The following is a 68,643-nucleotide window of genomic DNA, read 5'->3' on the forward strand; positions in this document are numbered from 1 at the left end:
CATCACTAAATATTTGATGCACTTGTCCTCCGTCCTGGTTCCTTTTTCTCAGGAAGGGTGAGAGCATGTTAAGGGCTAGTGACGGTCACTTTTCCTCTCAGCGGACACTGGACAGTGTCAGGAGACAGTTTGCCCTCACCTCAGGCCAGAGACGCTGCTCAGACCCCACGGCCCCGGGAAGTTCGGGGGACAAAGTCGGCCCGTGGAGTTCCTGCTCCCCTCGGCCCGGATGTCCCTGCAGCTCTGGGTGCTGCCCCGACCGCGGGGCCCGACTAGCCGGCAGGTCTGCGAGCCCGTCATCTCCTGAGTCCCGTGGGAGAAGGAGCACGGGGAGTGGGTGAGGCCCGAGGCTGGGCCGACAGGGGCGGGCGCTGGCGCAGGCGGGGGACGAGCGTTCCTGGGCGTGCCCCTCCCTCGGGGGAGCCGGGACCCGGGTTCTGCTGGGGCTGGAGTGAGGGGCTCGGCGCTGGCTGGCACGGAGGCGCCTGGGTGTGGGCTCGCGCCACCCGCCACCGTCCCCTGCGCCCGGGACAATGCGCCCGGCCAAGACTTCCCACATCAGGGCTTGGAAGCGGAGCTGGGTCTCGGGTCAGCTGGAAATTACCCGGAAAATTGGATTATCCGGACTCTCCCCTTCCCCGAAGGTTCCAGCTGACCAGGGCTTCATTGTGTTTGTTTTGCAAAGAGGAAACGTCTCCCCTCAGACGTCGGGCCGGGCAGCTGTGGCCGTCTCTGCGGCGTCTCTGCGGCGTCTCCGCGGCCTCGGCTCTGCCCCAGCTCCTGCTCCCGGGCGGCGGGCAGGGCCAACACACACAGAGGACGCGAGCGGCGAGGAGCACATCGCCAGGGAGCGTGTGGGAGACAGACGCGTCGTGCCTCCGATTGCAAGACGACCTGGCGCGGAGAGAGAATCAGTTAATCCCAGAACCTCCCGCACGAAGATGGTAACGGAACACGCCCCACAAGCACTTGTCCCTTCTGTGCGGAAAACATGCGATTTGGAGGACGTCACTGCATGGCGCTGAGTGTTAGTCTGATGATCTCTGGCTGCTTTTAAAGGCCTTGGGGGAAGCGGAGAACAGGGAAGGAGCCGCTTCCCCGTTTCCGCCACATTCCCCAGTGGTCAGTGTGTCCCGGGCGCCGGGCGGCACTTTGGGTGACTCTTTCTCCTGCTCACATGAGCAAATCACGTGAAGAAGTGGCGTGACTGCGGGTGCTGGTTCTGGAACTCTCCTCAGTGTCGCCGGGACTGTCGGGGTGGGGGGTGGTGCACTGGGGAGCCCCCGGTGCCAGCCCCGGCAAGTGCCCTGCCCTCGTCTCTCTTGGCCCCGTGCTGTTGGTTCCTGACGGCACACCCCGGTGTCGTGCAGGAGTGCCACAGGAGAAACCCTCTTGAATAGGAGCACTGAGGTCCAGCCGCAGTGACGAGCATCCCCAGGCCCTTCCCTCCCGCACCCCTAGTTTTCAGCGTGGGGCTGGCTGGCAGGGGCAGGCTCCCGTGCCTGGCATCACTCGGGCGTGGGGACGCCCCCTTTCCCCCAGTCTCGGGGGCCTCGCTGGGGAGAGCTGCTGATGCCAGGCACCATTGAAGAGATGCTGAGGCCTGGGGAAGGTCGAGGGGGCCCGGTACATCCCAAGGGGGCCACAGGTGAGAACTGTGTCACTGGGGCTCGGCAGCATCGGGCCAGGAGGGGACCAGGAGGCCGGGGGGGGGGGGACACAGGGGGGAAAGAAGGTCGGGGAACAGTGAGGTCGACCTTCCAGGCCTCACCTCTGGGGTTGGCATTGGTTTTTTTGGGGGTTTTTGTTTTGTTTTGTGTTTTTGTTTTTTTCCTTTCTTTTCTCTTTTTGGGTCACCCCTGGTGATGCACAGGGGTCACTCCTGGCTCTGCACTCAGGAATTACTCCTGGCGGTGCTCAGGGGACCCTATGGGTTGCTGGGATTCGAATCCGTGTCTGCCATGTGCAAGGCAAACGCCCTCCCCGCTGTGCTGTCGCTCCAGCCCCCATGTGAGACTTGTTTTTGCTGTTTTTGGCATATCGAATACGCCACGGGTAGCTTACCAGGCTCTGCCGTGTGGGCGGGATACTCTCGGTAGCTTGCTGGGCTCTGTGCGTCTCACAATGGAGACATTACTGGTGCCCGCTTGAGCAAACCGATGAACAGTGGATGACAATGACTCGTTTTTCCTTTTTGGGTCACACCCGGCAATGCACAGGCGTCACTCCTGGCTCTGCACTCGGGAATTACTCTTGGCAGTGCTCAGGGATCGAAGCCAGGTTGGCCCCAGTGAGGCAAAGCCCTCCCCGCTGTGCTGTGGCTCCAGCCCCGAGGGGTCGGCACTGCGGCCTTGCTCCATTTCGTAGATGTGGAGACTGAGACCTGAGGAGATGCTCGCCTTGGGCCAGGGAGCTGGCAGAGCTGCCTCCCGGGACCTGAGGCGCCTCCCGCCTCCTCCTGGTCCCGACCCTCTCGGCATCCGAGCACGACGGACGACACAGGCTGAGGAGAGTCCTGAGTCAGACCCCGCTGACTCAAATCCTAGAACATCTCCAGGACCGGACGCTGCTCCCGAGGGCCTGGAAGGTTCTGGAGCCCCACGTCCTTGGCACAGAGCTCTCCCTGGGTGGGCGGGGGCGGGGGCGCCCCAGCAAAGCCCTCCTGGCTCGGCCCGTGGGGCAGGCCGCCGTGTTTGTTTAATCCAGGCAGCGTTTGCTCTTCTTGTTCAAAAGCCGCCGCAGCCCTGCACCCGCCTGCTCCCTTCTCAATTAAACAGGAACACGGGTGGGGGCACAGCGGGGGGGTCCAACCCGAGTCCATTAGAACCCACGGGAAGAAATGAGACTGTTTCTGGACTCCGGCGACCAGAGTCCTTTGTTTCGTGAGCATCAGTGAGTTGTTAATTCAGCCCAGACACGGCAGAGATCTTTGTCACTCGAAAACTCACCAACGCCACAAGGGACGGTCACAGAGCCACTGACAGCGCCCGGCACCTCCTGTGCTCGGTGCTCCCCGCTGTGCGGGCCTGCCCCACGCCCTGGGGCCCTGCCCGCCGGGGCCTTTTAGCCCTGGGGGGAGCGACGGTGAGGCTGGGATCTCCTGCACTGCCGTCGGCCCCACCGGGACGGACGCGCCAGACGCCATCCGAAGGGCCCCGGAAGGAAACAAGCTTTTTATTTTTTTTTTTTTTTTTTTTTTTTGGGTCACACCCAGCGATGCTCAGGGGTTACTCCTGGCTTTGCACTCAGGAATTACTCCTGGCAGTGCTTGGGGGACCATATGGGATGCCGGGGATCGAACCCGGGTCGGCCGCGTGCAAGGCAAACGCCCTACCCGCTGTGCTATCGCTCCGGCCCCGGAAACAAGCTTTTTAATATTTCATTAATATTTAACAATCGTCTATCGCGTCCCCAGGTTTTTCAAAATGTGCTTCCGGGAATGAAGCGCTCGGGGCGCTGTTCTCCCAGCCCCCTGCTGCGGGCCCTGGGCGGGCACGGCCCTGTCCTGGTTAATCAGGACATTCCCAGGAAAGCCCTGCTCCAAGGTGGTCCGAGGTGGTCCGGACGGTGGAACACGCCTGGAAGCTTCTCGCCGGAGCCCAGCTCCTCCCGGCCCCAGCAGCCACCTCCAGAGCGCTGGTTGCTGTGCTCCCTCAGCCGGTGCTCCCTCAGCCAGTGCTCCCTCAGCCGGTGCTCCTCAGCCAGTGCTCCTCAGGGGCCCGGGCAGGCTGGGCTCTGGCACTGCCCCCGGTGCCTGTGGGTGGGGCTGGTCTGATTTCTCACTGGCCAGTGGCCCAGCTGACCGATCAATGTCTTTTGGTCAGTTTATTTTAAATTTTTTAATTTTTTTGTTTTTTGGGTCACACCCAGCGATGCTCAGGGGTGGCTCCTGGCTCTGCATATGGGATGCTGTGAATCGAACCCGGGTCGGCCTCGTGCAAGGCAGACGCCCGACCCACTTTGCTACTGCTCCAGCCCCTCCTTTGGTCAGTTTGGCTGGCCAAGAACGGCCACATTATTCCTTCCTACCAACTGGCTTTATCAGCTCTTCCACCCGCCCACCAGTCACCCATCCGGCCAGCAGCCCAGGCATCTACCCGTCACCCACCCTCCACCGTTACCCATCCACTTGTCCACCATCCATCAATCTGCCCATTGTCCTCCCACCGTTCACGTATCCGCCCACCCCTGAGCTGTGCCCCCCATACTGGCTCTCCTCCGGCGGCCACTGGCCCGACGGCCGTCGCCCAGCACAGCCCAGAGATGGGTCCCAGAGGGGCCACGGGAGGGTGTCATGGGAGGCGAGGGAGAGAGAGAGAGAGAGGGGGAGAGATGGGGGAAAGAAGCTGAGGGGAGTGCAGGAGGGGAGGGGAGAGGAGGGAAAGGGAGGGAGGAAGAGGGAAGGGGAGGGGAGAGGGGAGGACAGGAGGCTAGGGGAGGAGAGGAGAGGGGAGGAGGCGAGAGAAGGGAAGAGGAGAAGAGGGAAGGGGGAGAGGAGGGGAGGGGAAGGAAGGGGGAGAGGAGGGGAGGGGAAGGAAGGGGGAGAGGAGGGGAGGGGAAGGAAGGGGGAGAGGAGGGGAGGGGAAGGAAGGGGGAGAGGAGGGGAGGGGAAGGAAGGGGGAGAGGAGGGGAGGGGAAGGAAGGGGGAGAGGAGGGGAGGGAAGGGGGAGAGGAGGGGAGGGAAGGGGGAGAGGAGGGGAGGGGAAGGAAGGGGGAGAGGAGGGGAGGGAAGGGGGAGAGGAGGGGAGGGGAAGGAAGGGGGAGAGGAGGGGAGGGGAAGAAGGGGAGAGGAGGGGAGGGAAGGGGGAGAGGAGGGGAGGGAAGGGGGAGAGGAGGGGAGGGGAAGGAACGGGGAGAGGAGGGGAGGGGAAGGAAGGGGGAGAGGAGGGGAGGGGAAGGAAGGGGGAGAGGAGGGGAGGAGAGGGAAGGCCGGAGAGGAGGGGAGGGGAGAGCAGAGCTGGTGGTCCCTCTGTCTCCCGGGCCTGGGTTGGGCAGGAGCTGGTGGCTGAGGCGCGGCCCCCAGGTGCCTTCCTGGGGGTGGCGGAGGGGCGGGGCAGTGAGCGGGCAGGACTGCGGGGACGCCCTTCGCCTGCAGGAGGCCGAGAGGTTCGTGGGGCAAACGCCCCTGAGGCCGTGAGACGGGAAAGCCGCCGCATCCTGTGTCGTCTCGAGAAGCTTCGAGAGTCGTCCAGAGCGGATTTAGCAGGCGAGGCTGAGAGCGAACGAAAATAAATGAAGAAAAGAAAATAATCGCAGCCGCTGGCCACAGCACGGACAGTCCGGCCGTGACCCTCACTCGGAATAACTCGAACCAGATGACGGCGGCTTAGCCGTCACCCCACACTGGCCGCTGTCCCCACACCTGCAGGAGTGTCCACCGGCCCAGCAGTGCTGGGGAGGGGGCGGCCCACCGCCCGGGGGCTCTGCGCTGGTGACCGCCGGGTCTGGGCAGCGGGGCTGAGCCCAGTGCGCCGTGAGCACTGGACACAGGAGCTCTGGCTCTCCGGAGGGCACGCAGTTGGCCGAGCGGCTTCCCCCAGCCCAGCTGCTCCCCGCGGCCCCATTTCCTGGTCCGGAGCACCGGGGAACAGGGACTGGGAGGGGAGGGGCTGGGAGACCCCTGGACAGCCCCCTCCCCACCACACGGCGGCCGGAGGCTCCGGCATGTCTGGAAACGTGAACAGACGCTTTGTTCAAACAGGGTTTGGCGCTTCCGGGAGTGCGGCCGTGCCCCGGCCCCCGGCCCAGCGTCTCTGGGGTCCCAGCAGGCCGAGGGGCTCCTCGGGCTGCCCCTGGACGGACGCTTCAGACCCTCGCTTCCTGCGGCCGACGTGGGGAGGGTGGCTGGGGGCTTGCAGACTCACCGTGCATCGGGGGTCCCCGGGGCTGGTGCTGGGCACGGGCACGGCGGGCGGGGGCCCCTCCGGCCTTCTCAGGGTCTGCTGTGTTGGTGGGCTGGGGGGAGACCCCCTTGTCAGCCCCCAGTCCCTGCCCTGCACGAGTCCCTGCATGAGTCCCAGGGGGCTGTGGCTGCCCCTCCGACCTCTGACCTGGAAGGAGTTGGCCCTCGGTCTGGTCAGCTGTGTGTAGGGGTCAAGGCAGCCGGTGCAGGCTCTGTGCCCCCTGGCCGGGCCAGGATGCCCGTCGGCAGAGTGACCGAGGACCGTGCCAGCTGCCGCGGGGACAGAGGCGGGAGGGAAGAGGGGTCCACCCTCCTGGGGCCTTGTTTCGGGGGCGCGAGGCCCGTCTTGCTGCTGTCTGAGGGGCTTGAAACCAGGCCCTGAGGCTGCTGAGGGCTCAGCTGCCCCCCACGGTCTGAGGAGAGGAGACGGCCAGGGCACCTCTGACCCTTACGCCGTGGGGGGTGGTGACCACCTCGTGGCCGACCCAGCGTCCGCCCAGGAGAACCCACCTTCGTCTTTTATTTTTTATTTTATTTTTTATTGAATCACTGTGATCTACAGTCACAAGCTGTCGTGTTTGAGTTTCAGTCGTACAATGACGGAACCCCCATCCCTCCACCCGTGCACATTCCCCACCCCCAGTGTCCCCACCGTCCCCCACCCCAACCCTCCCCCTGCCTCCAGGGCAGACAATCTCCCCCAGACTCTCTCTACTTTGGGGCATCATGGTTTGCAATACAGGCACCGAGAGGCCGTCACGTCTGGTCCTTTATCTGCTTTCAGCACACGTCTCCCAGCCCGAGCGACCCTCCAACCGTCACTGACTCAGTGGTCCCTTCTCTGTCCAGCGGCCTCCTCCCCCGCTCGTGAGGCCGCTGCCAACTCTGGGGAGTCTTCCTGACCCTGTCTCTACTGTCCGTGGCTGTTACTCTCATTATCCTATTTTATATTCCACAAACGGGCGCAGTCTTCATCTTTTCGAAGAAACGGGGGGTCCTGAGTGGCGGGCTCTCAGCCACGGGCCAGGTCGTGGTCTCTGCCGGGCCCAGGAGCACCTGTGCTGAGTGTCCCGGGGCTGTGGCAGGCCCCGGGGCAGGCCAAGCCGGGTGAGGGAGTTACTGTCGCCCCTGCTGCACGACAGAGGAGAGAGGCGGGCACGGACACAGTTTACCCTGCGCTTGCGGACGCTGGATCGTAGATACTTTTCCTTTTGGGGCGAAGCGTACCTGGCCATGAGGGCAGCTCGGGGACATACCTGGTGCTGGGGACCTGGGCTGGCCACACGTGAGGCCAGCGCCCCCTGCGCCACACTCTCTCTCTCTCTGGCCCAGGCGGCGGCACTCTGAGCAGCTCCTGACCTCTCCGGGGCTCCGGGCACTCCTGGGACCGCCGGTGCAATGGCCGCTGGGAGAAACGCGATTTGGATGTTCCGGAGCAAAGGCGGATGCTGCCCAGCGCTCGGGTGGCCCTGCCCACGGCCGACCCCGCAGGACTCGGCCCCCGCAGCCTGCGCACGGGGGACTGGGGCGTTTCCACCGTGTTTGGCAGGGGAAAGTTCACAATCCCACAAAGAGCCATTCCAGAACCATCCGCCGGCCGCTGCTTCTCTCTGCCAGCTGCAGAGGACGTGACTCACGTGAGGCCAGGCCGGACGAAGCCCGAGGGCAAATGTCTTCCAGAAGCTTCCGAGACGCTTTCGCTATTCCAAGGGAACTAGGGACGGTGGCGGGGACAGGCCAGCGGGCAGGGCTCTGGGCCTGGACCCCAGCACCGTCTCGGGTCCCATGAGTGCGGCCGGGAGGGGCCCCTGAGCACAGCCGGACGCGGCCTAAGGTCCAAACCCCCCCACTGCAGCCGCTGGGACTGTGGGTTGCGGTTCTAAAGCTGCAGATGGTGTTAGTGAGGGTCTAAAGAATGTCCGAATGGCCCCTGCCCGAGCAGGACAGTCTTCACACTGACCGTCTCCTCTATGGACACTTGTTTGGAGCATTTTCAGTGGTTTTCCATAACAGACGATACAAAATGTATCATTTCGGTCAAGCTTTGGGACGGGGGTTGGGGCTTGGGATGGAAATATCCCAAATTTGGTGGTGGGATTGGTGTTTGAATATTGTAATCAAACATTGTGAACCACCTTATAGAATAATTTTTTTAAAAAAAAAAAAGCTGTAGATAGTTGCTCCCAGGGCTGTATTTTGCAGTAATTAAGGCTATAGACGGTGGTGACGCAAGGGATCAATCGTGGTGGCTAAGGCTATCGATCATTGTTATTGAAGCCGTGTTTGCCGCCTGCAGGTATCGGTTATGGTGGCTGGAAACAGGCGTTTTGAAACAGTGGACGGGCTTCTTCGCCGAGTGCGTCTGAGTTAGTTTTATTTCTTGCCGCCAGAGTTTTATCTGATCCGTCCTGCCCGAGAGGGTCTCCGGCCCACTGAGGCAGAAACAGGCCAGCGCTACGCTGACCTCCCTGCCCCCAGGGTCTGGTTTCTTTCAAGGGTGTCCTGCGTATAGCAGGAGATGGAGCCACGACTCTGGGCCTGGTTCATGGGATGCGGTGACCCACAGCCCTGCCCCACATGTGACAGTCAAAAGCCACCCAGGGGGCTGGAGTGATAGCACAGCGGGGAGGGCGTTTGCCTTGCACATGGCCAACCTGGGTTCGACTCCCAGCATCCCATATGGTCCCCGAGCACCTCCAGGAGTAATTCCTGAGTGCAGAGCCAGGAGTGACCCCTGTGCACCGCTGGATGTGACCCCCCCCCCAAAAAAAAGCCACCCAGCCACTGCCAGCCGTGCCCAGGGGACAGCACCGACGTCATCAGAGGCGCTGCGGCTGGGTTCGGGGCCCCCACTGGTCACTTCCATGGAACGTGCCCCTCGGGCGGTGAGATGACCGGGAAGGACAGGTGAGGGGCTGAGAGGGCGGGGCGTGGCCTCCTGCGCACTCGGGGCTCCGAAGAGGTCGGCCCCTCGCCGTGTGCAGGGGCCCCTGGAGCGGACTGGGCTGCGGCCCCCTGAGTCCGGCCCTCCCTGTCCTGGCCGCCCGCCCGCCTCTGCTCCCCTCTCTCCCCGCTCGGGCGGAGGTTTGCTTCTCGTCCGCATCACGCCCATTTATCTGGAACGTTGAATTTCTCTCTCGAGACGACGAATCTGTTTCTGCCGCAGCCGAGCACCGAGTGCTGAGGCGGATCCCGTGGTTACCGGGCGCCCCCTCGGGGATGCCGCCCTCACGTGGGGCAGGTGGGGTCCTTCCAGAAACACGGGCGGGGCGTCCGTGGAGCCAGCCCTCAGCAGCGGGGCCTGCGGGCCTTCTGGACCTTTCCTCCCGGGGACAGGCGCGGTGCGGGCACCAGCTGGCCTCGGGGCAGCCCGGCCCAGCCCCCCGCCTCCGCCTTCCGGGGCTCCCCGTCGGGGTCCCACCGCCTCCCCAGCGCCAGCACTTCTGACTGTGCATTCGCCCCCACCCACACTACTGGGGTCTCCTCGGAGGTCAAAGGAGGGTCACCCAGCGGCACGGAGCCTTCCCTGGACCTCAGGGTCAGGGTCACCGTGCTGGGCTGGGCGCGGCGGCCGGCCGGGGGACCTGTGGTAGCTGGGCCCTACTCGCCACCTTTCCTCTGGGCGCCCGGCGCGGGGTCCTGCTTCCCTTTGCCCTGACGGAGTGTGGGGCCCACCCGCACCCCCTTCCCCAGAGGCCTCCGCGCGGGGCCAGGGTCGGAGAGTGGCTGGCCGGGCTGCGGGGGCGCCGGCTGGAGCTGGTTTCCTGAGTCAGGCAGGCCAGCGGCCCACGCGTGGCGGGGGGGGGGGGGGGGAATCTGGCCTGACCGACGGATGGTCCAGAGGCCCCGCCCGGCCATGCCCCGGGACTGTGTCGGAGCGGAGGTGGGAGGCAGAGCACTGAGCCCAGGCCCGGCCAGCACCGCAGTTCCCAGACACCTGACCGGGAGAGCACCTGACGCCCGCCCTGGCCCCCCAAAGGCTGTGATGCCCCCAAGGGAAGCGTCTGTTCCCACTGTGACGGCCACACCCCGCTGCGCTCAGGGCTCACTCCAGTGGAGCTCGGGGTTGTATGTGGCGTGTGTGTGTGTGCATGTGCGTGTGTTAGTGCTTGTGTGCGTGTGCACGTGTGTGTATGTGTAGATGTATGTGTTTGTGTGTGCATGTTCATGTGTGTGTGTGCGTGTGCATGTGTGTGCTTATGTGTGTGCATGTGCACATGTGTGGGCGTGTGTGTGCATGTGCGTGTGTGCGTATGTGCGTGTGTGCATGTGTGTACGTGTGCATGTGTGTGCACATGTGTGGGCGTGTGTGCATGTGTGTGTGCACATGTGTGGGCGTGTGTGTGCATGTGCGTGTGTGCGTATGTGCATGTGTGCATGTGTGTGCTTATGTGTGTGATGTGCACATGGGTGGGCGTGTGTGTACATGTGCGTGTGTGTATGTGCGTGTGTGCATGTGTGGGTGTGTGCACACGTATGTGCGTATGTGTGCGTGTATGCATGTGTGCGTGTGTGTGTACTTTCCCGCTGTGCTTCTCTCCGGCCTCAGAGTTGAGCTCTGAGAGAGACCGAGTACAGAGCGGTGGGCAGCTCCGGCCAGGGAAGGAAGGCCCCGCAGGAGGGGACTGGCCCCAGCCTGCACCAACCACCCCCTTGTCCTTCAGACCAGCCTGCGTCCCTCCTCGGGAATATTTCCCAATTTCTCGAGAGCCCACCCCGGGACCTGCCCGTCCTTTGCCCTGACGGAGTGTGGGGCCCACCCGCACCCCCTTCCCCAGAGGCCTCCGCGTGGGGCCAGACCCTAAGCTTCCCGAGAGGCCAGCGAGGGCGCAGATGCCAAGGGGGGGCGCCCTGCAGGGGCGTGGTGTGGGGACTCCCCCAACCTGCCGGGCAGGGCGGCCAGCTCCCCCGGGACGGAGCCCGATGTCCTGCTCAGACAGCAGCCCCATCCCCACGCCGCCCAGGGAGGAGGCCTCCTTGGGGAGTCTGTCCACGCACCTCTGTGACCCACTTTCACTGATGGGGCACCTCGGGGGGGCCCCCCCGCCCTGGGGTAGGGAGCTGGAGGAGACGGAGCTTCCATGGGCTCTGAGCCCGTTTCACACCCCCCTTCACCTCCCCCTGCAGGCTCCTCTGTGGGTGAGGGCGGACGGCAGCCCCAGGGCCCCTCCCCCACCGCCCCCTTCCAGGTGAGTCTCTAGCTGCTGTGAGAAGACCCAGGAGATGGACCAGGCCCCGGAAGGGTGGGGCCTCTCTTAGGGGGAGGGGTGAGACCCAGGGAGGGTGGGGCCGTGGCCTGGGGAGGGGTGAGACCCAGGGAGAGCCCACCTGGCTTCACCTCTGCACCTCCCAGAATCCTGCTCCCTGCTGGCCTGAGCAAGACGCAGGGGAGGGTTCCTGGTCTCCCCAGAGCAGGCCTGAGACCCCTCAGTGCCCTCGTCGATGCCCGAAAGCCCAGGCGCACCCCAGGGCCGTCCTCGGCCGCCCAGGGAGATGAGTCAGGACCCAAGCCGAGCCCTTGGCCCAGCCTGTCTCTGGAACCTTCTCCAGCCCAGCCTGCTGCTTTGCAGAGCCGGCACGGGGACACCTCTCCCGGGCTGGGGCTGGGGGCAAGGGTCGCGGGAGCGGCCCCAGGGGCCACACTGTTCCTCGAGGGCGTGGGGGCACCGCCCTGCTGCCCTTTGGACCCGGCGGCACAGCAGGGCTGTCTGGACACGCCTGGCCACGAGGGGCAGCGGGCAGGTGTGGGAGGGACGCGGGGGGACGCTCTCTGCCGCCTCCTCTCCCCCTCCCCCTCGCAGGCTCCTCTGCGGGGTCCCCAGGCCACACCCCAGCTTCAGCCCTGGGCCTCAGCGTCCCCACCCGCGCCTCCCCGTTCCCACCCACCCACGTAGGCTCAGCTCCATGACGGCGGCACCTGAGCCCCAGTCCGAGCCCACACCAGGGCTGTGTCCCCCCCCCCCCCGTGTCCCCGGTGTGCGCCCCAAAGCCACAGGGCTGCCTGGCTCAGGGTCTCCCCACAGGCCCACTGGAGCCCCCACCCTGCTCTTCCCGGAGGAGCCTCGCACCCGAGCCCTCAAGCCCCCCCAGTCCAGGGCGGCTCCGGGACAGCCTCCCACGGGCCTCGCAGTGCTGCCTGGACACTCTGTGCCCGCGCGGCCCGTCTCTGCCGGCGAGTGCCCGGAGCGGGGCGGGTAAGTCTCACGGGGCCTGCGAGGGCATCTCTGGGCTCTCAGGACCTGAGCTTTCCAGAATCTTCCTCTGCGCGGCCCCCGGGACTGGGTCCTTCTCACGATGGTGGGCGTCACGTCTTCCCAAGGCCGAGCCGCGGGAGGGGGGCTGCCGGGGGGAGGCGGAGAGTGATGGGGACAGGGAACGGCACAGCCGCTGGCCCTGCTGCCTGCGGGGACGGCTCCCGCCTCCTCCCTTCCTGGCCGGCAGGTCTCGGGCCTTTCAGGAGCAGACAAAGGCCCCGCTGGCCAGCGGAGAAGCCAGAGAAGGCCCAGAACTTGCTCATCTTCAGCCTCTCCGGGATTCCTGTTTCTCTGGGCGAGGCTGGGTCCCTCGGCTAGGAATCCCCTGGGGGGCCCAGGGCCACACTGGAACGGAGGGACTATGAGGTGGAGGTGAAAGGCCAGGACCCCAAGGCCACGCCCCCAGGTCTCCCTGCCCTGCACCTTCCCTCCTTCCTTCCTTCCTTCCTTCCTCCCTTCCTTCCTTCCTCCCTTCCTTCCTTCCTTCCTCCCTTCCTTCCTCCCTTCCTTCCTTCCTCCCTTCCTTCCTTCCTCCCTTCCTTCCTCCCTTCCTTCCTTCCTCCCTTCCTTCCTCCCTTCCTCCTTCCTTCCTTCCTTCCTTCCTTCCTTCCTTCCTTCCTTCCTTCCTCCCTCCCTCCCTTCCTTCCTTCCTTTCTTTCCCTCCCTCTTTCTTTCTTTCTTTCTTTCTTTCTTTCTTTCTTTCTTTCTTTCTTTCTTTCTTTCTTTCTTTCTTTCTTTCTTTCTTTCTTTCTTTCTTTCTTTCTTTCTTTTTCTTTTACTTTTTTGACTTTTTGGGTCATACCCGGTGAAGCTTAGGGGTTGCTCCTGGCTCTGCACTCAGGAGTCACTCCTGGCGGTGCTCGGGGGACCCTATGGGATGCCAGGGGTGGGCCCCAGGGCGGCCATGTGCAAGGCAGACGCCCTCCCCCACGCTGACCTTCCTGCCTTGGCTCTGCTGGCACGGGGAGCCCGGCCATTGGACGTGACCAGCTGATGGCTTAGCCCTGAACCCGGCCCCTCCCCGACGGCTGGGCTTTGGGTCCAGACACACCTGGCTCCAGACCCTCAGACCTGCTGGGTGACCTTGGGCTGTCCTTGCTCCGCCCCCAGGGAGCTCAGGTGTACTGAGCTACTCCCACAACAGTGCCCCTGGGGCACACCAATCCCACCAGGCATTGATAACCCTATGTTGCTTTCTCTTTCCTTCATGTCACTTGCATGGTGTAGCATGTCTTTTTTGTATAGACACAGGAAGACAGTTTATGCTATGCTTTGTAACATGCGCCACTTTCTTGTCTGTAGAATGGGGTTGCTGGCAGTTCCCACTTGGGAGGGTTGCCGGGATGGTCAAAGTGGGGACTGTGAGGTGGCACTGAGGGGGTCTGAGCCGAGGGCCACGGGGGGGGGGGGGGGTCCGAGCCTTGCAGCAGCGCCCTGAGGCAGGAGACTCCCAGCTCCTCAGAGAAATGTCTGGTCTGATCTGGCGGATCAATGGGGCGTCCTGTGAGCCTATGGGGTCCAGCCCCCACCCTCAGTCTAGCATCTGCCACCCCTCCTGAGGGCCCTGGGAGTGGTGAGTAGGGGCGGACCTGACTGTCACTCTGGGCTGGATTGACACCGTGGCCCTCGCCTGCCCAGGGGGTCACGTGAAAGCACCATGAGCAGAGAACACGGGAGGGGCGGGGTTCGGAAACGTCCGTGCACGTGACACCGCGGATGGCCCTGGAGCCAAGTGTCGCATCTGGAGGTTGAGACCCCCCCGAGCCCCCAGCCCCGGGCCAGCAGGTCTGCCAGGAGGCAGCCGGTGGGGCCGGGCCTGCCCTCTCCGAGGGGAGCTGGGGCTCCTTTCCTTCCGGCCACGGTGGCCTCCCTCTCTGTAGAGGGGGCACCCCGCTGTGCCCGCCCCTCTGTTCCTGGGAGGAAGTCACTTTCACACGAGAAAATGTGGCGCTCGTTAGAGCCCGATTGTGAGTCGCCTTTCAGGAGCTGAGCGGCTGGGCGTGCCTCGGCCCGGCTCCCTGGACACCCCCTCCCCCAGCTTGGAAAGCCCCAGGTCAGGATCAGGGTCAGGCGGCCCCAAGGCGCACCCCGTCCCCCTGCCCCTTCCTCCTACCAGTCCTTTGCGTGGGTCACATCCTGGGCGCTTTCCCGGAGGGGGGGGGCGTCTAGGCAGGGAGCGCGGAGAGACCCTCGTGCTTGCGCCAGGAGAGCAGGTGTGCGTCCTGCAGCCCGGGCCCGGGCTCACTCTCGGGGCCCTTGCATCCCCGTGACGCGAGCACTGTGCCTTATAACCTCTCCCACTCCTTTCCTTCTGGTTCTGGGGCCACCCCCAGCATTGCGCAGGGGTTATTCCTGGCTCTGTGCTCAGGGGTGACCCCTGGCAGTGCTCAGGGGACCAGGTGTGGTGTCGGGGATCTGAGCCAGGGCCGGCGGGATGCAAGGCCTTCTCCCGTACCGTCTGTCCATCACAGGTGCCGGGCCAGGCTGTCCTTTGAGTGTGGGGTGGGTGCGGGATGCCCCCGAGGCCTGCTGGGGACTCCTGCAACTCAGGGGTGAATGCCAACCCCCTCCAGAGTCCCCCTCCCCGGCCATACTCCCCGTGACCGCACACCCTCGCTGACCCCTCAGGCCTGGATGCAACTGCAGGCACCGCTCTCACCAGCGGGGTCCTCGCCGAGGTGGGCTTCTTCTGGGGCCTTCGCACCGCGTGGGCCGGCCGGGGTGTGGGGACGGTGCCGTGGCACCCTGCCATGCCATCTCGGTGGCTCAGGATCCGGGATCAACCTGGACCCCCGTGGCCAGTGACTCGGCATCTGTCTTGCCTGCAGAGCCTTTGTCTGGGGTCCCCGTCTGGGGGTGACAGAGCCACCGGCAGCGGCCACGGCCCTCTCCGGGCTCCCAGGAAACGCCCCCGCAGGGCTCTGCTGCCCCCGCAGAGAGGACCCGCTCACGGGAGCCCAGTGCCCTCTGGGCCCCGCAGGCCGTGATGTCCATTTCAAAGACGGAGGCAGGAAGCGGCCTGGGCCAGTCAGTGGCTGGGGCCCCATGTCCCTTTGACCTCACGGCCGCGAGTGTCCCTGCTATGCCCATCAGAGAGCCGGGTCCAGGGGTGGTTCTACGATCACGAGGGATTTCTTTTCCTCGAGCAGCCCCGAGGGCCCGAGAGGGAGGCCCTCGGACCCGGACCCGGGAGTGGCTCTCGGGCAGAAGCCGAGTCGCCAGGTGAAAGGATTAAAGGAGAGCTTTGGCCAATGCTGCGTTTCTGCAAACAAATCCAGACGCCGACAGCTGCTGGGATCAAGTTTCCGGCGGCGGGCACCACGGGCTGGTGTCTCGCACCCACAGGCCGCAGGAACATTCCTCTGATAAAAGTCAGGGCTCCCCGCGCAGGGCGGGCAGGTGTGCCCGCGGCCTGTTGACTTAGCCGGGCCGAGCATCTCCCCCCCTCCCCGCAGCGGGATGCCTGACATTCCCGCCCGCAGGTAAAGCGTTGAAGGGGCCGCGGGGAGGCATACACGTGTGGCCAGAGATAAGCGGATGGGGTGAGTGGTCTGGGCGGGGGGGCCCGGGACAGGGCAGGGGGGCAGGTGGAGGAAAGCCAGCTCAGACCCCGGCACAGCCCGTCTCCCCGTCTCCCCAAGGGCAGTGGACGGTCGGTCACGAAGCTAGACTCCCCCTCCCGGTGCTCCCATGCCACCACCGGAAACGGACCTCGCACACTTTCCCCGGCTAGAAGGAGGGCGCCCCGGACCCCCGGAAACATCTTCAGTATCTGCCATCATCGCGTTTCCTCGAGCTCAAGCTCTGCCTCCAGCAGCCGTTCCCACGGCCCCCGATCCTCCGGTGACCCGTCCCCGTGGTGACCCGCCCCGTACCGCGGCGAGCGGGACAAAACGTCTCTGATTACAAACTGCCCGGACCGAATCCGAACTGGCCGGGAGACGGAGGCGGGAACTCCGGGCTCCCTTGCAGCTCCGAGCCCAGGACTCAGCCCCGGGTCCAGCTTCTGGCCTGGATGTTCCCCCAGGCTGGGCCTTCTCGGAACCCGGCCCTCCCGGGCTGCAGGGCAGTGTCGGGAGCTCAGTCCAGCTTCGGGGCCTCTGGGCAGCCCCGTGGGAACAGGCCCTCACACCCCAGGCCCCGCTTGGACCCTCTCGGGCGCCACAAGGCTCCTGTCTCCGCACCCATCGCTCCACTCGAGGTTGTGCTGGTTCTGCCGTGCTGCCACAAGGCGCACGTGTGTGTGTGTGTGTGTGTGTGTGTGTGTGTGTGTGTGTGTGTGTCTGTGCACTCGGGACTGTCTCTCTCCTCAGCGGCACGGTGCCCTGATGCGTGAGGCCAGGGGGACAAGCCCGGGGACCCGGCCCAGCTCTCAAGGCCAGAGTGCGGGGTGGGAAGGACAGGGACCCCCTGGACGCAGAGCACCCAGGGAGCCGGTGATCTCCCCCTCGGCTTTCTGGACTCAGTGGGACCCGCCGCTGACCCTTTTATTTCGCCGGGCACAACTCGTGCTGCTCTCAAAATGGGCGAACTGAAGGCTGCTCCCCACTCCACGGCCTCCCAAAATTCCGAGAGGTTGACACTCAGACAACGAGGAGCGGCGCGGAATAATCTGTTCTTTTGAGCGAGAGTCTAGGGTTTCTGCCGCGGGTGGAGGAAGGCGCTCCAGGGGAACAGAGAACGACACAATGTATCATGTTCCTCTCACTAAATCCCCTGCTCCACCGCCAAACCACCTTCAAAGGGAAGTGAAGCGCTCGGAGGGGCGGCCCGGGGTGGGTCCCGGGCGCTCTAGGGTGGGTGCGGAATGCGGGTGCGAGAGGTCGTTTGGAAGTAACGGCCACATGTTCGCCAGCTTGAGAAAGTTGATGCAAAACAAATGGGAAGAGAGGGGGCTGGAGCGATAGCACAGCGGGGAGGGCACTTGCGTTGCATGTGGCCGACCCGGGTTCGATTCCCAGCATCCCATAGGGTCCCCTGAGCACCGCCAGGAATAGTTCCTGAGTGCAGAGCCAGGAGTGACCCCTGTGCATCGCCAGGTGTGACCCAAAAAGAAAACAAAGCAAAAAATAAATGGGAAGAGAGGGCCGGGCAGCGGCTGGGCCCAGCCGTCCTGGCCTCACGCTCCACGGGCACACGTGGGGAACGGCGGGGACCAAGGCTGCGGCGGGCGTGGGGGGGTGCAGGGTGGCAGGCTGTCTCCAGGCGGAGGGAGCCTGGAGCCACATTCGTGCACTGGGCCTTCCGGTAGGGGTTGTGGGACGGTGGGGTGTGGCCGGACGAGTGGCCAAGACTCAGGGGCACCGCCCGGTCAGAGCAAATGTCACTGCAGATGCAGGATGCATCCAAGAGGCCACGCTGCCCGGGGGCTCTGAGCTCTGTCCCTGGACCTGGGGTCAGTGGGGCTGGTTCTGACTGGGCTCCGTGTCCTGGACGTGGACAGGCCTGTCGGACCAGCGCTTCCCACTTCTGAGCTTCACAGCAGGGATGATGAGAGGACAAATTTCTTGAGTTGTCACCAGGGCCAAGCCACAATTAAGCCTCCCCACCAGCTTGATGTCGGACCCGGGAGTGGCGTGTAGCTTGGCCCGGAACCCAGACGACCGGTGTTGTTTCTGCAGGACTTTTTTTTTTTTTTTCAGTTGAAAATGACAGATTCTGGGGCTGGAGAGATGACCAGGGACTGAGTCTTTTGCCTTGCTTGCCGCGGAGCCTTCAATCCCCAAGACCCGATATAGGTTCCCCAGTGCTTCAGAAGTGACCCCTGAGCACAGAGCCAGGAGTCGCCCCTGCACGCCTCCCCCACCCCAAATGACAAATTCCCAGAGAAGTGTAGGCAAAAACGGAATGAAAACTACAGCAGCAACTATTCCTAGGGGTGGTGCAGATTCCAGCCCTGCTCCATCCACGGTGGCCCCACCGCCCTGCCGCTGCCCACGGCCCTCTGCTCTGACCCAGCTGTGGTCAGAGCTGCTTCCAGCGGCCTAGTGGTTCCCAGTGACCCCAGGCACATTTCCTCCCTTGCCCACCATCCCAGTCCCTAGGAAACCTCCTTCTCGGATATCCCAGCAACAGTCAAGGTGACCGTGCTCCGTCCCCACCCTGAGTCCATCCTTCTGGGCGGGACGGAACCTGTGAGCTGGTCACTCTGCCACAAGCTCACGTTGGGTCCCCTCCTGGCACACAAAGGGCTGGTGGTTCGAAAGAGCCCAACCTGGGCGACAGGCTGCAGGGGTGCTGGGCGGCTGCCGTGGCCGCTGGGTGACGCCTGCAGCCGACGGGGTGCCCGCCTTCGTGGGTGGCCATGCCAGGCCCCCCCTGGGGACTGGACTGCAGCAGACTGGCCTGTAGGTGCCGGCTCACACCCCGTGACTGACCGGACGCAGCGAGGGCGGGACAGCAGCGGCTCCTCGGGGCAGGGACAGCGGCAACCTCGCCTGCACAGGACCGTCCGGGCCCCACGCCACCTAGAAGGCCTTTCAGGAACATTTTCTGGGCCCGGTTGTCCGTGGACGGGGTCACCTACCGTCCATGGGGACAAGTGCCCAGCGGAGCAGCACCACGCTATCCCGCCACTCCTGATCCCCTGCCTCTCCTTCCTCCCTTTCCACACAGCGCAGACCCCAGAGGACCGATGCCAAGTCTTGGGGGTCCTGGGGAGAACTGAGGACACAGGGGCACCCGCTGTGTGTCTGGGGACCCCCACAGCAGCCAAGCCCCCGGACGTGGATTCTCAATGATGCGCCGATCCCAGCAGTGGTGGGAACAGACAGAAGATATTTGGGGACTTTCCTGAAGTTTTGGCAGCTTCCCAGGACAGTGAGGTCATGAGCGTTCTCTTCCGGGTCAAGGCACATTCTCCGGTGGGAACCGCTATCTCTTGCATCAGGACCTTTGTGGTCCAACCCCTCTGCACCCTTCCTCTTGCTTCTGTCCCCTGCTTCCACCTCCGCACCTCCTTACCTGTTCAATGTTCTCAGCATTTTCCAGATTTCTGGCCCAGGCTCCCTCAGCCTGTGATTTGCTAAGTTAAGTCTCCAAAGTACATTTAAAGAAATTTATTCACATTTTAATTTTGATTACTTTTTTTTTTTTTGCTTTTTGGGTCACACCTGGTGATGCACAGGGGTTACTCCTGGCTCTGCACTCAGGAATCACCCCTTGCAGTGCTCAGAGGACCCTATGGGATGCTGGGAATCGAACCCGGGTCGGCCGCATGCAAGGCAAACACCCTACCCGCTGTGCTATCACTTCAGCCCCGCTTACTTTTCTTTCTTTCTTTCTTTCTTTCTTTCTTTCTTTCTTTCTTTCTTTCTTTCTTTCTTTCTTTCTTTCTTTCTTTCTTTCCTTCTTTCTTTCCTTCTTTCTTTCTTTCTTTCTTTCTTTCTTCCTTTCTTTCTTCCTTCCTTCCTTTCCTTTTTCTTTCTTCCTTTCTTCTTTTTTTTGGTTTGTTTTTTGGGCTATACCTGCCTATACTCAGAGCTCTCTCGGCTCTGTACTCAGGATCACTTCTGGCAGGGGTCAGGGACTTTATTGCAATATTTTTTTAATAGCACAGTATAAGCATTCTCAAAATCAAACATTATTTTTTACCCATGATTATTTATAAAACAGTCATATATGTGCATGTATATATATGTATATGTATATGTATATATTTTGATCCTTAGCACAGCACCTGGGCCCGGGGATTGAACCTGGGTTGACTGCGTGCAAGACGGCCCTGGCTTGAGCAATTTTAGATCGGGATTCTCTGTCACGACAGCCAGCGCCGTTCCCACCCGCCTAATCTGTAAGAGACGAACACTAAGTGCAACGTCTCGGTCTCTGTGTCGGTTGCTTTTGTGGGGGCCACACCAGCGCGGGCAGGTAAGTGCCCCCTGCTTGTCCACCCTCTCTCTGGGGAGGACGGGGAACCATACCCTGCCAGGGGTTGAACCCAGGACTCCTGCACTCGAGACCCAGTCCTTTGAGCCGGTTCCCCGGCCCAGTTACACAATCTTAAGTAGAACAACAAGCAAACAAATAATTCATTTCGGCAGCGGGCAGCGTTCTCCAGTGCCCACTGCTCCAAGGAGGGCCAAGGAGCAGCCCCAAGCCTGGAGACATGACTGGTCCTGAGGAAACGGGCCTGACTGTGACGCCACCTCCCACGACCCCCAGGGTGACCAGAGGAACCGAGGACGTGTGCAGAGCGGGAGCTCGGGCATCAGGGCCGAGCACTGCGGTGGAGAGCAGAGGGGTGCCGTCCCTGAGAGCCGGCACTCAGGGGGCCTGGGGGGGCCTGGAGAGGGGTTTGTGCCCCACAAGCACAGCAGGGCGTGGGGAGGGAGGGCGAGGCAGAGGGGAGCTCGGACCCGCCAGCCCGCCTCAGCCCCGAGGTCAGCGTGCTGGGAAAAAGGCTCCCCCAGGAGGGCCTGGGTTTCTCTGGGTCAGATGACGGAGGAGAGGGTGCGTGCGCAGACACCGTGGGGACCGTGGCCACGGGACAGGCCCGGGCTCAGTTTCCAAGATGAAAAGAGCTCGGGACAGAGGGGGCGAGACTTGCACAACACCAGCGCCCTCAATCCCACTTAAAAGTGGCAGAGACAGTTGGTTTTATGTCACGCTTCCTTGGCCACAATTAAATATGAAAGCGTGGGACAATCCCACGGTTAGCTCGCCCCAGAGCACAAAGGGCCGAGGACGCAGCCGCGGCAGGAGGGATGCAGAGGGGCACAGGGCCGAGCGGGGAAAGCTGAGTGGCCGTGGGGCGGGCGGTCCTGGGCACTGCTTCTAGAAGGATCCATGGAAGCCGCCTCCCTGACCAGGCAGTGGCTACACGGTCGTCCTGCCCGTCTGTCAGGGCAGTGTCCTGTCGTGGGGAGCCTCGGGGCCCCGGGGACACTGAGGGGACGGTGAGGCAGGGTCGTGCCGCGGTGCCCCCCAGCCCATGAGTTGAGTTAGCGGCAGCTGCGGGACACACGTGTGTCCGGGGCCTGGACACACGCAGCCCCTCAAGGCCACTCTCTCTGGGTGTGGCTGGTCGACCCTTTCTCTGCCCACGGCTGTTTCCCTGGCATGGACGCGCCCATTCAAGCCAAGTGGGGTCCATGGGAGGTTCCGTGTGCAACTCGGGCAAACACGAGGACCCTCGTCTGGGGCCTGCAGAAGTGTCAGGAGACCTTCCCCCGAAGGGGATCTGTCCTCAGGGAGGGCTCTGTCCCCCTCGCCTCTAACGGCCCGGGTCGCCCGAGAGTAGAGCCCGGCGTCCCCTTGACTCTGCAGCGGGCGAGCCTTCCTGGGGCCACAGCTCCCTGACGGGTCTGAGGAGGGCATCCCGCCTTGAGCACCCATCCTCGGCCATCAGGGGGCCGGGGTCCCTGCACGGGAGGGGGCCAGGGTGGGGTGGCCGTGCCCTGCAGTGGCAGCGTGGAAGGGCTGTCAGCAGCGTGGCCACCCACCCGAGCCAGGGCTCCCACCTTGCCCGCTCCCTGCAGAGAAGCTGCAGAGAAGGGGACTCCCGGGTGCTGCCCCTCCCGGCCTGCCCAATGTCCATCCCTCACTCCCGCCTTTCCAGGCGCTTCCTCTGGGCCCGGGCTGGGCTCTAAGAACAAAGTCGCCCCTCCATAGCCCTGGGGTCTCACCATAAAGGGGGGGGGGGGGCGCCTGGGAGGCCCTGAGGTCTCCCCCAGAAAGGGACCCTCGGGCGCCCAGCGGACTTTGCTCCTGGAAGGAGCCTCCGGAGGGGGGAGGGGAGGCTGCGGGCGCCTGAGTCACCCCAGAGTAAAGTACAGGCCGGTGTCCTTAGGTGAACACAGCCCTGGGCAGCCCTTCCCTGGGAGGGGGCGCGCCCCCCGCCCCGCGCCGCCCCCGCCCCGCGCCAGCGACCCCCGCGCGGCCGGGTTCAAAGGCCCGCGCGCTCCAGCCCCTCGGGGGCGGGGAGGCGAGGGGGTGGCGCGGGAGGCCAGGCCGGCCGGGGCCGCCCCGCGGGATGGGCAGCGCGCTCTGAGCGGCGGCGGCGGGCGGCGGGCGGCGGGCGCGGGGCGTGCGGGGCGCGGGCGCGGCGCCCCCCGGGCCCATGGAGCGGGGGCTGGCGCTGCTGTTGGTGCTCGCAGGTACGCGGGCCGGCGGGGGGCGGCGGGGCGGGCGGCCGGGGGGCCGGCGGGGCGCGGGCGCGGGGCTGGGGCTGGGGGCCCGCGCGCCCCACTGCCCGCCCGCCGGGCGCCAACTTCGCGCGAAGTTTGCGCGCCGCTCCCCTCCGGGGGCGCGCGGGGCGGGCGCGCCGAGCAGGGGTGCGGAGCCGGGAGATGCAGAAAGTGAAAATAGGCGCCGGGCTGCAGGCATCCGCCCCGCTCCCCGACGGGCACTGCCGGGCGGGGGCCCCGCGGCCAGACCTGGCCGGCGCTCGGGTCGCCCCCTCCTCCAGGTGTGTGTGGGCAGCTCCCCCTGCAGCCCCCCGCTCAGCACCCCCCTCCCCTCTGCCTCCCGCAGGATCGGTGTCTCTGCCCCCACCTGGGGGTGCTGGCAGGACCGGAGACCCCCAGGCCTCCCCTGCGGCCCGCCCCGAGGGCGACATGAAGGACCCGCTGACCGCTCCGGCCGCGCAGGGCTGGGGTCCCCCGAGCCCCGGGCAGGAGCAGGGCCCGGCCGGGTTGGGGGTGCAGGGGGCTCTCGCCCGGCCCCGTGCCCGGCGCTGCACGTGTTTCACGTACAAGGACAAAGAGTGTGTCTACTATTGCCACCTGGACATTATCTGGATCAACACGCCTGAGTGAGTTGGGGGAGGGGCGCCCGGCTATCCTCCCGACTCGGGACCCTGGTCACTGAGCCGGGGCAGCAGGGCCGTTTCTGCTCCCGCGGGCCACGTCGGGGGTGGGGGGAGGCCTTCCTGGGCGAGGAGGCGACACCTGAGACCCTCAGTGCCCGCCTGGCTGGCTCAGTGGTCCCTGCTGCCCGCCGCCTCCCAGGGTTTCGGATTCCTAGAAAGCAGCGGCCCGGCCCCCAGGGGAGCTGCCAGCCCCTTCTCCTGCCAGAGCCTCCTGCCAGTGCCAGCGCCACGCTTGCTTCCCGCTGCCCCTGGCCTGACGCGGGCTGAGCCCACCCCTCACCTGTGCCCCGGGACCCCGTCAGTCCTGGCTGTCGAGATGCCACCGGGCCAGGCTGGTGGCACCCCTCACCCCTTCCCCAGCATGGGTCCCCAAGGGACAGCACCTCCCTCTGGCCTGGCCGTGGGCGAGGGGTCTCCAGGGCCCCCACTGGCACCTCCCGGAGGGCCGGAGCCTGTTGCAAGTGCGGGGACGGACGGGCACCCTGGCTGCAGGTGGGGTGCAAGGGCAGTGCCTTCCCTGGCTGATGCCAGGCGCCCACTTCAGTGTCCAGGGCTGACGGCTGGCCGGCCCCTCAGCAGCTCTGGAAGGTCACCCCCAGGCCGCTCAGAGACGTGGGGGCCACAGGGGGCCGCCCCTGCCCAGCGCCCACCCCCTCCCAACGGCCTGGCTATAGTCTGAGTGTGGCGGTACCCAGAGCCCGAATGCCGGCACGTCCAGCCCAGCCGTGGAGCCCTTGGCAGCAGACCCCGCCCGGGCCCGAGAGTGGGGACGGGGCCAGAATCGGGGGGGCCCGGGGGTGACGGCTTGAAGCCGGCCGGGGCAGAGCAGCAGGCCCGTCCCGACCCATCTCTGCGGGGGGGCTGGGCTGCTTCTCGGGGATTAAACATGGTGTCTGGGGAGGCCGAGTGACAAGAGCCAGATGCGCGTGCTCTGCAGTCGGACCCGGGACGGTTTTCACGAGGGCTTTTCCGGAGGGTCTGGGTGGCCTTCGTTCTCCCCCTGCCCCCTCCCCCTCCTCCCCACCTCCCGGACATGAGCCGGGTCCTCCTCCAGGTCCTTTGGACAGGGGCCGGGGAGGCCGCGGGGACAGGCCGGGCTCCTCTGGGGAGGACCTTGGAGAGGAAGGGGGGCTTCCTGGAGGTGTGCCCCCCCACCCTGCCTCTGTGCCCTCCCGGGCATCTCCCACTCGTCCTGGGTGTGGGCCCACCCTGCAGCTCTCTGCCGCATCCTGGTCCTAAGTGAATGAACTTGAGGTGCCCCCCTTTGCCCCCCCGCCCCCGCTGCCGACCCTCTTGTCCCTTGTCACGGGGGTGGGTGACAATCCTGCTTTCCCCCGACTCACCCCATTTCCACATCAGGCTGCCGCGGGGAGGGGGCGTCCCCGAGATCTCAGGGGCTTCCTGCCCAGGTGCTGCCCGGCCTCTGGGCTCCTCCCCTGCGCCTCAGCGGTGCCCGGGGCGTCTGGGCATGTCGGGGCGGGGGCCTTCCGAGGGAGCCCAGGGCCGCCCGGCTCGTGGCCACACACTGCGGGTGTACGGGCCACTCCTCGCCGCCTGGGCACGGCCCCCGGGCCTCCGTTTCCCCCCTGGCCTCCTGGGCCCGGCGTGTCCCGAGCCCACGCGTGTCCCTGCGTGGCTGTGCCCGCAGACCCTGCCGCCGCGGGGCCCTGGGAGGCGCCCTGCTCCGCCACCCCCAGACGCTCCAGAAACCGAGGCCCCAGCCCGAGGGTGGCTGGCCCGGGAGGGTGCTGGGGGGTTCCTGGGGCGCACAGGGGTCCGTCAGGGCACGAGGTGCTGGGTCTGGGTCTCTCCCGGCCAGTGTGGCTCGGGTTCAGCCCTGCTGCCTACTGCCTGCTGCCCACTGCCCGCTGCCCACTGCCCGCTGTCCGGGCCAGGATGGGTCCTGGGGATGCTCAGCGCCTCTTGCACCTGTCTGCCTGTGCGGGGGGCTGGGGCCTGCAGGGTGGGCACGAGAGGGGGTGTGCGGGTGTGCTGTGTCTGTGTCTGTCTCAGTGTGTGTCTGTGTGTGTCTGTGTATCTGTGTGTGTCTGTGCTTCTGTCTGTGTGTCTCAGCGTGTGTCTGTGTGTGTCTCAGTGTGTGTCTGTGTATCTGTGTGTGTCTGTGTTTCTGTCTGTGTCTGTGTCTCAGCGTGTGTCTGTGTGTGTGTCTATGTGTGTCTGTGTGTGTCTGTGTTTCTGTCTGTGTCTGTGTCTCAGCGTGTGTCTGTGTGTGTGTGTCTGTGTGTGTCTGTGTCCCTGTGTGTCCCTGTGTCTGTGTCTGTGTGTCTGTGCCTATGTCCCTGTGTGTGCCTCGTGTGTCTGTGAGCGGAGTGCGTCTGTGTCAGGGCCCGCACTGGGTGGGTCACAGCAGGATCCCGTGCCCGGTGGCCCTGGTCTTCCTGCTGGCCGTTGTCACTTTGCTTCACAGCGCCCAGCGCCTGCAGGGCCGATCGTGTCTGAGGCGGCCGCCCAGGGCCCCGGGCTGTGACGGCCACTCTGTGGGGCCTGGCCCTGGCAGTGAATGGACTGTCCCGTGACCCTGCGAACACCACCCCAGCCAGCCTGTCCCGCCACACGGGGATGCCCAGGCTGGAGGTGGCCGGGGGCTCCGAGTCCCCGACTCTCCCCGAGGGTGACGGGCGAGCGGATCCCTGCGGCCCGGAGCCGCCACGTGACGGAGACCACAGACAAATGGGAGCCACATGCTGGCAGGGCGGGAGTCTCAGCGGGAGGAGCAGCTGGGCGCGGGAGGGGCCGGGTGCCCTGGGGCCTCTCCCCTCCGCGGGGGGCATCAGCCTCTGGCTCCCTGGTGAGCCGACCCCTGGCATGCGACACTGGTCACCCCCCGTGACAGGGACAGCTGGGGGGAGGGGCGGCTCCAGACAGGCCCGACTCACAGTCTGTGACGCGCGTCCACGCCTCCGGCCCACAGGCCCAGCGGCCTCCTGGGCGTCGTGCTGGTCACGAGGGGCCCGTCAGCCCATATCCTCACGGGGAGACGGGGGTCCAGGTGTCCCGTGGCGTGGGGCATCGGGACCCCAGTCTCCTGCCAGGTGGGCCCCTGGGCCTCACGGCGGGGCTCAGGGCCTGTGGGTGTGGGGTGAGGGCTCAGGACTCGTGAGCACCCGAGACAGTTCCCGCGAGCCCCCTGTGTGTGGGGTGGGGGTGGAGGGTGCTTTGGGGCCTGCGGGCAGGTGGGCAGCCGTGTCCTCTGACCCAGCCCCTGGAAGCTGGCCCCGGGCTGTGGGCGCTGCCTCCCGCTCTCGCCTGTGAAGGCTGTTCGGGGCTGAGCGTGGGGACCCGCCGGCCGCCCGGACCCCGTCTGTCGTCTGGTTTCTGAGGGGGCCCAAAGCTGGGTTTGGAGGATGCTCCTGGGCCAGGCAGTGCCCGGGGCTCCCCGCCCTGCTCCGGAGGGAGCCCTGGCCGTGCCGGGCCGGGCCCGAGGCTGTGTGCGAGGGCCGCTGCCCCCTGCTCCCTGCGGAATGTGTGGGGCGGCGGCTGGCCAGGGAGGACGGAGCGTCGGGTCCGTCTGTTCCCGTGTCCAGCAGTTAACCCCGGGCGGGGGCGGCCCCGGGCACCCTGAGACTCTTACTTTCGGGCCCCTCCGGCACTGCAGAGCGACTCCCCGGAAATGCTCCGGATGCCAGGCGAGGAGGGAACCAAACAAACCGGGATTGACTGCGGGTGACGAGCGGCGGCTGGGAGGGCTGAGCCCAGGGCCGGCGCTGCCCCGCACCTCTCGGGGCCTCCCGGCACCCCACGCACACTCAGGCCTGGGGCCGAGGCCGGGAGCCCAGTGCTGAGACGCCCCCTGTGAGTGAGTGCAGAGCCCGGGGCTGCTCCCTCCGCCCTCCCGGGGCCTGGAGTCGGGGAGAAGCTGGGGGCAGATAGGCTGAGTTGAGAGGGGGAGAGAGAGGAGAGAGACAGAGACAGAGATACAGAGAGACAGAGACAAACAGAGAGACACTGAGACACAGAGAGAGAGAGACACTGAGACACAGAGAGAGACAGAGAGAGACAAACAGGGAGACAGAGAGCAGAGAGACAGAGATACAGAGACAGAGACGGAGGCACAGAGACAAACAGAGAGACATTGAGACATAGAAAGAGACAGAGACTAACAGAGAAACAGAGACAGAGAGTGACAGAGAGAGACACAGAGATACAGAGACACTGAGACACAGAGAGAGACAGAGAGAGACAAACAGGGAGACAGAGACAGAGACACAGAGAGAGACAGAGAGACAGAGACAGAGAAGGAGGCACAGAGAGCGTGAGAGCACAGGCTTGTATGCACCAAGGCTGGGAGGGCGTGACCCCGAGTGACCCCGCGGGAATCTGGCTTTCTGCGCCTGAGAAGGACTTGAAGCGAGGAACTTGGCCTCAGATCTGAAGCGGATGAAAGACCAACATTCTCAGTGGCTGTTCCTGCAGGAATGTCAAGCAGAGGAGGCGGCGCAGGCGGCTCCCCTGGACGAGCCCGGCTCCAGCTGCCCTTCCTGCGGGCCCGGATCCGGGCCTGGGGTTTCTGCAGCGGGAAGGGCCAGCTGGCCGGCAGGAGGAGGTGACCAGCTCTCACCCGGGCCACGTCTCCATGGGAAGGAGAGTCCCGTGACAGGCCTCACATTTTGAGGGACTCTGTAATGCGCATGCGTGCATACAAACATACACATACACACACATACACATACATACACACATGCACACATATACACATACATATACATATACACATACATACAGACACATACATGCATACACACATACACATATACACATACATACACAGACACATACATATATACACATACACACATATACACACATACACACATATATACACGTATACACATACATACGCGTGCATACACACAGACACACACATACATGCACACATATACACACAACACATACACACATGTACACATACACACATATTCACACATGCACACATACACATACACACATCCATACACACAACCATACACATATACACAATACACACATTCACACATTCACGCACACACACACACACACACACACAGGCACGCACGCCTGCCCTCTCCTGCAGATTGGAAGGGGTCAGTCCGGGCTCAGCCCCTCTGGCTGGCTGCGGGTCTGGGCCCTGCTCAGAAACCTGGACCGTGGGGGGTCTCCTGGGCCCTGCAGTCTCTCCCGCTCCCTGGCTGCTCCTCCCCAGCCCTTGCACTCAGGGACGCTGGGTGTGGGGTCGCGGCGACGCCCCTGGCTGTTCAGAGGCCCCGTCGTGGCCACTCGCTCTGGCGTGTGGGGAGGCCCCGGCCCAGGCCCACGCTGCCCGAGGGGCGGGGCCCACTGGGTCTCCCTCCCACGTGACTGCAGGCTCGGGTGCTGACTGTGCTTTTGAGCCACGGCTCCTGGAGGCCCCACGCACACAGCGGGCACAGACGCCGACACGCCTTCCCGCCGTGCTCCTCGCGGGACGCTGGTGCTCCCGCGGGTGCCGTGCCGGAGGGCGTGGAGCTGGGCCCGTGGCCACACCTGTGTGTGAGCTCAGCTCCGTGGCACGTGGGCGGGACAGCGTGTGCCCAGCGTGGGCCGATGGCGCCTCTGAGGACCCTTGGGGCTCCTGGAGGCGGCTGTGCTGGTGCTTTGCTTGCTGGAGTCACGTTCTGGAACCTTCCGCATGTGTGGCTTTACCGGTGGTCTCTGGACAGAGGGCCTGGTGGACCAGGGCGGTCACCTGATGGTCCAGGGGAGAGCAGGCGCAGGAGTGGCCAGTTCCCCAGGGAGGAAGGGTCGGGCCCGAGGGGAAGCTGGGAGACCACCAGCCCACACCAGCCTTGGCTCTAGAAGCTTCCGCCGCCTGTGAGCCTGCGCCGGCCTTCCACAGCCTCCTCCTGGCGCTCAGTGCCCCTCGCCCGGTGCCCTGCCCGGAGCATGTGGAGTAAGGCTGGCCGCCCCAAGCACCCTCCCTGGACCCCTCAGCCGAGGACTCGGGAGCACCGTCGTGTCCACCGGCTCCTGCCCGGGGGCTCCTCTCGGTCGGGGGAGGGGCTGCGGCACCGTCGGGTGGGGGGAGCAATGGGGCCGCAGCTGGGGCAGGAGAGCCCAGTGTGGGGTAGCCACCTCCTAGTTCCCGGCAGACGGGCTGTGTGTGACGTTCTGGAACCTTCCGAGTGTGTGGGTGCAGCGCGCCCAGCCCCTCCTCTCCCCCAGCTGCCCAGCCAGCCCCTGGGCCCACTGTGGTCCTCCCTTTGGGGGGGGGAGTTACCCGGAGGGTGAGCGCGGCCTTCTGACATGGGCAGGGCCGGACCGGGTGGAGGCGGCTCCTCCTCCCCCTTAGTTTTCAGTCGTTTCTCCCTTTACTGAGTGACATATCCGGGCGCCACGGCCGGTACGGCCCCTAGAGCTGCGGGCGTCCCAGGCCAGTGTCCCCAGTGCCCCCGGGCCCCGCCCACCCCAGCCAGCGCGTGTCTAAGCTCCGGGCTCTCGGGGCCACTTTCTCCGCCGAGAGGAGAGGGACACGCTGACGGTGAGGCGCTCCAGGCCCCCCACTCCCTCCCGAGCCCCCGTCACTGCCCAGGGTCCCCCTGACCTCCCCGGGGTCCCCGTCACTGCCCAGGGTCCCTCTGACCTCCGGGGTCCCCGTCACTGCCCAGGGTCCCCCTGACCGCCCAGGGCCCCCTCACCACCCTGGGCCCCTGTTACTGCCCCAAGGCCCACGTTACCCGCCAGGCCCTGCCCCACACTCCCCCATGTCTCTTACTGCCCCCCTCGGTTCCTTCCCTGCCCGCCTCCTTTCTATGGCCCAGGGTCAAGGGCCATCTGAGTCCCCCGCCGTGGGCCCGGGTGCTCCCTGGTGTTCCTCGTGTCGTGTCTGTCTCCTGCTGACTCATCTCCCCTAACACGCCGGCCCCAGCTCCACCCGCCGTGTGGCACGTCGCGCTACTCCGTCACTCCTCGAGACCGCGTAGTATTCCTCTGCGGCCCGACTGGCCCTGCACCGTCCACCCCGTGAGGGCGCTGAGTGACGCGGGAAGGAGGATGCGCATGGCCTGGGGTGGGTGTTTGCGTCCTGGGCCCCGCGGCAGCCCCGTCCACCTTCTCTGGAAAGCTCCAGGCTGTCCCGGGGGGCGGGGCCGGACAGCAGCCCCCCAGCACAGAAGTTCCTCTCACCACCTCCCCACTGACGTCCCCACTGACGCAGGCCGCGCCCGGCTTTTGTCTGCCTGTTTCGGTTGAGCGGTTCCGGGCGCGAGCGGGTGTCACCGTCGTCTCCGCCTGGGCTTCCTGAGACCAGGTGATGACGAGCACGCGTGTGCCCTGGCCGTCATCTGTCTCCAGGGGAGGGTCCGTGTTCCCTCTCCCGGGTCCTGATAGGGCTTGTGGGCTCTTTAATTGATCTCTGTGAGTGTTTCAGACAGTTTGGGGTGTTGCCTCTCCCCATCAGTTGGTGTTTTTCTGATTCAGCCTTGCAGAGACGGTTCCGTCTGGGGGAGTCCCAGCGCTCTGTTGCTTTTGCCAATGGAGCCGTTTCATTTAAAACCCTTTGGGGTCCAAATTTTGGAGGATTCTGTCTATACCTTCATGAACGTAGCCTGTGGATTCTTGCCTGATCTCCAGGTCTTGATCCACTTTGAATTGCCTTTCGTGTAAGGTCTGAGTTATTTTACCCCGAGCTAGCCCGTTTTCCCATCACGTTTGTTGGAGATAATATCATTACTCCCCTTTGTAGAAAATTAGTTGAGCATAGACCTAGGGACTTGTCTTTCGCCATCCACCTGGTCCGAGTCTGTCTTGTTCCAGTACCTTGCTGTTTGGATAACGATATTGTTATGGGACAGTTTCCAGTTGGGTAATGAACTGTCTGGCAATTTCTTTTTTTTTTTTTTTTTGAGCATGGCTCTGGCTGCTCAGGGCGTTTGATGGTTCCACATAAATTTTATTGTTGCGGTTATAAGTCCCTGAAGAATGTCATCAGGATCTGGATTGAAATCGCATCAAACCAAAGAGTCGTTTAGGCAGATGGTCATTTTGACAATATAGATTCTCCCAGTCCAAGAGCAGGAGACGTTTTCCGTTTCCTGAGGTCTTCCCTCTTTTCTGTCCTTCACGAGTGTTTTACTGTTTCCCTGCTATAGAGATTCTGCCAGAACAAGGCTCTTCCCCGTGGGAAACAACTCCCGAAACGGGCACAAACACCCCCAGGCCCTCCGACTAGGGATGGGGCTCCAGAGGCCCCATGAGGGGCGGGGGGTGACTCTGGCTTTGTTCGCTGCACTCGGGCGGGCCCGGGCTCTCTGCGGTGCCAGGGATCAAACCCGAGTCTGCAGTGCCCCCACGGGCCCCCACGGCTTCACCCGCGTTGGGCCTTCCTGTGCCTGGGCTGAGGGCAAGGCTCGGACTGCAGCTTCCCACCGGGGCGGCCAGCCCCTCCGCAGGGGGCAGTGGGGAAGGTCTGCGTGGGCGGGGGGTCAGGGAGTTGCTGCCGGCCTCCCTGCAGTGGGTGTGGGGGGGCCTCGTGCCAGCCGCCCACCTCGAGGCTGCTGAAAGGGCAGAGGGAGTGTCAGGAGGGGCCCCGGGCAGCCTCTGGCCCAGGTGCCCGCACGGAACCCGGGGGGTCGTCACATTCCCTTCACTGCCCCAGCCTCCTCCCCTTCCTCAGAGACGGACAGACACTGGCAGGCAGGCGGCCGGCGGTGGAGCGAGTCGGGGCCTTGTCCAGAGGCAGGTGGAGGCAGGGAGGCCCCGGGTGCTGGGCCAGGACGCGCTGCCCGAGGCCCAGTGCTCTCGGCCCACGCGTCACCCCAGGGAAACCCACGCGATCTCTCTGGGTCCTGAGCGGGGGGAAGGGGGGGCTCAGAGCCCCGCCCAGCCCTGGGGTCTGCGTCCTGCGGGCGAGGCGGGTGCGAATTCGCCCCGGGTGCGAATTCCAGCTGGACTTCAGGCCCGGCCCGGTGGTGGGACTCGCTTCCTCACCGGCGGGCCAGGGCGGGCCAGCCTCATCCCGGGGCCGCAGGGGCGTCCGCCAGGAGGGGACCCCACTGACGTGGCTTCAGACCTGCCGGGCTCTTGGTGGGAAGGGGCCAAACCCGCGGGGGGGGAACAAACCCTCGGGGGTGGGGGGGCCAAACCCTCGGGGGTGGGGGGGCGGAAATTTCCACTGAGAAACGGGTGACCCGGCCTAACGCCAGTGCTCAGTCTAAAGTGCTCTCGCTGCTGGGAAAACGCGCCTCAGCCTGGCCGCGGGGCCGCCTCACCCGCTGTCTCCTCCTGGCACCCGAGTCCTGCTCCCGAGGGAGACGGGGCCTTTGAGCCAAGGTTCGGTTCCAAACAGGACAGAACTGACTCGTGTCTCCCTGTGGTGACCCGAGCCTGCACCCTGCCCCCCAGCCCCCCCAGGCGACCTGTCCCGCCCAGCCCGGCTGGGGGCAGCGGGTGAGTCCCAGGTCACCCCAGGACACCCCCATTTCCTCCTTGCCACCCCAAAGGCTTCGTGGCGAGGGCTGCAAATGAGACTCAATTGAACTGGGTTCAGTTTTGAAATCAGGAGCTGTCAGACCCCCCATGAGCCGCGGCTCCGACGTCCCCCGGGGCTCGCCCAGACCACGGCGGTTAATCTTCGGGGCCGGCCGGGGGACCCTGATTTATTGGAAAAGTCATTTTCGGCCACACAAGTTTCCCCCCTTGCCAGTGACTCAGCAGTGACTTTGGGCTTGTCCTGGGCCCGGTCTGGGCGCCCTCACCTCACCCCGGCTCCCAGCCCCGGGCGTCCGGACGGGCTTCAGAGCTGGTGGCTCGAGCGACACCGTGGTCCCCCCCGCCCCTCTTGGTCACCGTTTCGGGGTTGTTTCCACCCCTGCGAGCTTTTCCCAGGGCGGGGGTGGGGGTCCAGCCCTGCCACCTTCCCGCACCTGCGCTGGTCTGGGCAGGGCCTTGTGTGGGAAACTCGTCTGCTCCAGGGCGTTGGCTGGGACCCTCAGACGCCCTCGCCCGTGTGTCCACGTTGGGGTCCAGTGGGCGGGGAGGAAGACGGGCGGGAGGCAGCGTCCAGGCCGGGGGGCGGAGAGCCCTGGGCGCCCCCGAGGGGCAGTGCACGCAGCCTGGGCTCTGGCCACCCCCACCCCAGTGGCCTCCTGGGACCCCACGCACCAGGCCCGGCCCGGGGACACCCCACCCCCTCGCGCCCCTCTCTGCGGGCTGCTCTCGGGACCCCGGAGGCCATGGCCTGACCGGGCTCTGTCCTTGCAGACGCACCGTGCCCTACGGGCTGTCCAGCTCCAGGGGCAGCTTCCGGGGCAGGAGGGCCTCGGGGCTATCGCCGCAGAACCCGCAGGCCGTGCCCAGGGCCCGGCGCTGCACCTGTGCGGACAGCAGGGACCCGGCCTGCACGCGCTTCTGCGCCCGGACCCCCGCCGGAGGCAGGTAGGACCCTCCTCCTGCACGCACGTTGGCTCGGGGTGGCACAGGTACCCCGGGGCTGCCCCCTGGGAGGGCTGTCCATCTTCTGGAAGAGTCCAGCACGCGGCTGCTCTGGATGGGAGTGTGCTGGACGCTGCCGGTCCCTGGCCGTGGTCTGAGTAGGTGGTGGACACTTCGAGCTTGAAGACATGTCCCCATGCATGCCCACGGGGTCTGCCCTCCTGCCGTCCCCCTGCCCGCTGCCCCCCTGCCTGACCCGCCCACCCCAGGCCTCCCAGGTCTCGTGAGTCGCTTGAGAGTCGGGGTGACGTAGGGTGAAGGGTCTGAGTGGGATTTGGGTGTCCAACCCCTCCCAGGGGCCCCGGGGTTGGGGGGGCAGCCAGGGCACAAGGTCCCCATTGCAGGGGGTGTGAAGGCGGGGCTTTGGCCAGCAGCCCCCAGGGTGGGGGTCCTGGGTGTGAGAGCCGGTGCCTCCAGGCTCGGGACCTACTCTCCCCGCCCCCCAGGGATGCGAGAGGCTCCGAGGAACCCCCAGCGCGGAGGAAGGTCAGGCCCGCGAGGTGAGTGTCCACGCTCGGGGGTGCACCCCAGAGAGCTGCTGGCCCCCGAGGCTGCGGTGCCGGGTGGGGGGTGACCCTTGGGGGCTGGAGCCTAGGGGGGCTTCATGGTGAGCCCGAGTGGTGCCTGCCTCCTCGGCACCCCTGCCCCCCTGCCCCCTGCCCCCTCTCACCCGGGACCCTCCCTTTCTCGGTGCAGACTCTGGCTGGGGCTCTGCCGCGGTGTGTCGGACCCCGGAGACCCCAGGGACCTCCCGGTCTCTTGTGGCTCCTGCGGCCGCCCAGGGCTCCTGCCCCCTTTGCTGCCCTTTCAATCAAACTCCTTCCTGGCGGCCGCCCACACACTTGTGCGGGTCATTTACGTCCACCGTGATCGCCAGAGGTGGTGGGGTCCCGCGGGGAGCGACCGGGGGGCTGAGGCCACGCCTGGTGTCCCGGAACCTGCCCAGCGCGGGGCTCCCAGCTGTCGGGAGGGGGATCTGTCAGCTCCTAGGATGAGAGCGGGCAGGGAGGGGGCGAGCTGAGGCGGTGGCGGGGCGGGGGGGTGGTCCCCCAGGAGAGTGAGTCAGCCTGGCCTGTCCCCCGAAGCCCTCCCGGTGAGGGGAGATGTGATTAAAACTGTCCATCCGTGGCATTCATTCCTTCACGCGGGCCGCCCTGAGCGGACGGAGGCAGCGGGAGCAGGGCCAGGCGGAAGAGGGTACAGCCCCCAGTGTTAGGGGGCGAGAGCTGGAGACAGGAAGTGGCGGGGGGTGGGGCTGCAGGTTGGAGCGAGGGCCAAGGGGCTGAGGCAGGGAAAGGGCGTCAGGCAGAGGAGCGGGAGGTGCCAAGGGTCTGGGGTAGGAACGTGCCAGGACCCCCGACCACGCTGCCTTGTGGCTGTGTGCTCACGGTTCTGTGGGGCATTCAGGCGATGGGGGCGGTGGTGCTTGGTTTTCCTTGAGAACCGGGAGGTGGGCCCGGGAGACAGACTCAGAGGGGGAGGAGGGGCCTGCTCCGAGCTGGTTGTGACCCCACGGCCCCACGGGTCAAAACACGGGTGTGCCTCTCCAGGGCAGCGGGCGTGGCGGTCAGTCTCTGGAGGTCAGGGCGGGCTGAGGGCGGGCCCGGGGCCTCGGGACAGTGGCTAAGACACTGGCCTGGCACGTGGCCCCCCGGCACCCACACAGTCCCACCAAGGCCCGCCAGAGGGGTCCTGAGCACAGAGCCAGGAGCACCCCCTGGCCTGGCGTAGTCGGGGGGGGACGCCCCCAGGGGCAGCCGACGAAGGCGGGTGTCTGCGGGCCGTCCCGGCTCCCCCGTGACCGGCTCCTTCCTCCGCCCACTTTCTCCCCAAACAGGTTCAAGTCCAGGACAGAGCTGGCCGGGGGCGTTTAGAGGCCCCAGCAGCACCTGCGGCCCGGCTGGGCCCCCCGCGCGCCCCTCTGCCGCCCTCCGGGACCCGGAGTAGCGCCTCCTTCTCTCCGATCATCTCGATCATCTCGGCTTCTGCACCCGCCGGCTTCCTCCCTGCTCCTCCCGGGGGAGGGGCCTCGCTCAGCCACAGCCTCGCCCCTGCCTGTCCCCTGCTCCCCTGGGGAATGAGGGGGAGGGAGGCGAGGGGCTTCTCTTAGGGCAAAGTGCCCCCAGTGCTGCTTCTCTGCTCTGAGACCCCGTTTCGAATCTCGGCCGACGGCAGACGGGTGTGGGGGCTTCAGGAAGAGAGAGGCGTGGGTGGGCGCTGGCCGGACAGCTCCTCGCTGGCCCCGACTAGGGTCTGAAGCAGGTGAGGGGTGGACGGGACCCTCCCGCAGTAGGGAATGCTGGCTGAATGCACTCGGAGAGGAGAGGAGAGGGGAGGAGGAGGGGGAGAAGGAGGGGGAGGAGGAGGCCCGAGCTGCTCTCTGGGACGAGAAGCGAGAAAGTGAGTGTCAGCCAGCTTGAGCCCCGGGACACGGCAGCCCCCGGGAGCCGTGGGCCTGGCAGGCCTCGAGGCCTCGTCCTCCACGTCCTCCAGGGCTGGGCCTGGCCCCTGCGGCCTGGTTCCCGTGTCCAGGCTCTCAGGGCGAAGACTCGCTTTTGGGCATCTGTGCGGTCTCGGATGGCCTCCTAGCAAGCCACGCAACACGCTCTGTGTAAATGCTGTAAATTCCTATTTATCGCCACACCCGCAGCACCTGGGGCCCCGCAGGCCCCGCCCCCCCCGGGAGCTGCTCTGGGTCTGGACTTCGGGGACCTGCTGAGCTGAGGGGGGGCTGCGTCTCTCCCCCGAGGATGCCCAAGCCTGAGGTGCTGCGGCCCGAGGGAGGGAGGCCAGGGAACGGGAAGGGCCGGCTCCCGAGCCCGGGTGCGGGGCCTGGGTTCCAGGCGCTGCGGAGTGAGTCTGTCCCCTCCCGGGCGGGGTTGGGGGGCTTCTCTGTGGGCAGAATCACGGACGGCGGAGAGAAGCGATTATTTATTGTGAAACTTCTCCATCCCCTGCTTTCCGCGGAGCTGCCCCACGCGCCCTGTACGGCGAGAGAGAGAGAGAGAGAGAGAGAGAGGGAGAGAGAGAGAGAGGGAGGGAGGGAGGGAGGGAGAGAGAGAGAGAGGGAGGGAGGGAGAGAGGGGGGGAGGGAGAGATCCGCAGTGGCATCCTGAATCCAGACTTCTGTTCCTTAGAGCTTGAATCGCATTTTTAAAAAACCGCATATGCACGGTCGAGCTGTGTCTCGAGAGCCCGTCCTTCATCCTGCGGCCACGGAGATAGCGACTGTCAAACGCATAATAAAGAACCTCCCCCGCTCGCTGTGATTTGCGGCTGCTTCCCAGGGCGGCGAGGTGCGGGCGGCATATCAGCTTCCATGGGCCTCTGGAGAGGACCCCGAGATAGAGTCGGGGGCAGAATCCATCTCGAGTCAATTTCCGAGGCGGGCGCGAGGGGCGGCTTGAATGTCAAGGAAGCAGCGGGATTTGGGGACATCTGAGGAAGATAAAACCGTCCAGGCGGCTCACAGGAGATAAACCCGGGGCGAGAGCCGGCTGCCTCCCCTGGCAGGGCCGCTCCTTCCCAGCCAGGCGGGTCCACTGAGGGGTCCACTGAGGCCAGCCCCACCCTGCCAAGGGCAGCGGTCAGCTTTGACCTTCGGCACCTAAGCAAAGTACCCCAACTGCACCGTTCTATTAGGCTCTGCCCTGCCTCGGGGGACCCCCGCCCCGCCCGATTCCTTATCCTGCACATGGAAGCTCGGGGACGAGGGGCAGGCTAGACCCTCTGAGGTTAGCTGCAGGGGGGGGGGTTCCCGGAAGCTTCTCCCGGGCTGGAGAGGCCAGGCCATGCTCAGCAGTGAGCCTGGCAAGCCTTGGCTGCCACCGTGGGCCAGGGGCCCTGAAACCCCTGTCCCGGCCCACGGGGCCCCCCAGCCCCCCCAGCTTCCTGTGGCTCATCCCTCCGGGCTCGGAGCCCAGCCCGCAGCCTGCCTCGCACCATATCACTGCAGAATAGATGAGTTCGTCAGAGTCAAACCCTCTGAAAGGAGTTTAATTAAAATAAGAGGCTCTTGGGCTTTCTCCAGTTAGGAAAGATCAAAGCTGCTCGGAATATTGGATTCCTCGAGTCGGCCCTCTCCCTGGCTAACGGGCTCTGCTTCCTGAGTCAGAGTAGAGAGAGGTGGGGGGGGCGAGAAAGCCCAGCTCCCTCCTGCCACAGCCGCCCCCAGAGCCGTCTCCTGGGCTGGTGGTCTCGGCCCGTTTCGGCCTTTGGGGCCTCCTGTACCGCAGACGGGGGTCGGACCAGCCCCCCTGCATCGGGGCGGCCGGAACCCGCCTTCCTCAGTCTCAAAAGCCTTAAAAATACAGCAAAGGACACCGAGGGTCAGGTACGTCCAGCCTTGAGCTCTCAGAGGAGGGAGTGGCCGTGTCACAGACGTACCCACCCCAGGCACAGTCTCGCACCCCCCATAGCGCCAGCCTGGCCCCCACATACACCGGGTGACGGCAAAAAAGAAAAAAAGAATGAGAAGCTCCTTACGCCGACGCTGTGTCCCGGGATGCCAGGGGTCGGCCACCCTTTCCTGTCAAGAGCAGGGGAGTGAATATTTTTGTTTGCTTGTTTGTTTTCATCTGGGGGCCACGCCAGCAGCAGGCAGGGATTACTCCCGGCTCTGTGCTCCGGTATCTTGGGAGCCTGGTGACAGGACTGGGCTGGGTGGGCCGCAGCAGGGCAGGCACCTGCCCCCGGCTCTCTCTTGGGCGCGAGGGGCTACTTTCGGCTCTGGGCGTTCTGCGATGTTCCTGCTCGGCTGTGGTGAGCCAGCGGCCTTGCACCTGGGCCCGAGGGCCGGGATCTAGCAAAGCCACTGACACAGGCCGGGCGAGAGGCAGCAGCGAGCACTGTGGGCTGGGCACCTCCCGCGGAGCCTCCTGTGGGAGCCGTTCTTGGCGTGCGTATGGAGAGACAGTTCGGCTGGGGCTGGAACCCTTGGCTGATGGCTGTGTTCTCCCGTGGCCTGGCGTGTTCCGTCACACTCTCCTGCCTCGGCTCCCGAGGGCGACTCAGGCTCTCTCCCGCCTCGCCCCCGGCCTGGGGCCGCGTCTCGTGCCTCGGGCCGACCAGGATCTCCTCACCCCTGATGCTGCGGTTCCGGGAGCAAACCCTGGAGTGGAGGATGTTCCCCTCCGCGGAGTCTCCGCACCCGCGCCCCGCAAACACCCGTGTTCCACCCGGCCTCCTTCCTGCCCGTCTGCCTCGCCCCCGGCTCACTGGGCCCACCCAGGGGCCCACCCGCGTCTCTGATCACCTCCCCTGCACAGCCCGACTCCGGGAGCCCTTCCTCCGTCTCCGGGTTTCTCTGACTTCGGTGCTGGGAACTCAAGTTTGCCAAACTTCCCCACGTTCTTGGGGACGCCCAGTCCAGATGCCTCGTTGGGGGGTTTCGAGCACAGGACGCCAGGTGAGGTGGTCGGGGCACCGCCCTCGGGCAGACCCATTTATTTGCCAGGGTGCCACCTTTCCAGCCCCGTCGCCCGTGGTCTGACAGGCGGGAAAGGAGGCTGGCCGTGTGAGGCTCTGGCCCGTGGCCGGGCTGGTGGCCGTTCTCACTGCTCGGAGACACTTCCCTGCAATGGGCTCATGGCGGGGAACAAGGGTTTCACAAAAGCCTTTTACTTTTTTTTTTTTTTTTTGCTTTTTTTTGGGTCACACCCAGCAATGCACAGGGGTCACTCCTGGCTCATGCACTCAGGAATCACCCCTGGCGGTGCTCAGGGGACCCTATGGGATGCTGGGATTTGAACCCGGGTCGGCCGCGTGCAAGGCAAACGCCCTCCCCGCTGTGCTATCGCTCCAGCCCCCTCCAATTCTACTGTGACACTCACTCCCTGCAGCAAGTCTGCGGTGTGTTGGCAAAGGGCTCAGCCCGCCAGCGTGCCCCGGGGAGGCGCACGTGGCCGGGTGCGTGGGCGCCTACTGCCCCGCCCCCATCAGGTCTGGGAGTTTAGAGTATGGCTCAGAGAGCCCCGCCAAGTGCTCACGTTACCTCTTCAAGGGCTGCGACTGCCAAAACTGGACGAAGGGGGCCAGAACTGGGGCACCGTGGGGGTGCCCGTGGCGGCCCCGCCCAACACACGGCAGTTCCAGCGTCTCCCCCACAGCGGGGGCCAAACCACCACCCCTCGAGTTTTCAGCTCAGCGTCTGTGCGAGACCCCTGCGCGCCGCAGGGCCGACTGATGGAGTCGATGAATGCTGGTGGGCCTGTTAAAATCACAGCTCGGGGAAGACCCCGTGGGCGAGAGGCAGAGGGCGAGGCCGGGCAGGCTGGGCGCCCGTGCCCGCTCTAGGACACCGCCTCCTGCAGCCCCCCGCCCCCCTGAACTGGCGTGCAGGTGCCGGGGGGTCGGGCGCCGTTCCACAGCAGGGCTGAGGCCCTGGCAGTGGGGCGTGACGCGCTCCTGCCGGCAGCCCTCTGGCAGAGCGGGGCTCCCCAGGACGGGGACAGAGGCCCCAACACACTGTCCCGGGCCACAGACTCGGGGTGTTGCCCCGTGCCCCGCTGCTCCACTCCCTCCCACCGGGGCCACTCCCGGGGTGCTCGGGGCTCTGTCCAGCTCTGTGCTCAGAGCCACCCCGTGCCGTGGAGCCGGGCTGAGCATGGCGAGACCACACCTTGGCGCCGTGGCCCAGCCGCCGTCCCCCTGAACTCTTCTCACCTCCTCGGCCGTTGGCTTCCAACCCCCGAGGGCCACTTCCCAAGCCAGGGCGTGACTCGCACTAGGGCCAAGGCCCTGGGCTCAGGCCGGGTCAGGGGGGTCCAGCCTGTTCCCCCGCCAGGACAAGAGAGACCGCCCTCCTGACCTGCAGCTTGAGCCGGGGACAGGGTCGTTCTCAGGGTGCTGCCCTCCCCCCCCTTAATTGGCTTGTGTACATATGAATTCAACATTTTTTAAATTTTTCAAACAGTCCCCAAGAAGCTCTTAGGAGGCCCTCGAGCGAGGCGGGAGCAAACCCTCCTCACAGCCACATCTTCTCCCATCTGGAACTTTCCCAAGGCTCAGCAGAATCCCAGCCCCTCAGGCCCCGCCTGGCCTTTTTCTAGAACATTCCTCTCTCCTCCCGCTGCCTGCCTAGCCGCTCCTCATACCCACTGGCCAGGGTTGAGGCAGCCACACAGACAGACACTTGTCGGTCACGCGTGATCCGGGCCTGACACTTGGCCCGCCAGCAGCCAGACCCGTGCCCAGCGGGGCTGTTGCCTTTCGCTCCCTGTCCCCAGAGGGGCCGGTCCCCAGAGCCCCACGGCCTCTCGCCCTCCCCCCCCGGCACTGTCTGGGGGGGGGGGCGGCAGGACGGGTGGTCTCGCCCCGGGGCCCTGCTGTCCGGGAGAGGCAAGTGGTCAGCTGGGCTACAGTCACTCCGAGGCCAGCGACGTGCAGTTGGGACCAGGGAAGACCCAGGACTCCCCCGCGGGGGGACACGTGTCAGCCTTGTCCTCGGGGGTCCCGGTGCGTCTCGCGTCCGCTCCCGGGGGCTGATTCTCCAGTTTCCTGGCCGGAAGGCGAGGGTCCCCACCGTGTCTGTGGGGCTGAGTCTGGTCACTGGCTCCAGAGGCCGCATGACCAGTCGGGCCCGGACTCGGGGCGGGACTTTCTGAGAGGAAACCTGTGGAATTTGGCCCACGGAGTAAACTTTTCTCAAGGTTCTCGAGATCGTGGGTTTGGTTGTGCTCGACTTGGTTACGTGTGGGTGGGTTTACCTGCTCCCCTGGACCGAGCACTGCAGGTGATCAGGGCCGCCCATGTGCCCGCAGCCAGCAGCTGGTTGGTCGAGCAGAGTCAGGAGTGGCCCCAGGCCATTTGAGACTCAAGAGCCCCCGGGCAGTCACTATTTCCCCTACCGAGTTCTGGCTCCCTCGAGCAGTTCTGCTGACCAGCCGGGCTCAGCCGGGCCTGTGTCGATAATCATGTGTGAGTGTGTACTACGTGTGCATATCTGTTGTGTGCATGTGTGTGTGAGCGTGTGCATGTGCTGTTGCATGTGTGAGTGTGTGCTGTGTATAAGTGCACGTTGTATACATGTGTGTGTGCTCTGTGTGTGGGAGCTGTTGAATGTGTATGAACGTGTGAGTATGTGCTGTGTGCATGTGTACACGTGTACTGCATGCATGTGTGTGTTCTCTGTGTGCATGTGATCTGTGTGAGGGTGTGCTCTGTGCATACATGCTTTGCGTGCACGTATGTGTGTGTACTATGTGCAAGGTGCATGTGAGAGCACTTATGTGAGGTGTGCTCTGTGTGTGTATGTTGTATGCATGTGCATGTGTTGTGTGTGTGTGCTGTGTGTGTGCTGTGTGTATGTATGCTGTGTGTGCTGTGTGTTGTGTGTGTATGCTGTGTGTGCTGTGTGTGCTGTGTGTTGTGTGTTGTGTGTGCTGTGTGTGTTGTGTGTTGTGTGTGTATGCTGTGTGTGCTGTGTGTTGTGTGTGTATGCTGTGTGTGCTGTGTGTGTTGTGTGTTGTGTGTGTATGCTGTGTGTGCTGTGTGCACGGTCTGTATATCCTGCAGTAGCCAGGGATCTGGCTTGGAACTGGCCGGTCTGCATGACCTGCTCTGTCACGTGACCTGCGGTGTCACATGACCTGCTGTGTCACATGACCTGGTGTGTGACATGCGTCTGCTCCTCCAGCCCATCTCCCAGCAGGTGCCAGAGCAGGGGGAGCGGCCTGCGGGCGCCGGGTTCCTGGGCGCCCTCTGTGCAGCAGCTCCCACCCAGCACGGCCCGGCGGGAGGCGGGGGAAGGTTGCTCCATCGTGGCGGCCGGGCTCCTAGAGCCGCTGCACTGGGGGGGGGCGGGAGGGCGTCAGGGCAGCCGGCGAGAAGCCCTGAGACTGTCCTTCACATCAGGGCAGTGTCCATGGGCGCCCAGCACCCACTCGAGGGAGAAGGGCCCAGGCTCGAGGCTCCGCCTCTCAGGGTGTCTGCCGTGCTGTGTGTGTCGGGGCCGAGGGAGTCGTCCAAGCCGGGGCGACTGGCCACCCCCCTCTCTGCCCTCCTCTGCCTGACCGTGTGGCCGTGGCCTTAACCCGGGGACGAGCCGAGACACATTTGCCAGAGGCGTCTTTCCTGGTGCCATTGCACAGAGGCCCCGCAGCTGTCCTGGCCTGGGCTCCGGGGCCAGGGGGCTGGGCTGCTCCCCCGGTTCTGGGCTCGGAGCCTGAGCTGCTCCCCCGGGGCTGGGCCAGGGGGTGGGAGCTGGGCCTGCTCCCCTGGGGCTGGGCTCTGGGCCTGGGCTGCTCCCCTGGGGCTGAGGGGGGGGCTGGGCCTGCGCCCCTGCCTGACCTGCCCCTCTCTGCTTCCTCCGGGGACTCTTGCGAGAATTCAGGGAGGTGCCACAGGACAAGGTGGGTGGGGGTGGTGCCACGTGCTCTGGGCATCCCAGGGCGTCCCAGCCTTGAGCCGGCTCTGGCCGAGCCCGGGGCCCAGAGCATGGCGGCCGGGCGGGGAATGAGGCACTTTCCCAAACAGAGGAGCCGGGAACACACCAAGGGGAAGGCTGGGCCGGCCCAAGGGAGGGCATCGGGGCGGGCAGCGAAGGGGAGCCCTCCCTGACGGACACCCGAGTGGGGACAGATGGGGACAGGTGGGCCTGCAGCAGGGGCCGGGCGGGCGGAAGTCGTGGGAGAGGATTAGTTTGTCTCGGGAAAGGGCCGTGACCGGAACAGTTCCGACGCTCTGGCACGGGGGTCCCTGCACCCAGCTGGCGGGAAGACACATGGGGCCCCTTGGGCTGGGGGTCTCTGCAGCTGGGGCTGCCGCCCGCACAGGTGGGCCCACCTGCCCCACGTCCTGTTCCCACGCCCCGGGGAGGCCACTTCCTGCGGCAGAGCTGGGGCGGGTGGGGTGTGACAGAGACCATTTGCTGGGGGATTAGGGGCCCAGCTGGACGCCTGCGGGGGGCTCAGGGTCGACTGGACCCCAGGCCCGGATCAGCCCCACGTGCTGAGCCCTCCTCTGGCGTCCTGCAGGGGACAGCCCGGCCTTGCTGCAGTGAGCCCAGGGTGGCCGTCCGTCCCGCCCCAGCTGCTCTCCTCTCGGGTGACCTGCCAGGAAGCAGCTGAAGGCGCCACCCGACCCTGGAGACGCACCCCCGCCCCCCCAGACGCCAGCCCCGAGGTGAGAGTGACCTGGGGGCCGGGGGAGAGGGGCCGCCCCCGGAGGGTCCCTGTGGCACGCCGGGAGTTGCTGTGACGGCTGATCCTGGGGTTGCGCGGGCAGGCGCTGACCCTGCGGCCAACGCCCATGTCCCACCGGACCTCCGAGAGGGGCTGACCCCCAGCGGTCACAGGCAGCCCCCTCCTCACAGAAGCTGAGGCCCGTGACCCTCAGAGTCCTGGGCCTGGAGGGCTCCAGCCCCTTCTCGCTGGTCAGCCCGAGGCCTCATGGCTCCGGGCCGCCCTTTCTCCACCTGCAAACCGGGGCGGCTGCAGCCCCGAGCCTCAGGCCAGCGGTCAGCACCCAGTGCCAGACTGAGGTCGAGCAACGTCCTGCAGCCCCCAGCCCGAGCCCTGTGGGCCCTGGTGGGTGGCGGGGAAGCAGGGTCTGCATGGACGAGGCCGGGCCAGCACCGCTACGCCTCAGGCCCTTGCAGTGGCGGGCAGGCGGGTGGCAGGGCCGGCGCCCCTCTGCTGGGCCGGCTCTCTGCTGACTGCCACGCCCGCTGGACCCAGATGGCCAGGACCCAGCTCCATTTTCCGGCCACCGTTTTCCTGCATGGTGACTCCCCGACTGGAGAGAAAGACCCGGAAAGAGCCGAGAGGGAGCACGGAGACCCCCCTCTGCTGCCCCGGGGGAGCGAGAGAGCGGCTGGGCTGTGTCCCGCGCTGCCCCCGACCCAGCCCCGGGGACGCGCCCCAGCTGCCAGGCCCCGGGAGGCTCCAGACCCCGTGGGTCCCTCCGAGGGGGCACGGGGCGTCCTCTGATGCCCGAGGGCAGAGGCTGGAGCCAGGCTGGGCACAGGCAGACGGGACCTGGGGGTCCCTGGGCTCCGGGAGCGGCAGAGGCAGCCATGACGCCCTCCGTGTGCGTCTCAACACGGGCCAGGCTCCCCGTGGACCCATCGGTCTGCAAGGGGGCTGGCCAGGCCTCGGGGGAGCTGAGGGGTCTTCGCTGCTGCCGTGCACCCCCCGCCCCAACACTGGGGAGGCCCCTGGGAGCAGAGACCATGCAGGAGGACGCGGGGGTGCCCGCCGGGCGCCTCTGCCCACCGCGTGCCTGCAGTGTGTGCGGTGGACGTGGCCGGGTTGAGCCCCCCACTGGCCTCTCCAAGCTCGGAAATTCCTGCAAGACTTGTAACCCCCCAGACTCAGCTTCTCGCTCAGAGTTCACCGTGGGCGCCCACTGGGCCCGGCTGCAGGACACGGGCCCGGCGGGCCTGAGGGAGGGAACCGGCACTGTGGGGGGTGTCCGGGCAGAGGCCCCGGCTCAGGCCCGGGCGTCCGAGGCCCAGTTCCTGTCCTGTGGGTGTGGCGGCTCCCCGGGACCACTGGGGGGAGGGACCCCTTGCCCCCGGCGCTTTGGCAGCCGAGCTGCCCGTGCAAGACCCCGACCCTCTGACGGGCGCGGGGGCCAGCCAGGCTCTTGGATGCTGCAGGCTCCTGACCCGAACCCTCGTCCGGCCGCCGGCACAGCCCTGGCCACCTGCGATTCCCTGGGCAACTGGGGCAGGCTGGGGTGAGCGTCCAGCACCAGGGACCTGACCCAGGCCAGAGGCTACCCTCCCGCAGTGCTCAGGGCCGGCCGGCCCCTGCAGGACGCGGCCACACTGCGCAGAGCCCTGTGGCACGAGGCCGCCCCCTCTCTCGACGCCGGGCGCCAAACCCAGGGAGACTTTCCGAGGCTCGAGAAACCGCAGGGGAAGGACACGCAGTGCCCACAGGGGGGGCCTCCCCCAAGAGCCCGGCGGGGTGCGGCTGCAGGGCGGGGCGGGGGTCAGCGCTCCCCACGCCCCTGGCTGCTTCCACGGAGGGTGGCGGTGGCCTGGCGCCCCCCACCCCAGCCTTGGTGCCCACACAGACCCCCCTGTCCGGGCTCGGAAGCCCTCAGGGAGGAGCTGTGTCCTCTGTCCCCGCCCAGGGCCGGGGTCCCTTTGGGCCAGCTCCTGGGCAAAGATGCTCAGCCACGCTTTCCTGCCTTCCTGCCGGGCCCAAGGGCTGGCAGCTTCCGTCTCCTCCTCCCATGCTGACGCGTCTCAGATGTGGTGGCCGTGGGGGCCCACACGTGCGTCCCCGGACGGGGCGGTCGGGCCTGCCTCCCTCTGGGTCTGTCTCCGCCACTGACTCACCGTGGGCCCGTGGGGGGGGGTCTCTTCCCCCTTGGGCTATAGATCAGTCTGGCTCGATTCCGTGGCTCCCCCGGTGCCACTCCAGTGACACACCACACGGACACACACGTGTCCCCACGGCCGGGCGTGGGGCTCTTCTCTGCATTACTGTGGCTCACAGACACCAGAGAGCGCCTGGCCCCAGGGGCCCCGCTCCACGTGGGCGACACACCTAGAGCCCAGACGGGTGGGGCGGGCCCTGGCTTTGGGGGTGTCCTCGGCCAGCACTGGCTGCCGTGGGCTGTATGTGCGCCCGGCGTGGCTGCCGTGGGCTGTATGTGCGCCCGGCGTGGCTGTCGTGAGCTGTATGTGCCCGGCGTGGCTGCCATGGCTGTGCCCGGCGTGGCTGCCGTGGGCTGTATGTGTTCGGCGTGGCTGCCGTGGGCTGTATGTGCCCGGTGTGGCTGCCGTGGGCTGTATGTACCTGGCGTGGCTGCCGTGGGCTGTATGTGCACCTGGAGTGGCTGCCGTGGGCTGTATGCGCCCGGCGTGGCTGCCGTGGCTGTGCCTGGCGTGGCCTGCAGGAGCTGCTCCGTCCGTCCCCAGCTCGGCCCACTCGCGGCTGAACCCACGGGTGTCACCCCCTACTCAGCAGGGCCCTTCCTGCTCCCGTGTCCTGCCGGGGCCGGGGAAGCCGGAGTCGCTGCCCACGGGGTGGGGGCTGCGGGTCCTGGCCTCTTGCTCCGAAGCCTCCAACTGCACGTGGGACACGATTCAAGACGCAGCAAAGCAAGGCAGCTCTCCCCTCCCCCCCCAAGGGCGAGCTAGGCCAGAGGCGCGAGGTGGGCGCGGGGCACACCGTGATTTTCCCCAACGCGCCCCCGCAGGCCCCCCTTGCGCCCGGCCTCTCGGTCAGTCCCGCTACCAACTCCGTCATTCGTGCATCTGGGACACCACCCACTTCCTGCCCCCCCCCCGCTCCCCGCCCTGCCCGACTCCCCCACTCAGAGCACGAGGACCCTTTGGTATCTGCCCGACATGCCTCGGCCCCATGCCCAACCATGAACCATGGCTGCTACAGCCGCGGTCGGGGCTGGCTGGACCGAGCTTGCCGTGCTCACGCTCTCGCGCTCTTTGAACCGAGGCCGCCAGACGGGCTGGGTAGAAGCTGCAGTGACTGTTCCTGCCTCCCAGGGTGGGGGTCAGCCACCCCTGGCCCCTCAGGGCTACTCCCAGCTCTGTGCTCAGGGGTACCTCTTGGCGGGGCAGCCTGCACCAGCCGCTGGCCCGACTCTCACCTCATAAAGGAGGCTCTACCCTTTCCTCAAAAGACGGCGGGCCCGGCAGCCAGAAGTCACGCCCACGACCCACCCTCGGCGCCATCTTGCCACATTCATCAGAGAAGCGGCAGGCATTCTGGTGAGCCAACGCGGCCAGAGAAATGCTCCGGACCCGAAACTGGGCCAACAACACCGGGGATCCAGAAGGAGGAGGTACAGCAGGCACACCTTCTCCAGATGGAGCCCTGGCGACACTGAGCAGCAACTAACACGGCTCCGGCTTGCGGGACTGGGACACATCCAAACCGCGCAGCCACTAACGCGGCCGCGCGACCTTTTCTAAAAACTGAAGATATACAATCTTTTAATGGAAAACCAATTATCAAATGCTTCCTTAGTAGGGCTGTCTTTCTTGTGGGGAAACTCCAACAACAATAGTGAGTTTTGTTTTGCAATATGGAATGTAATCACGGTAGAGAGAAAATGAAGTGAAATTCATCAGTTATACGGTTGGGGGGGCGGGGGCGGGGGGTATACTGGGGATTTTGGTGGTGGAATATGGGCACTGGTGAAGGGATGGTGTTTGAATATTGTATAACTGAGACATAAGCCTGAGAACTTTGTAACTTTCCACATGGTGATAAAATAAAAATTAAAAAAAAAAGAAGACGGCGGGCACGCGTTCCGCCCTGGAGCACGGCGCCCCATCTCCTCATGGGGGGGCTGGGGGCACGACTCCACCCCGTCTCCTCACGGGGGGCGCGACTCCGGGCGCCTTTCGCACGCTCGCCCTTGCACTCAGCTCCCGAGGCAGGGCCGTGCGGGCGGCCCTCTCACGTCGGCATCTGCAGGTCCCCGCAAGCCCCTTCAGAGAGTCCAGCCCAGCGTCTGGGCTGAGCCGCGGCCAGAGGACACGACCCCTCAGAGCGGCCCGCGGGTGCGAGCGGCCAGAGGCTCCTCTCGGCGGGTCGCTTCAGCACACGGATGTTTTTCTCTTGCTCCGGAAAATATCTCCAAGTCACCGCGTCCCAAGGATCCGCCTTTCATTTCTTCACGCTTCGGAGAGACGCTCCCAGGAGCCTCGAGGGGGGCCAGGGCCCGTCTCACTCCGCAGCTGCCGCCCACATCTGGGCTCGCCCGGGGTTAGAGTCCTCGTTTGTTTATTTACTCTCCTCAGTTCTCCTGCTCTTCCTCCAGGCCCCGAGCTCACGCCTGGCCGGGCCTCTCTGGGCTCCGCAGGCGAATGTCTGAGATGCAAAAGCCGCTCCGGCCGGGGGTCCTGCTGGCCGCTGGCCCCCGCCTCACTGTGGGCCGCACCTGTGCCTCCCCGTGGGGGCGGGGGCGGGGGAGAGCCGAGAGGCCGGCACTGCCCGTGGGCTGCCCAAGAAGGTCACTCGCTCCCGGGGCGCCAGAGGGAGTCCCCGCCCGCCCGCCCGGCTGTGCCCCGCCGCGCTGCCCTTCCCACACCCCCCTTGCTCCCCGGAGGCCCAGGGCAGCTGTGTGGGAGCTGGACCACTCGACCCTGCAGGGCCCGGCTTCCCCCCTGTAACGTGGACGAAGCAACGCCCGACACAGGCAGACGGGCCCCTGGAGGCCCAGAGTCGAAGCCCTGCTTGCGAGATGTCGGCTGCCTTCCTCCTCCTCCCTCCCTCCCCTCCCCTTCCCTTCTCTTTCCTTCCTTTCCCCTCCCTTCCCTCCCCTCCCCTCCCCTTCCCTCCCCTTCCCTTCTCTTTCCTTCCTTTCCCCTCCCTTCCTTCCCCTCCCCTCCCCTCCCCTTCCCTTCCCTCCCCTCCCCTTCCCTTCCCTCCCCTTCCCTTCCCTTCCCTTCCCTTCCCTTCCCTTCCCTTCCCTTCCCTTCCCTTCCCTTCCCTTCCTTTCCTCCTCTTCCCTTCCCTCTCTCCCCTTCCCTTCCCTTTCCTTCCCTCCCCAACCCCTTCCCTTTCTCTTCCTCCCTTCCTCCTTCCCTCCCTCCCTTCCTTCTCCCTTCCTTCTTTCCTTCCTTCCTCTCTTTCTCCCCCTCCTACCCTCTCCCTCCCCCTCCCTCCCTCCCTCTCCCTCCCCCTCCCTCCCTCCCTCTCCCTCCCCCTCCCTCCCTTCCTTCCTTCCTTCCTTCCTTCCTTCCTTCCTCCCTCCATCCCTTCCCTCCTCCTTCCTTCCCTCCTTCCCCCCTCCAGACCACCCACACAGCAGTCACAGATCCTCTGATCTAAAAAACACTGAAATCCTGAACAACAGCAAAAGCGATGCGAGAATGACTCTTCATTGGCAGGGAGCAATGCCGTTGAGTCCATTGTGGCGCCGTCAGAGCCGGGGCAGGGGCGGGCCAGACAGGCGGGGGGGGGGGTGGGTGCGGGTCTCCTGGGCGGGGGTCTCCCGGGGACGCCCCAAGGGAGACAGCGGCTCCTACAGAGGCGGCGGGCGAGTGTTTCCTGATGACCTTTCAAGGACGCGGACACCAGGTGGCCCTTCTGGGCCCTCGGCCACGCGGGCCCCACGCTCGGGCGTCCTCGCGCCCGTCTGTCTCCTCACCCGCGTTTGGCCTTTTGGGCCCGGGGGACTCCAGGGGCCATGCTCCCTCTGACCCAGCAGCTCCTCCCGCACGGAGACAAGGCATCACCATCGGGAGCTCGCGGGGGCCCGGGGGTCCCACCTCACCCACTCACCACTCGGGCGCCGGCCTGGGACACCCCCTTCCCGCCCCGAGAGCCGAGGGGGTCTCCCAGCGGGCAGGCAGGAGGGAAAGCCCCCTGCCCAGCCCCCCTCGGCTGCCCCTCCCCCCGCCCACAGCCCCTCCCCCCGGGCCCTGCAGGTTTTCAGATTCAAGCTTGTCCCTCAGATATGAACTAGCAGCTGCTCAGGACAGTCCCACGCAGTCAGCTCAGTCAGAAACCCTTTTACAGTACAAACGGCTCCTGCCCCTGTGCCCCCACCCAGGGCCACCGAGAAATCCCCACAGCTCCGTCTCGGCCGTCAGCAAAGCCGGGATACGCCCGGCCCTTCCCGCGAGGGCCCTCCCAGGGCCAGGCTGATGGGGGCACTGCTGCGGGCGCGGGGGCCGGCCCACCTGCTGTCGAGGGGGCCCCCCATTCATGTTGGCTCCCACTCTGGGGTGCAGGGGGCTGCAGTGACTCTGTGACAAGAGAATCTTCGTTCCCTGGTGGCCGGAACCTTCCAGAAGCCCCGGCCCACCCCTCACTGTGCTGGCTGCCCAGGTGGGCACAGTCGTCCAGGCAGACGCTGCCCCCACCCCGGGCTCCGGGCCCTGTTTCCCTGCTTCCCCGAGGTGCCGCAGTTCCTCCTTCCTGCCCGCTGGCCGTCGGGGACACGCATGGCAGACGGTGACCAGGGACCTTGGGCTGGGCCAGCGGGGCGGGCGCCCGGGGCCCACCCACACCCGGGCAGCGCTGAGTCCACTGAGAACCCTGGCCCAGAAGCGCCTGCCTCGGGGGCTGTGGGGAGCCCAGGGACCGGAGAGGGTGGGGCAGAGGCCCGAGTCCGCCGGGCGGCCCCGGCTCCTTGGTACCTGGGGGCTACGTGACCTTTGCACCGGGGGTGCCGACCAGGGGTCGTGCTGGCCGCACCCTCCATGTTGAGGGTGCCAGTGAAGTGACCCGTCGGGGTCCTGGCCACCGCCCAAAGGCCTGGCGAGGAGGGCCAGCCTGAGGCCCCGGCGAGGAGGGGTCTGCAGGCCACGGGGTGCCTGCCCCTTGCACGGCCTGTGGTCCCCTGGGGCTGTCTCTGTGTGGGCCTGGCCTCGTGCGGGTCTGGCCTCTCACGCCGACGAGCTGAGGACACCCGTGGGGCGGCTGAGAGCACCCTGGGGTGGGGGTGCAGCAGCCTCAGCCTCCGGGGCTGGTGCTCCCCCCCCCGGGACCCGCCCGTCGGACCCTCGTCCCCGTGCCCAGGCCCCGGCAGTGTTGTCCCGGCCTCAGGAGGCCCCCACGGCGCTGCCCCCTGGAGCCAGAGAGTGACGAATGGGCACTTGGACGCTGGCCGCCGCACTGTTAATTAACAGGCCGCAGTGGCGGACCCACCGAGCCGGCCCTCCCTCCCGCCCGCGCCCGCCGGCCCGGACCACGACGCGGCCTGGCTGCGTCTCCATCACGCGGTGACTTTGCTAAATGCGGAGGCCGTGCCGAGACGGCAGTGCAGAGCCGGCATCGATCAGGAGCTGCCGCGTCACCCGCGGCAGAGCAGGGCGGAATAGTAATCGGGACGAGGCTCCAGGCGGGCGCCACCTCGCTCCCGCGCAGCCTTCTGCAGGCCGAGCAGCCGCTCAGTTGCCAGACACCTCCCCCGCCCCCCCAGCACAGTCTGGGCCTTCATGGCTGCGGGGACAATGGCACTGAGCTTTGGGCTTGGGAGGGGACACCGGGGTCCGCAGCTTCCCACCCCCCCCCCCCGCCTGGCACCACTGGGGAGTCTCCCACCTGCAGGGAGACCAAGCCAGACCCTTCCCGAGGGACCCGGGGGCCCGGGCCTTTCTTGTTGGGTTGTGCGTGTGCATGTGCATATGTGCATGTGTGTGTGTGTGCATACACATACGTGTGTGTGAATGTATGTGTGCGTGAGTGTATGTGCATGTGCATATGTGCATGTGTGTGTGCGTATGTGTGAATGTCTGTGTGTGTGCATGCATGTATGTGCATATGTGCGTGTATGTGTGCATACACATACGTGTGTGTGAATGTATGTGTGCGTGAGTGTGTGTGCATGTGCATATGTGCATGTGTGTGTGCATATGTGTGAATGTCTGTGCGTGTGCGTGAATGTATGTGCATGTGCATATGTGCATGTGTGTGTGCGTATGCGTGAATGTCTGTGTGTGCATGCATGTATGTGCATGTGCATATGTGTGTGTGCATACACATACGTGTGTGTGAATGTATGTGTGCGTGAGTGTATGTGCATGTGCATGTGTGTGTGCGTATGTGTGAATGTCTGTGCGTGTGTGTGAATGTATGTGCATGTGCATATGTGCGTGTGTGAATGTATGTGTATGCGCATATGTGCGTGTGTGAATGTGTGCGTGTGCATGCGTGTGTGTGTATGTGTGTGTGTGTGTGTGTGCATGTGCCAGGCTCAAACCTGGAGCTCCTGCATGGAAAGGCCTGTGCTAGCTGGGCCTGGGCTGTGTTCACGCCGGGAGACACCCCCTCGCCGTAGTCTCGGACACATTCGGGTCATCCATTTGTTTTGCCACTTCAGGTTAGGGGGCCTGGCCAGAGTCCTGCAGACCCCTCGTGTCCCCGGAGTTCGCAAAGGGAGGCAGAGTCAGGCCCAGAGGTCTGCAAGATGCTGGCACCGTCCCGCCAGGGGCACCACTGGGGCCTCTTCCCGGAAGCGGGACCCGCCTGCAGTGCTCTGCCGAGGGGCACAGACCCCGTCTGCTCCCCAGGCTGCAACCGCTCGTCCAGGGCACCCACATGGCTCTGCTAGAGCCAGTCCCGCAGCTGGCCGGGGCCGGCCGGCTGTCCGCAGGGCTGCGGGTGCCCCCCAGGGCCTCTCCTGGGCCGGCCAACCCCCACACGTCGACTGGGCTGTCTTGGCGCCGGCAGTGCCGCATTCACCTGGCCGGTGGTGAGGCAGCCCCAGGCGGCCCTTTCCCACGCCCGCGGGTCCCCTCCAACACTCCCTTCCCGGTGCTCTGGGTGCTCCTACTGGGAAAAAAGCCGCTGGCGCCTAGTGGGCAGCCTGGGTCACAAGTAAGGCCCCTTCGCCACACTCGGGCAGCCAGAGCCCCCACCAGAGCCCGGGGGAGCAGCTCTCTGTGGGCTCCAAACCCGGGAAAGGAGCCGGTGGAAGGGGATGCGGCTCGGCCCGGTCCTCCGTGGTCAGTAGCTCTGCGTGTGCTACCGATAAGGCGTGTGATACTAGCGTGTGGTGTGTGTAATATGAATGACAGGTACTGTGTGGAGTATTGTGTTGTGTGTGGTGTCCATGGTGTATGTCAGTGAGGGATGTGTGGGTGTGTGTGGTGTGTATAGAGTGTGAGATGTATGTGGAACACATGTAATATGTCTATGTGATGTGTGTCTGATGTGTGATGCATATGTGGTATGACCATGTGGGGAGGGGGTGTACATGTGTGTGTGTGTGTGTGCGCGCGCATGTGTGCACTTGCGTGCATGTGCGGTTCTGTGTTTCCTGGTCAGCTGTCCCTCTCGTGAGTGAATGGAGAAGGGACAGGGACCTGTGGTCATTCTTGGAGCCTTCAGGAGCTTCGAAGGTCACCAAGGTCAGTCAACAGTGACCCAAAGCCCCTGTTCCCTGTGCGGGGAGGTGTTTGGTTCTCCGTTTCTTCACCTTTTCCGGACAGTGCTAAGGGGGGCCGCTGACGCCTCCTGCCCTCTGGGTGGGGTGAGACTCGCCTGAGCCGAATTCTGAGTTGCTGAGCGCCTTGTGTGTGACTTGGGGGCTGTCGGCTGAGCATGAAGGGGCTAAGTCCGGGTCTGGGGGTGCCCCAGGACCGTCAGAGCTGAGCCAGCAGATGGGGCGGGCCTGGGGGCGCAGTGGCCTGTGGGAATCCCAGGGCCACTAGGCCCCGCCCCCTTGCCACCCAGAGGACACGGGAAACCCGCCCCCCAGATTCCGGCGCCGGTGCCCGGCTGGTTTGGCTGCGCCCGGGGGTCCCCGTGCCGTCATAGCCAGTTACGATTCCTTGATCTGAAGGCAGAACCCAGAAGTCCGGTGGGCGATTCAGCCCCGGGGGGGCCCTTCCTGACAGGGACGCAAACGGTTTTCTCCTCTGAGCCCGCTTGCGGCGGGGCCCCGCCCTGGTCCTGTGCCCAGAGGAGACCCTGGGAAGCACCCGGTTTCACGCCCACCCTCGCTAGTGCAGCTTCTCTCTGGGGCTGAGGAAGAGCGAGCAGGGCCGTCAGGCTGGCCCTCGGGGCTCGGGGTCCCCCCGTCACTGCCCAGGGGCTGGTGGCCTGCGGAGCAGCATGAATGAGTGAATGAGCGAGTGAACAAATGATGCGGCACCATCTGAAGGGGCCCAGGAAAGCCCCTTCAGCGGATGCTAGATGAGGCTCCTCCCCCCACCCCAGCCCTGTTTCATAGAAGGGGCAGCTTCCCACAGGGGCTGGGGGCTTCCCCTCCCGCTGTCCCCTCCCTGGGGGCTTGCAGAGAAGGGGGCCCACTCCGGGCAGCACGGGGCTGAGAGTGACCCCGAGAGTGACCCGGGCCCCGGGTCTGCCCTGCGCCCTCCCGGCTGCTGCACCCCACCTGCCTTTATCTGCGGCTTCGAGACACGCCTCTGCGGCCCCCTCGCTCAGAGGCTGGGCCCCACCTCCCGCCTCCGGGCACAGGCCATGTCGGGGTCACCCCGGGTGCTGGCCAGAGGCTCTGGTGCCGCCACAGCCCTGGAGACGTGTGTGAGCCCCTGCCCTGGGGCCACGCTCCATCCTGCACAGGTGCCCGCTGGGTGGGGAGGGGTCTGTCACGGGCTCCCGCCCGCCCGGGCCCCTTGCTGCAGTGGGGCCGGATGTGCCCCGCCCAGGAGGATGCCAGCTGCCCGCCAGGTGCTGTCGGAGACGGCAGCTCTGCAGAGAGGCGGTGTGGAGGCCAGGGCTCCCCAGGCGGGACTGAGGCCGTGGCCACCCCGCATCTCCCAGCAGTGACACGGGCAGGCGTCTCTCCTGGGCCCGGCGGTGCAGTGGACTGCCTGGCATCCATAGCAGCTGCGGCAGATCATGCATCACGTGGTGTCACCGCTGCTGCATTAACGTTGTTGATGACCGATTAGTGCTCACTGCCATCGCGAAGGCTGGCAGAGGAGCGCGGCACACAGCTCAGGTCTGGGGGGACCGTCTCGACCCCGGTGGGCCTCCACCCCCACCGGGCACCCCGCAGCCAGTGGTCCTGCCCCCCAGGCCCCTTCTCTGGGCTGCCCTCACCTCCTGCTCCCCGAGGGTCCCCGTGAGCCCAGCCGGGCCAGGGGCTCCCCCCGCAGTGGGCCTGCACGCCCCCCCCAAGGAGTGTCCAGCCTCGTGGCCCTCCTGCCCTCCCCGAGGCCCGGCCCCACGCCCCACTGCCGGAGCCCTGGCCAGGCGGACGCCGGCCTCTGAGTCTGCAGGCGGGGGCTGGGCTCCCACTTGCTGCCTCCAGGCCCCGTGGCCCCGTGAGCTGGACAGACACGTGCCCTTTGTCCCCGTCCGGCCCCGGCAGGGACACGAGTGTGTTTGCGGGTGGCCGATGGCACCACCCGATGCGCCGGGTGTTCCGCGAGCAGACAGAGGGGTGGACGTCGGATGAGCAGGGCAGTGGCTGCCTAGTGGCCGTGTCCGGGCGCAAGGGGCACCCTGGCCGGCAGCGGGGCGGGGGGGAGCAGAGCTGGGCCGACGCAGAGCTCCCAGGTGGGCGGGGGAGGGTCTCAGGGGGCCGCAGGGGGGCCCTGCTGACTCAGCTTTCCTGGGACAGACTCCGAGCTGCTGCTGGACAGGCGGCGACGCCAGGACGGGCCTTTGGGGTGGACGCGTGTGGGGAAGCCGGGGAGGAAGTGGCGGAGCCCCAGGCCCACTTACTCACGGGCTCGGAGGTGGCCCACCTGGTCCACCAGGCCTGGCCGTGGGTGCCCGGGGATGGGGGTGCAGCCCCACTGGCCACATCCTGAGTCCTTCCAAGTGGGGGGCCCGGGGCTCAGTTGGGGGGCGGGGGCTGGAGTCGGTTCACATCCAGCCCTGATGCACTGACCGGAAGGAGCCGGGACTGGCCCGTCCCCTCGAGGGCCAGCGTGCGGGCTGTGCTGGCCTCCCGGGGCTGCCTGCAGCTTGGGGGTGCCCCATGGACGCTGGCCGCGGCAGCGCGTCCACAGAGCAAGGCCAGTGGACGCTCCTGTGTCACAACCAAGCCAGGCCCCGCGGAGGGGGGGCAGATACGCCACAGCTGGGAGGGGGCTGGGGGCTTTCCCGGGGCCATCTCAGCCCAGCCGTAGGGAGGGGGGCAGCGCCCAGAGTGGGGCCGAGACCCCGAGTCCCGCAGGCAGTGCTTTGCCAGTTCATCCCTCGCGGCCAGGGGTGAGACAGCCTCTGTGGGGGCCACGGTGCGAGGCTGGAGGCGCACAGGTGGGGAAGGGGCTGCGGCCTCTCCGGGTGGACGCCCACCCTCAGCCCTGCTTGGGAGTCCCGGAGGCATCTGGGGTCAGGGGCTCGGGGCTTCCCGGAGCCCTGAAGAGGGGTCTGCTCTGAGGGTGCCAGCAGGAGCCGGCGCCCCCCACCCCGCCTCCGTGGGGGGGAGGGCAGCGGGCAGCCAGCCGGGAACAGGCTCAGGTGAGCCGGGGACACAGCAGATGGGGCCGGCCCCGCCGAGGGGGCTCAGGCGGCCTCGATTATTCCCAGGCACACCCACCCCCCACTGCGCGGCCCCTGCGAGGGGTCAGGGAGCTGGCACATCGGGGACCTGCTGGCGGCAGGCAGGGGCCGAGGCGGGCGCCCATCTCCCCAGCCCCTCCACCCGCCCGCCCCCCCCCCGCGCATCCTAATGGGGGCTTGTGTTTCGGGCGGGCATTTTCCAGGAAAAGTTAGCATAATTTTTAATTTACAGCATCAGGAATCCAATTTCCTCCCGCACCCGCTAATGATGTTGGCAGCCCCGAGAGCACAGTCCTGGGCGCCTGGCAGGTCGGCTGAGGCGAGGTGGGCACCAGGGTGCGAGCGGCTGTTTGTCACGGATGTTGGTGCCAAGGCTGGGGCAGGGGGGGGGCAAGCTGGGAGGCAAACGGGCACAAGCCTGATTTCCGGATCCTCCCGACCTCCCCCACGGGGGCGACACCAGCCTCTCCACCAGCGACCAGAGGCAGATGGAGTTTTGCAAAACAAACACTAATCCCCCCCCCCCCAGAGGGCCCGGGATGACACAGCACAGACGCGGGGCGGGGGGCGCTGAGGGGTCCTGGGCGGGGGCTGGGCCTGGAAGATGCTCCCTGTCTCCTGTGCCCCCAGAGGCCCCCACACCGGCCCCCACTGCAGGCAATTTTCCTCGCGGTTCCAGCACCTTCCGCCCGCTCCCCCTCCCCTTGCGGGGCTCTGGGCTGGCGGCAGCCGGGAGCCGTGTCGGGGCGGGGGGCTGCCCTGGCGCATTGTCATTCAGGTAACACGCTTCGCTGTTTGATTCCAGGCCCAGACAGTCGATAGATTGATGAAGGCGCAGTGACCTTGCCGCCGCCCGCGCATGCTAATCGCTGCCTCCATCGATCTCCGCAGCCCGGTGGAGGGGGGGCTGACATTTCGCAGCCCGGCCCGGCCAGCCCGGGTCAGGGTCAGCCCGCAGGCGGGAAGCATCCCTCGGAGCCCGGTCTCCAGCCGACAGCGCCCCACGCACCCTGGGTCCAGGGAGGCTCATCAGGGAGAGTGTGCGGGGGGGGGGGGGGGGAAGGCGCCCGCCCCCACCCAGCCGGGACTCTGGGAGGCCGGGGGGCTGGGGGCTCCAGAGCGGGAGAGGCAGAGGGCGGGGGTCCCGGGGCGAATGTGCAGACTCTGCCCGATACGGCCGGATGGCGGGGGCTAGGGGTCCCTGCTCCCGCCACCTGGGGCCACCAGGGGTCCCGCTAGGGGGCCGGACAGGGGCCGCAGAGCGGATGAGCTGGCCCTCAGGGCCCGGGGGAGGAGCAGACGGTCCGGACGGGCAGGGCTGCGGCCACCCAGGCCTCACCCCTGCGAGGGGACAGGGCTGCCCACCTGACAATCCCGTCCCGCTGACATCCTGCCCAGACCCCACCTGGCTCCTGCAGTAACCGCAGCTGAGAAACACACCCCAGACTGGTCACTACTGACCACTCCAAGGCATACGGGGCGTTCCACACATGCGACATGTCACATGGTCGCTCTCTCCCCCTCGGTGTCTCCTCAGCCTCTCTCTGTCTTGTCTTTGTCTCTGTCTCTGTCTGTCTCTGTCTCTGTCTTGTCTCTGTCTCTGTCTCTGTCTGTCTCTGTCTTGTCTCCATCTCTGTCTTATCTGTCTCTTTCTGTCTCTGTCTCTGTCTTGTCTCTGTCTCTGTCTCTGTCCATCTCTGTCTTATCTCTGTCTGTCTCTGTCTCCTCTCCGTCTCTGTCTTATCTCTGTCTGTCTCTGTCTCATCTCCATCTCTGTCTTATCTCTGTCTCTCTCTGTCTCTGTCTCTGTCTTGTCTCTGTCTCTGTCTGTCTCTATCTCTGTCTCTGTCTCATCTCCGTCTCTGTCTTATCTCTGTCTGTCTCTGTCTCGTCTCCGTCTCTGTCTTATCTCTGTCTGTCTCTGTCTCATCTCCATCTCTGTCTTATCTCTGTCTCTGTCTGTCTCTGTCTCTGTCTGTCTCTGTCTCTGTCTTGTCTCTGTCTCTGTCCGTCTCTATCTCTGTCTCTGTCTCGTCTCCGTCTCTGTCTTATATCTGTCTCTCTCTCTGTCTCTGTCTGTCTCGTCTCTGTCCCCCTCCAGTGCTCACATGACAGAGGAGAGCTCTGTGACGCTGCCCGCAGGGCAGGGGCTGTCGCTGGCTGCCGGCTAGAAGCTGGCGGGAGCGGGGGGGGCGTGAGACCCACGCTCCACGGCAGCCCCCTGCACCAGAGGCTGTCTGCGCCTCTCCTGGGCCCACCCCCGCCCCCAGCCCTGCCCCTGGGAGGGCTTTAGCCGATGGGGCTCACTTGCGTGTCCTTCCTTCCCTCCACAGAAGGTTCTGGAGAGCCACCGTGTGCGGGGCGCTCATCCTTTCTTTCTCAGGGGGTATGTTTTATTCTGTCTCCATCTGTTTATCATTCATCTCCTGCGAGATGCTCAGGTCATTTCTATTTTGGGTACTGATGAATCAAACTGCTAGGAACATTCTGGAACATTCTGGTACCTCTGTTTTCTTTCCTCTGGAGTAAACTCTGAAGAATGGGGTGACAGGAAATAAGTGTGTAGATTGAGTGAGTGTGACTGTGAGAGTGTGCATAGGTATACATGAGTGTGTGAAAGTATGTGTGTGAGTATGAGTGAATTTGTGTATGTGAGGTTGTGTGAGTTTGTATGAATGTGTGAGCGTGAGTATGAGTGTGTGTTTGTGTGAATTTTATGAGCATGTGTGAATGTGTGAGCATGTGTTTGTGTGAATGTGTGAATGAGCGTGTGTTTGTGTGTATGTGAGCGTGTGTTTGTGTGTGTTTGTGTGAGTGTGTTTGTGTGAATGTGTGAATGAGTGTGTGTTTGTGTGAGTGTGTGTTTGTGTGAATGTGTGAATGAGCGTGTGTTTGTGTGTATGTGAGCGTGTGTTTGTGTGCATGGGAGTGTGTGAGTGTGTGTGTTTGTGTGAGTGTGAGCGTGTGTTTGTGTGAATGTATGAATGAGCGTGTGTTTGTGTGTATGTGAGCGTGTGTTTGTGTGTGTTTGTGTGAGCGTGTGTTTGTGTGAATGTGTGAATGAGCATGTGTTTGTGTGAGTGTGTGTGTTTGTGTGAGTGTGTGAATGAGCGTGTGTTTGTGTGAGTGTGTGTGTTTATGTGAGTGTGTGTTTGTGTGAATGTGTGAATGAGCGTGTGTTTGTGTGAGTGTATGTGAGTTTGTGTGAGTGTGTGTGTTTGTGTGAGTGTGAGCGTGTGTTTGTGTGAATGAGCGTGTGTTTGTGTGAGTGTGTGTGTTTGTGTGAGCGTGTGTTTGTGTGAATGTGTGAATGAGCCTGTGTTTGTGTGAATGAGTGTGTGTTTGTGTGAGTGTGTGTGTTTGTGTGAGTGTGTGTTTGTGTGAATGTGTGAATGAGCATGTGTTTGTGTGAGCGTGTGTTTGTGTGAATGTGTGAATGAGTGTGTGTGTGTTTGTGTGAATGTGTGAATGAGCGTGTTTGTGTGAGTGTGTGTTTGTGTGAGTGTGTGTGAGTTTGTGTGAATGTGTTTGTGTGATGTGCGAGTGTGCCGCGTGTGGTCGCATGGGTGTCCACAGCAGATGCCCTGCCCCGCCTCACCCCAAAGAGCCAGACCTGCAGTGGACGTTCCCTGCTGGCCACTGGGAACATCTCGGTGCCCCAGGAAGAGACGGCCCGGGCCTCAGGTCACACCAGCTCTCAGCGGAGGGGCCCCTGGACGGGGGGCTGCGGTGGGGGCCCACAGCCAGGCTGCTGCCCCCGAGGCCCCCTGCTTGGCGCCCAGCCAGGAACAGGCATGGCCACAGCCCGCAAAGGGAGAAAGGGCGGCTGTTGGGCCCCGGGCTCATGGACGCCCCTGCCCCTCCCCCGCCTGTGTGGGGCCCGACCCGGGCGGGCGGCTTCTCCCTCCTCCCGTGTGGCTGCGCCCCTTCCTCAGGGCCGCACCGCTGCGGCTGACGGGGCGGGGGGCGTCCTTCTCAAAGCCGTCATCCTGCCGCCGCACATCTGCACATCTGGACCGGCCCGTGGCCTCGGCAGACTCTGGGCAGAGCCTGCGCGTGCTGGTGGCCGGGGTCCCACAGGCGGGTCCTGTGACAGCCACGGTAGCGCTCGCCCAGCTCTGGGTCCCTTACGCCAGCCGGCGGCTTCTCGCTCGGGGTCTCACAGCTGCCCCGTCTCCTTCCCGGGACTGTGGGCCCTGGGGCAGCCACGGGGAACGGGGACGGACTGGACAGCAGAGTCTGCCCGGGCCGCCCACGGCTCCGGCCTCACTCGCCCCCGGAAAGAACTCGACTCCCAGGGCGCCAGCGGGGATCCCGCAAAGCTGACGGCACGGCTGCAGCCCGGGAAGCCGGTCGGACCCACGCTGCGTGAGGGTCAGGCACCGGCTCTGCGGGGGCCAGGCAGGGAGGCCGGGGGGTCCCTCTAGCACAGGGAGCTGCCAGAAGAGGCTCGCACTCAAGCCCGGGACCCCCAGCACACAGTAGGCGAGCAAGGCCACCGGCCGGCACACAGTAGGCGAGCAAGGCTGTCCTGCTCTGGCTAGGGACGTCTTCTTTCCGTGTCTGTGTGGCTGTTTATTCCCCAGACTTCCCAGAGACCGCACGGCCGCCCCGTGGCAGAACACATCCATTTTTACTGCAAATGATTCGTGTTAATAAGTGATATATAAGTTTATGCATCCTAATTAACCAAAAATTATTTATTGCAGCAATTAAAATGAAGTCATGCAAATGACTGCAATTTTAAGTTCTTGACAAAGTGCTAAAGTCCGCTAATGTCTCTGTTTTGCTGAGGATTCTGGAAGCCCTGCCAACAACAAACTGACCTACCTCCCCCTGACCCCGCCAGAGTCCAGAAGGGGCAAAGGCAGCATCAGCGGAGCCGGGTTCCCCCACTCCGGCTCCAAGCCGGCCGTTGTTCCAAACCACAGCAAGGAAACACTCCACGTCCCCTGGTTTGGCCATACCAGGGAGGGGCCGTAAGGGCACTAGCCACCAACCCGCCCAGCTGTGGGGCACGGGGCACAATGCGGCCCTCACTGTGGGGGCCAAAGGGCCAAGCCCCCTGCACCAGCCCTGCTGTCATGGCCTTGCTCTGTGACTGTCATAACTGAAATGTCACCTTTGCCTCCATCCACCCATCCATCCAATTACCCACCCATCCATCTAACAACCCACCCACCCATTCATCCACCCACCCATCCATCCAATTACCCATCCATCCATCCATCCATCCATCCATCCATCCATCCATCCATCTATCCACCTATCCATCCATCCACCCATCCATCCACCCACCCACCCATCCATCCATCCATCCATCCATCCACCTATACATCCATCCATCCATCCACCCATTCATCCATCCATCCATCCACCCATTCATCCATCCATCCAATTACCCATCCATTTGTACATTAACCCATCCATCCATCCATCCATGTATCCAACCACCCATCCATCCATTTACCCATCTAGCCTCCATCCACACACTCATCCAATTATATATCCATTCATCCATCCATCCATCCATCCACCCACCCATCCATCCATCCATCCATCCATCCACCCATTCATCTATCCATCCATCCATCCATCCATCCACCCATTCATCCATCCATCCAATTACCCATCCATTTGTACATTAATCCATCCATCCATCCATCCATCCATCCATCCATCCATCCATCCATGTATCCAACCACCCATCCATCCATTTACCCATCTAGCCTCATCCACCCACTCATCCAATTATATATCCAGCCATCCAGCCATCCATTCATTCTTCCATCCTTCCACCCACCCCCATCTATCCTCCATCCATCCATCCACCCACCTCTCCATCCTCCACCATCCATCCATATGTCTAACCAACCATCCAGTCATCAATCCACAAGGTGATTACTAGTCCTCTACTAATTACTTGAGAACTTTTCCAAGGCACTTCCAACTTGCTTGTCCCAAAACGTTCATTCATCTCCAAATTTTCAACATTGGTGACTAATCCACGATAGTCCTGTGGACCAAACTCCTGTGGATCAGGAGAGCGCAAGGGGCAGAAGTTGTCTAAACCTGTGGCGTTAGCTGGGTGGGACCCTGGGCAACAGGACCCAAACCTCCTCCTCTTTCTGGCTTTCTGGTTTGGCCCCTCACGGCCACAGGAAAGCTGCCACGGCTCCAAGAACCATGTCCTTGCACGGAGACACCCTAAAGTGCAGTAGGAAAGTACAGAATGAGGAATCTTCCTTCTATTCACTACTCCCTCCCCGGGGCAGGGCCTGCTCCAGACTCTGCACGCAGTGCTCAGAGGGTAGGTCACACCCCTCCCGCCGTCAGTCAGGACAACGGCGGGTGGGACCAATCTGAGCTGTGCTGTGAACCGGGCCTGGGGCCAGAGACGTGGACGCAGCCCCCAGGGAACACGTGCCCCGTGCCCTCCGAGCCCCTGACGGCCTCGCCCTTGGGGTCTGCAGGTGGCTGTGCTGTGAGCCGGGCCCGCCCCCGCCGCACCCCCCCATCGCCCGCGCCCCCTGCCCCTGACCTCCGTGGGCCCAGCTCGAGCCGGGGGAGCCAAGAGTGGAGCGCCCCGTCCACCCCTGGCCGAGGGTCATCTGGGCAGCCCGCGGGACCCTCCCCACATGTTTCAGGGTGTGGCAATACCCGAGTGACAGCCGCAGTCGCTAGGGCTTGCCTTGGCCCCCTGCGGGGACGGTCCCGGTGACTGACCACAGCTGTGCCCGGTCTCCCGGCTCCCGGGGGCAGGGGGGTCAGCGGCTCACAGACATGTCTGCCCAGCTCACGGCAGGCGGCAGGCGGCAGGCCTGGGGCTCCCTCAGCCGCGCCTTCCTCGGCCCTCTGTCTCTCACTCTCTCACTCTCTGCTCCGCCCGTCTCTCCCCTCTCTGTCTCTCTGTCTCTGTCTCTGCTCTGCAGCAAGGACCTTTGTGTCTGTGCCTCGGTTCCCTTTGGTCTCGGTCTGTCTCACAGTCTCTCTCCCTCTCCCTCCTTGTCTCCCTCCCTCTCTCCCTCCCTCTCCTCCTCCCTCTCTCCCTCCCTCTCCTCCTCCCTCTCTCCCTCCCTCTCTCCCTCCCTCTCTCTCTCCCTCTCCCCCTCCCTCTCTCACTCTCTCTCACTCTCTACCTCTCTCCCTCCCTCTCTCTCTCTCCCTCCCTCTCTATGTCTCTCTCCCTCTCCCTCTCTCCCTCTCTCTCTCCCTCTCTACCTCTCCCTCCCTCCCTGCCTCTCTCTCTCCCTCTCTCTCTCCCTCTCTCTCTCCCTCCCTCTCTCCCTCCCTCCCTGCCTCTCTCTCTCTCTCTCTCTCTCTCTCTCTCTCTCTCTCTCTCTCTCATGCTTCTGGCCTCCTCCCATTGCTCTCCTTGTTTCTCCCTGATTCTGGGTCTCTGTCTCTCTGTCTCTCCATCACTCTGTGTCTCTCCCAATCTCTGTCTCTGTCTCATGCCTTTATCTCTGCAGCTGTCTCTCTCCATCTCGCAGTCTCTCTGTCACTCCATTTCTCTCCCCATGTGCCCCTCCCTCCCCCATCTCAGTAATATTCTCCATTACTCAGCGTGTCAAACTCTGTGAGCGGGAGAGAGAGAGAGAGAGAGAGAGAGAGAGAGAGAGAGAGAGAGAGAGAGAGAGAGAAAGAGAGAGAGCGGGAGAGAGAGAGAGCGGGAGAGAGAGAGTGGGAGAGAGAAAGAGGGAGAGAGAGAGAGAGAGAGAGAGCGGGGGGAGAGCAGGAGAGAGGGAGTTGGGGCGTGGGGGAGAGGGGTTGAGAGGGAGCAAGCAGGGGAGTCTCTGCCCCGTGTCAGGGCCCGGGCTGGGCCGAGTGCAGACTCCGCAGGGCCGTCTCCCCCCGCCCTGCCCCAGAGGGACCCGCCGCAGACACTGCAGCCTTGCGCTCTGCTGCCACTGCGGAGAAACCGTGACCACGCCCCTCGTGGCCTCTGCAGTCACCGCGCCTTCTGGAAGCTCAGCCCCGCCGCACTGGCCCGGCTTGGCGCAGGCTGGGACAGACCCGCTGCCCCGGGGGCCAAGCCACACACACACACACACACACACACACACACACACACGGGCGGGAGCTGGCAGGGGCAGTACCCTCGAGACCCCATCCCCAGGCACGGGGTGGGGGCTCCGGAGGTGTCTAGGCTGAAAGAAAACCCCCAAATTCTGTGCAAGGAAAGTGTGTGCGTGCCTGTTTGTCGGTGCGCATCCACAGGCCCTGCAGTTTCCGTGTCCATGTGTGTCGGCCATGTGTGTGCCGTGCGTGTGCCTACTGTGCCTGTGTGTTGCTGTGTGTATCTGTCTGCATACGCCCGCGTGTGCCTGGACGTGTGCCTCTGTGTGCCCACCTGTGTGTGGGCCTCTGTGTGCCCACATGAATGTGCCTGCGTGTCCCCATGTACGTTCCGTGTGCCCGCGCGTGAGCCCGTGGTTGCTGCAGAGAGATGTCTTTCTACGTGGATTTACTTCTTTCCTCAGTGGGGAAAAATAAAATCCGTGTTGACATAGAAACACCCTCCCCCCCGCTACGGACCCTTAGGACCCTTATCTCAGGCAAGGTGTGTGTGTGTGTGTGTGTGTGTGTGTGTGGCCAACCAGACAGTGGGAGGGTTTGTCTCGGGGAAGTGTCTCTTTGAGACCACCACCACATAAGCACGGGGACACACACACACACACACACACTCAGGGACCACGCACACGCGTGTGCAAGAGGACGTGCTGACACTAAGGCCGAAGGGGACCTGTCACTCCCTCATGCCCTGCGGGAAGAGCCCCAGTCTCCATGTCTGAGCACGCAGGCTGTGTGTGTGTGTGTGTGTGTGTCTGCCCGGCGCAGGCGAAACTTCCTCCCCGCAGTCTCATTCCTCAGCGCTATCACCGGGCAGAATCCTGGCTCCTGGGAGAGAATTACAGCCGGGGAGGAAAGCGCGCTCATAAATTCTGTCTCGACAAGAAAAACAATGTGTGTGTGTGTGTGTGTGTGGTGTGTGTCGGTGGCAGAGACATGCCTGAGCGCCTGATCTATCTCTCCTCAAGGACAGAAATCACAGCCCTCCTCCCCCCCACACAGTGCCCTCTCCCGCACACACAGAACAGGCACACGCTCACACACACACTCACACTCACAAACTCACACACATGCACACACACGCTCACACACTCACACGCTCACACACACGCTCGGTGCCTTCCCACTGCGGACCTGGGAAAAGCTGCTCCTTCCATGTGTGTGTTCATGCATGTGTGCATGGTGTGTGTGTGTGTGTGTGTGTGTGTGTGTCTGCATCCAGGCGGAACTCGGCAAGAGGGTTTGGAAAGTCTCTTTCCTTGAGTCAGAGACACTGCAGCAGCACGTGCACTACTTGCTTTGCACACAGCGGGCCCGGGTTCGAAATCCCCCACATCCCATCCCTGTGGGGATCTGCCAGGAGTGGTTCCTGAGTGCAGAGTCGGGACTAAGCCCAAGCACCACGGGGTGCGGCCCCCAAACCAAAGGAAAGTCGAAGGAAGGGCCTTTCCAGAGACTGAGTGCGTCCACGCGCTCTCACACACATGCGAATCTTGAACACACTCATTAACACACATGCACACACTCGCCCCGACGTGCACACAGTCCGCGTCCTGGTGAGGAGATGATTGCCGCCCAGATGGTGCCCAGAGCCTCTTTCCGGCCCGGCTGTGTCCAGCGAGAGGCCCTGACCCGGGGACTCGGGCCCAGCCCTTCGCCTGTAGGCCCACACCACACACGGTGCACACGCGTGCACACATGCGCGTCCATACAGGCACCGATGCTCTCCACATGGTGGCCAGCTCTCCCACCCCAGGGATGAAACACACATCGGAGAGAAGCCTGCTCACCTCCCACACCAGAAAATGTGAGTGTGCGAGTGTGTGAGAGTGTGCGAGTATATGGGAGTGTGTGAGAGTGAGTGTGTGTGTGAGTGTATGCATGTGGGTGTGTGTATGTGTGAGTATACGTGTGTGAGTGTGTGTGAATGCGTGTGAGTGTGTGAGAGTGTGTGAGTGTGTGAGAGTATGAGTGTATGGGCATGTGTGTGAATGTGAGAGTGTGTGAGTGTGAGTGTGGGAGTGTGGGAGTGTGTGTGAGTATGAGTATGGGAGTGTGTGTGAGAGTGTGTGAGTGTGAGTGTGGGAGTGTGTGTGAGAGTGTGTGAGTGTGTGTGAGTGTGAGAGTGTGTGAGTGTGAGAGAGTGTGTGAGTGGGTGTGAGAGTGTGCGAGGGTGCGAGGGTGCGTGTGCTTATGGAGCAGGGAGCCCTCCCCTCCCAAGGGCTCTGTCAGCCTGAGCCCCCAGAGGCCGCGGTGCCCGCGCACGCAGACGCTCTCCCGGCACCCTGGCACGGGTCGCCGGGCAGAAGCCCTGGGCGTGCGCTGCAGATGAGCTCGCCCTGTCCTCCCCTCTGGCCCGGGTTAGTGCTCCGCCCACCGTTCCGAAGAGAACCTTCCATGCTCCTGGAGGGAGTGGCCCTCGGAAGCCTGTCACCCTTTAAAGCTCTGCCATCAGCCAGAAATAGTGCACGCACGCACACACACACACACACACACACACACACACACACACACACACACACAGAGCAAGAAAGGTTGGTGCATGTACGTGCACACGTGTGTGTGTGAGTAAGCAAGAAAAATCCCCTCCTTTGAGCTCATGTGCATAAATATCTCTACATTTATCTGTTCTTTTTTTCTAGAAAGAGGGAGAAAAACACCCCAACAGACACACACACAGAGAACTCAGACTCTCGTCTGTTTGTATTCCCTGGAAAATGAACAAGCGAACAAACACTCTATTTCTCGGCTTGCAGGAAATTATATGTGTTGGTCTCGGGTGAGGGAAAAAAAAAAAAACAACGACCATCTATTTCCACAAAGTCGCTGTTTAAAATTCAGGGGCAGAAAGGCTCCTTCCCATATAAAAAGGCTCCCTCCCACACCACACACACACACACACACACACACACACACACACACACACACACACACACACATACACTCACACATTTACTCACTCCATCCAAATACAGAAAAAAGAATGAGTTCTCCATATGTGTAGGAAAAACCCTCAATTTTTTAGACTCTTCACATAGAAAAAAAAAATGTGCAGCCCTCCCTGAGCAGAAAAACTGTGCATCTCACACACATGCACACACACACACACACACACACACACACACACACACAAGCTCACGGTGTCGGAAGTCTGTTTTCCCCTCTCATCTGCGGCACCTGAGTTACCGGCAGTTTGTCATTCTCGGCTCACAGAAACTCGCCCGTCTCAGGGCACAAATGTTCTGTCCCTCTCAGAAAATGTTCCCTTTACGCTTTTCAACACCCCAAAATAATCCCCTCTCCCCACGAAAGCACTGTCATCGACACGCGTGCAGGACGGGCAGAGAAGCGCCTCTGGCTCCCGGGGCCATCACACTGAGGCGGAAGGGCTGCGTGTTTCCAGAGAGAAAAGGCCTTTCCCCTCCCCTGCCTCTCCCTGGCTCTGCTCACGCTCAGACCCGTCTCCCACGAACACGGGCACATGCGGCGGCTCCCTGTCCGCACATGTCTCCCGGGAAACAAACACGACCTCTCAGTTTGCGGACGGTGTCACGGAGGTACCTGCATGGTCAGGAAACGTCCTCCAGGCCCCCCTGTGCCAGGAGAGACGGGCCCCAGGGAACCCGAGTCCACACAGACGTACCCTCTCCCCGAGGGCTTGAGCCCCAGGCCTGCCCGCTGCCCTGTCCACACACACACACACACACACATGCACACGCACGTGCACATACCACACACACACACATACACACATGCACACACAAACACACAAACACGCACACCCATAATACATGCATCCACACGCACACACACAACACATGCACACATGCACACACACACGTACCTACACGATGGTACCTGTGTGTTTGTATCTGTCTCTGTGTGTCTGTCTCTGTGTATTTGTGTGTGCCTGTGTGTGTGTGTCTGTGTACATGCACAAACATTCTCTCTTGCAAGGAGGAGAAAATCAATCTCTGTCTCTGGCAGAAAATTCCTGGTTTCTGTCCCAGCGGCCAGGACAGGCCCCTCTTCCTCCACCCCTTCCCGAGCGTCTGCACACTCCGCTGCTCCAGCCGCGTCCCACCCTTCGCACAAAGGGGGCTTCCGTCTCGCCTGATTTCCACATCCTTGGAAAAGCGGGTCTGCGTTTCTCTCTGGCGAGGCCCAGCTTGGCCTGTGTGTCTGTCACACACACGCACGCACACGCACATACACACGCATGCACACGTGCCACACACAACACACACACACACAACACACACACACGCGTGCGCGCGCACA

At 64.4% G+C, this 68,643-nt stretch overlaps 1 protein-coding gene across 1 annotated transcript; it reads left to right on the forward strand.

The window, feature by feature from the left end:
- Nucleotides 1-22,126: 22,126 nt before the first annotated feature.
- EDN3 (endothelin 3) lies at nt 22,127-36,479 on the forward strand. The gene is made up of 5 exons (XM_055137426.1): nt 22,127-22,253; nt 22,630-22,909; nt 33,200-33,373; nt 33,877-33,930; nt 35,268-36,479. The coding sequence occupies exons 1-5, from the start codon at nt 22,217-22,219 to the stop codon at nt 35,302-35,304; spliced, it is 582 nt and encodes a 193-aa protein (XP_054993401.1). The 5' UTR covers nt 22,127-22,216; the 3' UTR covers nt 35,305-36,479.
- Nucleotides 36,480-68,643: the final 32,164 nt, after the last annotated feature.

The sequence above is a fragment of the Sorex araneus genome, chromosome 5 (assembly GCF_027595985.1).
Source record: "Sorex araneus isolate mSorAra2 chromosome 5, mSorAra2.pri, whole genome shotgun sequence".
NCBI lineage: Eukaryota > Metazoa > Chordata > Mammalia > Eulipotyphla > Soricidae > Sorex > Sorex araneus.

Coding starts and splice junctions, on each gene's coding strand:
- EDN3 (XM_055137426.1), top strand. CDS start 22,217: ATGGAGCGGGGGCTGGCGCTGCTGTTGGTGCTCGCAG. Junction 22,910..33,199: donor ATCTGGATCAACACGCCTGA/GTGAGTTGGGGG, acceptor CTGTCCTTGCAG/ACGCACCGTGCCCTACGGGC. Junction 33,931..35,267: donor AGGAAGGTCAGGCCCGCGAG/GTGAGTGTCCAC, acceptor CTCCCCAAACAG/GTTCAAGTCCAGGACAGAGC.